At 48.4% G+C, this 70,280-nt stretch overlaps 3 protein-coding genes across 3 annotated transcripts; all 3 read left to right on the top strand.

Annotated features, from left to right (window-relative positions):
- Window positions 1–12,082: 12,082 nt before the first annotated feature.
- On the top strand, window positions 12,083–21,370 carry TREM1 (triggering receptor expressed on myeloid cells 1). Its single transcript, XM_069488641.1, has 4 exons — window positions 12,083–12,131; window positions 15,591–15,950; window positions 17,310–17,511; window positions 21,230–21,370. Exons 1-4 carry the CDS (start codon window positions 12,083–12,085, stop codon window positions 21,333–21,335), a joined length of 717 nt encoding a protein of 238 aa, XP_069344742.1. The 3' UTR covers window positions 21,336–21,370.
- Window positions 21,371–25,565: 4,195 nt separating this feature from the next.
- Window positions 25,566–42,795, top strand: TREML4 (triggering receptor expressed on myeloid cells like 4). The gene is made up of 8 exons (XM_069489051.1): window positions 25,566–25,617; window positions 26,974–27,092; window positions 30,694–30,745; window positions 30,977–31,112; window positions 39,166–39,407; window positions 39,604–39,948; window positions 40,430–40,480; window positions 40,993–42,795. The coding sequence occupies exons 1-8, from the start codon at window positions 25,566–25,568 to the stop codon at window positions 41,271–41,273; spliced, it is 1,278 nt and encodes a 425-aa protein (XP_069345152.1). The 3' UTR covers window positions 41,274–42,795.
- A 14,108-nt stretch (window positions 42,796–56,903) lies between these two features.
- Window positions 56,904–66,789, top strand: TREML2 (triggering receptor expressed on myeloid cells like 2). Its single transcript, XM_069488265.1, has 6 exons — window positions 56,904–56,967; window positions 59,124–59,444; window positions 62,741–63,137; window positions 64,477–64,583; window positions 64,860–64,938; window positions 66,143–66,789. Exons 1-6 carry the CDS (start codon window positions 56,919–56,921, stop codon window positions 66,165–66,167), a joined length of 978 nt encoding a protein of 325 aa, XP_069344366.1. The 5' UTR covers window positions 56,904–56,918; the 3' UTR covers window positions 66,168–66,789.
- Window positions 66,790–70,280: the final 3,491 nt, after the last annotated feature.

The following is a 70,280-nucleotide window of genomic DNA, read 5'->3' as shown; positions in this document are numbered from 1 at the left end:
GCATCCAGCGACGGGCCAGAAGTCACTGTAAATCAGCAGGGATGACAATTGGAAGAAAAGCTGGACTTGAAGGCAGGGAGAACGAGGACAGGCAAGACCCACAAGGATAAACAGGACCCTGCCGCTGTCTCTTGTGGCCTCTAGCATCAACAGTGAGGGTGGCCTGCAGAGGCAGCTGATGCCCTTGGCCGCAGAGCTGAACATGTTCTGGGCCCGGGACTCAGGGAGGCCAACTTGGAGGAGCTACAGTCCAGATGCTGCCCAAACCAACAAGGTGAGCTGAGCAATAGCGCACCCTACCTGCTTTAGCACCAATACCAACCTTCAGAACCTCGTGCCTGCTGCTTCACCTCTGCCTTCCAAATCTCATGCAAGCTTTCCGTGCAAACCCTGACCCAGAACCACAGAGGGAGGTGGATTCTGAGCAATGCAGTTCCAGTTTATCTAGGTGGCTACAGCATAAAACCCACACACTCCTCTCTCCACTTTCCACTCTTTTCCCCCCATAGCACTGTGTCCATGTGATATATGGTCGATTGTTTTGTTTGTCTCCATCCTTTCATGAGAACATAAGCTCTATGAGGACAGGGACTTTGTCCATCTTGTATTCCCGTTTCCCCAGCCCTAGAACAGTGCTTGATGTATAACAGGAGGTAATAAATATTTCCTAAACTAGAATTTATTTAGTATGCTCCAGGTTCTGCTCTAAGGGCTTTGAGAAGGCTAACTCATTTAATATTTAGAAATATCCAATTAGGTGATGTTAAAAGTTTTAGAGATGAAAAAACAGAAATTTATAGAGGTTTTATAATTTACTCAATTCAGATGGCTCATTCTTATAATCTAATTTGGTTTATGAACCTAGGTGTGGGACTCTGGAGCGTTATGACTTTTGATTGAGGTGTCATGGAAACTACAGTAGAAGCATATAGGAATCTATATATCCCTTTTCTCGTTTTATTCATCTATTTTTAAAACAGCCATACCATACATAAAATAATTTTTTAATCCAGAAAAAAAGGCTAGAGCCCTTACAAAAGTTAAGTTTGATAACTTGTATATGCTGTATTAAAAAATGGACAAATACCCAGTATAAGCAGAAAAATAAGTAAAACCTAATGGAATAGAATATATTTGTGAACTGCTTAAAGTTATACTCAAGGAAACAGGTACCAAAGTGGCTTGATAAAATCTTTAGAAGAGCTACCCTGGTAGCATTTTGTATGAAACTATTCCGTTTGATAATTAAGTTTCCCAGGAACATTTCTCAATAGGCAAATTGATCACTATGGGAATAGTGGGGGTGACTTTAGCTAAACCACTCCGCTCCAGGGGGCCCCCCAGAAGCCATGTAACTCCAGGCCAGAATACTAGGGTCTGTCTTCTCCCCTTCCCATCCCCCTGGGACTGGAGGTACTTGGGAAGAGGAAAGCCCAGGAGTCTGCAAAGGTGGCTTGGGCCTGACCCTGTGGGACACTCAGCAAGGCGGAGGCTAAGCCTAGATGATGGCTGTGACCCTCTCAAGGGTCCGTCTTCCCCGTGACCAGAGAGCGCGGCCTGTTGGCCCACTGCCTGCAGCCCCTGGAGACCACAGGCAGCTCTGTTATTAGCTTTCCCTGTCTGTCATTGTTGCCGAGAGCACGGGAGGTTACCGCCCTGCCACAGGCTCCCCAGCATGTTCTTGGGCAGCGCACATATATCCCTCTCTCATTTAGAATGTTTGTGCTCCCTCTGTTTTACAGAGAAGTCCCACAGACTCAACCCACTCACTGCTGACTTCAATCAGTGTCGTGCTTGGGGCATTGAGAGTAAGAATCTACAAACACGCTCACACATAGCTGCGCATGCACACACACACCTATGAGCACATTCTCACGCACACACGCTTAGCTTCCTCCAGGAACACGCATTACCATTACATTCTTTGCTTTTCCACACCATATTCTCTCCCAATCCCATTTCCACATGTGGGGCTGAATCGCACCACAGGACAAACAGGCATGGCTCACCTTTGCCTGCTTTAGGCTGCAAGGCTGGAGTGGATAGGCCATTCTCCAAAAGTTTTACAAGTTTTTACCTCTTTGCAGATCCCAGGCTATTGTCTTAGAAAAGAATAAGAAGTGATAACGTTGGATGGTGGGTGGATCAGTCTCTGGAGAAAGAAAGCCACGCGGAGGAGATAGAAACTTATTTTGGAGGCAGTGAGGTGTTATGGTAACTTGTTTAAAGTTAAACACATGTAAAAAATAATAGGACTTCCAATTCCCAGCCCGGCATGTAAGGAGCTTAGGAGTTGTCACTCCATCCTAACAACAAGTAAAAAGCTGAGCAAACTGAAAAATCAGTAACTCCCGAGCCCTTCAAGCCTGCTCCCCAGAGCAGACTGTGCTTCTCTGACCCTGTCCCTGTGTCCTGCTCTTCCTCCTTCCTGCTCTGTCTCTGTCCCCTTCTTTCAGCCCAGGGGCTGAGAAGAAACAGTGAGAGGAAATATATCTTCCTGTGGTCAGGGAGCAATACTCCGGTCATTGTCTCCTGCGTCCTCGGGGTGCCTGGCCGGTCCAGAGATACCTCTGAGAAGGCCAGTCACGACTATGTTTAAGAGCATTCCTAACCCTTATCTCAGAGTGGATTCGGGGGTGGGGGCCCTGGGAAGCCTGGGGCAGTCATCCCTCAGTCCTGGGAGCAGTGGGAGCCCGCGTGGTCAAACGGTTTCTGAGAATGACTTGCCTGGGCAGCTGTGAAACGTGGAGCAGACCAGTCAGGCCCCTGCAGGGGGGATTCTTTGTGCGAGCTTTGTAAGGATGGAAGAAACTGATGATGGTTGAAGCAGCGTCTTCAAGCCTGGGAAGACTAGCGGACAGCTGCTTTGATATTCTTTCAAATGCTCTGGCGTCTAAAGGAAAAAGAGACAAGAGGCCCTCTTCCTGCTCCTACCACCACTGGGAGTGGAAGCTCAAGGCTAGATTGTCCCTCTAGCACCACGGCTCTGGGAGGTGTGGATTCCTCAGACCAACAGCATTTTTAAAAACATGTTACATTGCTGACATAAGACCAAATTTTTATTTTGCCAAAAAAATTACTTGCATCTTCTATGACTGTTGTTTTCCAAAGAGGAAAGCCACTGTGAAACTGCAAATATTGCCTTGGATCATGAGGACAGGGCCGCATGTTAAGCTGGAGGAGACCGAGGCCCTGCAAACTTCATGGTGCACGACCTTCATCCCCCCTTACACAGCACCCTCTGGATTTTTACCTGAGATGAAAAAATGAACCTGGAAGCTATTTTAAACACTATTATTTGGAATTTTTGGGCTCTTTATAAATAAACCTAACCCTAACTAATACAGCTCTCCCTATTGGGTGTCGTTAGGTATACAATTTTAGCTTAACATTTATTTTTCCTAAGCACTTTGATGATATTATTTCACCACTTTCTGGCTTGTGGTGTTGCAGTTGGGACGTCTGTTCTTTAAAATTCTTCATAAATGATGGCTGCTTCCTCTGTTTGTATTCTGCAGTTTCTCTACAATATGCCAAGGCCCGGATTTCTTTTTGTTTTTATTTCTTGGCTTATGATGGTCTGTCTGTGTGGCTTAATGACTTTTCAAAGCACTGGAAAATTCTGGGCCATTACATCATCACACATTGCCTCCCAAGTTCAGTTTATACTTAGGATGTGGAAAGCTCCAATGAGTGCTGCTCCCGTTAGAACAAGAAGATAAAACCAGGTTAGCTACAAAGTCATAACTTTTCCTGACCCTATAAAAGAGCTGAAGTTGTAAGGCAACCAAGTCACCTAAAATCCGAGGAAAGGCAGGCCACTCCAGGGAGAGCTGAGACGCGGCACCGGCTCACCTGTCTCATAGAAAGGGAGGAAGAGATGTGGAATACCAAACAAGTGGGTGAGAACAATTTGGCTAAGATTTTAACGAATTGGTAAAGGTCAAGTGCAGGCTAGCATGGCAGTGCAGTATTTCTGGGATCCCAAGACACAAGAGGAGTGGTCACAACCACTTTTAATCTCTTTCCCAGGGACCTCCACCAGGTGCTCATGAAAAAGATTGAAGGCCGAGTGGGAAACTGGAGAGACGGTCCCTCAGGGCTGAAGACATGCGGGAAGGGAGTGGGAAAATGGATACTCATCCTCTGTGGGACAGAAGCATCAAACCACTAGGGTAGGGACAACAAGCCCGGTCACCCCCAGAGAGGAGGTGAAGACCCACTGAAGCTAAGGAAGTACATAAGAAAGACTTTCTTGCTGCCTAGAACACAGATGTGATGACTGGAGCCCTGGCAGTCATTTTGGAGGCCATGGACTGGCATGGTGGGACAGGGAGAAGGAGCCCAAGTCCCAGACGATGCATCCTGCCAGCCCTGGGGAGCCTCTCTCTGAACTCCTAAGTGAGAAATAATAAAGTATTTTGCTTACGCCACTTGTACTGGAGTTTTCGAACGCTGTTATATGCAGCGTTCATCAGATTTTGATAATGAGGCAGTTACCGTGGAATGAATGACATTAAAACTTAAATGGCTGAGGGTTTATGATATAATTATTTCATAAAAAATTTGTTACCGTCATCAAACTGGTTATTGTATAAGTAATTGATGTCTATATAATTTTGTTCTTGTAATCCATATAATATTGAAAATAGTGTAATTGTACTTGGACCTGGTAAAGTTTTAAAAGCATATTTCTATAATAATTCTTAATATAATTGAATTGATTGTTGACAATAATCTAGTCATATTTTATGAGATTATTAATAAACTTTGGGTACTTTGGACTAATATAATACTGAGACAATAGATATTTCTATCTAAATATTTTTGAGAAACTGGAGTTCATTAAAATGAACAGTTTGCAGCATAATTCACAATTGCAAAGGTGTGGAATCAACCCAAGTACCCATCAATTCATGAGTGGATTAACAAAGTGTATATATACCATGGAGTATACTAGTCAGCCATAAAAAGAAATAAATTAATGTTTTTTGCAACAATTTGGATGGAACTGGAGACTATTATACTAAGTGAAGTATCTCAAAAATGGAAAAACAAACACCACATGTACTCTCTAATAATTTGGAACTAATTGATGGGCACATGTGGGCACGAAGAGAAGTAAAAGTCATTGGAATTCAAGAGGGAATGGGGAGAGGGGAAGGGAAAAAAACCTACCTAACAGATACAATAAACACTATTTGGGTGATGGGCACACTTATAGCCCTGACTTAAGCATTATAAAAGCTATCTATGTAACAAAAACATTTGTACCCCCTTAATATTTTGAAATTAAAAAATGGATGATGGTCAAATAAAATAATACTAGTAATATTAGAGACTGAATCTAAGTTAAAGATCGAATATGTGTCATTCATAAATGCATATACATATATAAATAATACACACACATATAAACACACATACATATGTAATTTTGACCAATGAAATAAAGAACTAAGAGGATTTTAGATAAAACTTCAAAAACACGTTCTCACCTGTATTTTCCCTTTCATTTATCATATAATTTTCTTTCTAAAGCTCTTAGGTACCTCCCTAATCTCTCCCTGAGGCTAGAACAGAAAGGTTTCTTTTCAGTTTACTGGTGCTGTGTTAGGGGGCTACTAACAAGGACGATACTTTGGATAAATACAATGTAAATTAAATGCCAGGATATTTGGGCTAAGAATGAAAAAAATGCATAGTTCTCACACAATTCCCATGAGTCTATGCTTATGTATATTTGTCAAATTATAGAACAGGTTACTTCTTCCAAAAATCCCAAAATGGAAAAGTAAGGATGCAAATCTATTGTAGGCATTGTTTTATCAAGTGTTTGAATTAGATTTAATTATTGAATTAGACTGGGCTAGATTGTGCTGCAAGAACAAACAATCTTCTCCCTCCCTCCTCACCCCATCTGGTTGGCTTAGGCTGACGAAAACTTCCTTGTCACTCATACCTCATTTCTGATGCCAATGAGCCATCAAAGCTCTGCTCACCAAAGACTCCTATTAGGGACCAGCTGATAGAAGCTTCTACCACCACTTTAGAGAAAAAGGAAAAGGGGTGCATTCTGTGCTGTTTCTTAAAGCCTCATTCTCAGTGGTATGCATTTCTGCTCATTACCCACTGGCCAAAGCAAATCACAGGCCCTGCCTGACTGCAAAGGGTGTGGGCAGTGTGAGGAAATGGGCCAGGAATGAGGAGAGACCAAATATCTGTGAACAGCCCTAAAGTGACCACAGTTTCAACAAAAGAATAATTAAAATATGGGATGGCAAGACAACACGTGACGTGTTATAAAATTAAGGAAATGTTTTTGATGAGCAAGGAAAAAAAAAGCTCATTGCTATTATTTATTTGTCCCCTCCAAACTCAGGTTGAAATTTTATCTCCAATATGGCAGTAGTGAGGGGTGGGACCTTTAAGAGATGATTGGGTCATGAATGAATTAATCCATTCATGGATTAATGGATTAATTGGTCATCATGGGAGTGGGGCTGGTGGCTTTGTAAGAAGAGGTAGAGAGACCCGGTAGCTTGCTCAGCCTCCTTGCCATGTGATGCCCTGCACCGCCTTGGAACTCTGCAGTGTCCCTACCAGCAAGAAGGTTTCTCACTAGATGTGGCCCCTTGAGCTGGGACTTCTTAGCCTCCATAACTGTAACAAATAAATTCCTCTTTTGTTTTTTAAAACAAATTACCCAGTTTTGGATATCCTGTTATAAGTGACAGAATATAGACTAAGACACTCATGAAAGAGGAAAATCTAATTAATAAGCTTTCATATCAAGATATAATAGAAAATGACAGTAAAGTTAAAATTGAATTGGATACAACTAAAATTGCACTTGAAGATTGTACATGCTATTTTTTGTTTTGTTTTGTTTGGTCTTTGTCATTAACCTTGATGTGCATTGGCAGTTGTGTCGAAGTTAATAAACAAGAGTTCTGGAAGTTCATTTATAAATTTATGTTTTATTCCAATTACATTACTAGAATTTCAATTGATTTGCATAGTGAATGCAAAATGGGTTTGTTTAGTGGAGACTCCCACTTACTAACATGCATAGAAAACCGTGCACTGGGTCATTAATGGTGGACCTGCTGATACTAAACAAAAAGCTTATAGATCACACTGCTCACTTTCCCCCACTCAGCTCACAATCTGGATTTGTAGAGCCAACTTCACTATCTTGCAGTAGCAAAATGCTGCTGTGAAGTAAGGGCTAGTAGCAAAACCCAGCTGTCAGCTGATAGAGCACTAATACTTGTGAATTGAAAAATTAACAAAAATGGCCATCAGGAAGAGTTTATATAAACTCTGTTTATATAACCAAAACAGAATTAAGAATTACTATTAATATAAGCAGTGGGGTGCTAGAGGCAGCTTGCACTGGCTCACAAAAATGGATTGCAAGCATCTTTTCAACTCCACATCCAGTGATGCCATATTGACAGCTCGAAATCAATCATGGTTAGGGTATCTACATCACAGAAATTGGCCATCACTACAAATCAGTCATCTTTTCAGAGAGCTGGTTATTAAACATTACCAGGACATCACTGAGTATGAGTGACCCAAGAACAATGTGCACTGGTCACTTGAATATCTTCTTTGAGGAATCCATTTTCAAATCAGGTTATTTGTCTTTTTTTGGTTGATTTGTTAGAGTTCCTACTCTGGATACTAGACTTTTTATCAGACTTATGATTTGCAAATATTTTCTCCTATTCTGTGGGTTGTCCTTTCACTTTCCTGATAGTATAATTTTGCAGCACAAGATTAGGAAAGGTTCTAATTTTGATAAAGTCCAATTTATCTAGTTTTTTCTTCAGTTGCTTGTGCTTTAGGTATCATATCTAAGAAACTGTTGCCTTATCCGAGGTCACAAAGATTTTTTTCCTGTGTTTCCTTCTAAGAGTTTTTTAGTTTTATCTTTTACATTTAGGTCTTTGATATATTTTAAGTTAGTTTTTGCATATGGTATAAAGTAGGGGTCTAAATTCATTCTCTTGTATGTTGACTATAGTTGTCCTAAACTAATTGTTGAAAGACTATCCTTTCCCCATTGAAATGTCTTGGCACCTTTGTCAAAAAATTAATTTATCATAGATTCATAGGTTTATTTCTGGACCATCAATTCTATTCCATTGATTTGTGTGTTCATATTTATGCCAGTATATGCTGTCAATTTCTGCAGAAGAGGAAGTTAGAATTTTGATAGAGATTGTATTTAATCTATAGATCACTTTGGGGAATATAGTCATTTAAGCAATATTAAGTCTCCATTCCATGAACAAGAGATGTCTTTCCATTTATTCAGGTCTTTTAAAAAATTTCTTTCAACAACGTTTTATAGTTTTCAGTGTGCAAGTCTTGCATTTCTTTAGCTGAATTTATTCCTAAGTATTTATTCTTTGGATGTTATAAAAGGAAATGCTTTTTTCATTTCACTTTATTTGCTAATCATTCATTGCTATTGTATAGAAATACAACTGATCTTTATATATTTATCTTGTATCCCACAACTTTGCTGAACTCGTGTATAAGCTCTAGTAAACTTTTATAATCCTTAGAATTTTCTATGTACAGGATTATGTCACCTGTGAATAGAGATAGTTTTCCTTCTTCCTTTCTAATCTGGATGCCTTTTATTTTATCTTCTTGTCTATTTTCCCTGATTAGAACCTCCAGTAAAATGTTGAACATTAAACATGATATTAGTTGTAGGTTTTTCATAGATGCCCTTTATCAAGTTGAGAAAATTCCTTTCTTATCCTAGTTTGCTGAGTGCTTTTATCACAAAAGAGTGTTGAATTTTGTCAAATGCTTTTTCTGCATCTGTTGAGATGATTATGAGTTTTCTTCCTCTTTATACTATTAATATGGAGTCTGACATTGATTAATTTTCATGTGTTGAATTAATGCTGCATTCTGGGTATAAATCTTACTTGATCATGGTGTATAATTCTTTTTATATGTTGTTGCATTTAATTTGTTAGTGTTTTGTTGAGGATTTTTGTGTCTGTATTTAAAAGGGATATCGATGGGTAGTTTTTTTTTCTTGTGACATTTTTGGTTTCTTGTAACTGGTTTGGATATATGGTAATAAGGTTGTTCACATTTAATTGTACACACGCTTTCAGAGTAGGTGAAAGGCTGGTACAGTCACAATCAGCAAGCTTGTCAAAGGTTCCCATCCCAGATTGGGCTGCTTGTTTACTGATTGTGTGAGTGAGCTGGTTATTCATTCAGTTGTCTCTTTGATGAACACTTCTCTACACTAGTCTGAGGGGAGGTTCTGAAACTCCACTTCTCTTGGCTAGCTGGTTCCCTGGGAGACTGAGAGGCTGGAGGAGGGGGATAGGACATGCACACTGCTTCCCCTTGCAACCCCATCCCCTTCCTGTGAGGAGCCTTGGAAATGCCTGTCACCTGGAACACGGTGGTCGGCTCTGATTCGCAGTTTTTCTCACCCCCCGAATCAGCCTCGCTGGGCCTCCTCAGAGACACCAGTAGCTGGGGCAGGGCACACTGTCGTTAGAGATCTGGCCCCAGACTCACGGGGCCCCACTTTGAGCCAGAAAAGAAGATACTGTATGTGCAACCTCAGTGTTAAAAAGTGTCACATGTATGTTTTAGCTAGGTTAGATTAAGCAATCCTTATTAAGAAAGGAACCACTAATTTCCCCCATAGTGAAGGTCGGGACTTACTGACGTGGGCCAGTGGCTTACTGAAGAGAAAAACAAAAGAAAACAGAATAATATTTGTATAGGCTTTTATATAGCACTGAAGATAAAGTTTGACAAATACAAAAAGGATCGTGGTATCCCAAGAATAGATTGTCCTGTTGCTAGAGAATGTCACTAAAGGAGTAAGCGTGGAAACAGGACTTTTGACTCAGTCTTAATAAAATTAAAAGAAACCATAGGTCACAAGTCACAAGGCTATTTGATGGGAGGCCTTAAGAGACAATAGCTTGTTGGGAGAAGTAGTTTGAGAATTTCAGATACTGGGCTGCTCATTGAATTCCCCAGGAAAATAAGGGGTTGAGGATTGGAGAGTACAGTCACGTACCGCACAGTGGTGTTTCGCTCAACAACAGACCACATACAGGAGGGTGGACCCATAAGATTATAATACTGTATTGTTACTGTACCTTTTCTGTGTTTAGATACCCAAATACCACTGTGTTACAATCGCTTACAGTATTCAGGGCAGTAAATGCCGTGCAGGTTTGCAGCCTAGGAGTGATAGGCTGTACCGTGTAGCCTAGGGGTGTAGTAGGCTGTACCCTCTAGGCTGGGAAAATACACGCTATGGTGTTCCCATGGCAACAAAACTGCCTAATGACTCATTTCTCAGAACATATCCCCCTCTTGAAGCTGCACAAGACTGTATTCACATTCTGTGAGCCTCAAGGACACAAAGCGTTCAAACTATTGGAGCAAGACTTAACTCTAATTTAAATGCAGGTGCTGTGTGTAGTTATGATAAGTGTGTAAGAGCAGTCAGCTTCTGGTGATATTCAAGTCTAATTAGAAATCCTTCTTGGACTATGTAATTCAAAGTTTCCTCTTAATCTTCCAGGAACTTAACCCTCACCACAAAGGGTATGTGAAGACACAAAAACGGAGCAAGTGTGGAATAGACATTATTTACGGGTTGTAAGAAAAGGGATTTGGTCACTTAAATGCATCGTGTTCATCTGACTCACCGCTACGGAAATCATGTAGGTTCCTCTCCGAGTCAGAAAATTTCAAAATCAGTCTGGGGAAATTTTTAGGGTCAAATTGTTCATTACACCTCATCTCACTCTTGGCATTTGTTACTCAGAGAAGAAATCTGAGTCTTTCTTATATCAATCCCTTTGAAGGAATCAAGCCATGTTTTCCCCTGTTTGTTTTGCAGCAGGAGTCTTTCCATTTAAATTGTAAAAATTTCACCTAACAACTTCGTAGTCTTGGTCTCACTTCATGAATTTTTTCCTTGCCCATGTTGAACTCCCCCAACTTCCAATTTTAGATTTCTTCTCAGATCTAGAAAGTGTTTTTTAAAAATATACTTTTTAAATATTTGTTTATGATACACCATTCCATTTGATTCCTTAATGACATCTCTTATTGCAGGTTGGATTTCTACGATTTGTGCTCCCATAAATTTCTGAGCTCTTTAAAATATTCATTCATTCCACATTTGGGAGTATTTCTGAAGTCAGTCCTTTCCGTTACTGATGTGATTTTTGCACTGTCAACTCTGCCTTTTGTTGCTTCTTGTACGGAACCTGCTTTCTCTTCTTTCTTTCTTTTTATTTTCTTCTTTCTCTTTCCTTCTTTCTTCATCGTCCCTAACCCCATTTCCTTTTTTATCTAAGTCTATTCTTGTTTAATGGAAGCAATGGCCTCGCAAATCGCTTCTGGGATCACCTACACCCCTCTGAGCTCCCAGGCCGTGTCTGTGACAATGCTGAGGGAAAGTGCAAGGTGCGGCCGGCTGGTGATGAAGAAGAGGTGGCCTTAGGTCAGCAGAAGCCAAGAGAAACAGGGTGGACGTGAGCAGGACAGGATGTAGAAATAACGTGTGTGTTAGGTACAGCCGTACTGAGCACTTTACACAGAGAGCTTGTTTAATCCTCGCAAAAACCCTGAATGTGAGACAGAATTATCCCAACCTGTCCCTCCATGGGCCGGACTCTCTTCACTATCCTGATCTGGATGGGAATGGAGGGGATCTCAGGAGAACCGAGGGCCCTCTGTTCCTCCTAATAGTAATAACTTACTGTTATTTACACAAAAGCATTATTTTTACTAAGAGTTTGTAAGGTTTGTAATCTTCATTAGCCCCAGAGAAGGGGAAACTGGAGTTCACAGAAGCTTAACTGGAACTTGAGCCCTGGTCTGGGTTCCTGCACTGACATCTGGAGCCAGAACCACCCGTGATGAAACAGAGCACCAGTGCCTCCCAGGAATGGCCTCATATCCTGTTGTGCAACCTTCCAGAGCCTGTAGGTCACAGTGGAGTCTCATAGCTGTCCCAGGAGCCCGAAGCAGCAGTTGGAGTTGATGCACCGGAAGGATGAGGAAGGCCTGGCTCTGGGGGCTGCTGTGGATGCTCTTGGTCTCAGGTAAGGCAAGGAAGAGGCATGAGCAGGGGAGGCCTCGGGGAGTCCTTTTGTTTTGAAGCTCCAGAGCACGTGGCCATCCAAAGTAGAGCCAAGAAGCAGTTATGGCAGATGGGGCTGCTGTACCCAAACTTAGCAGAATCAGGAGGACGTCCAGGGCCTGAGCACAGAAATAAAAGCAGGGATGGGTTAGGGAAGCAAGATGTCTGTATATTTTGATGTTGTCAGAGACATGCAAAGCCCTGGACCAGAATAATGATAAAGTAAATCTAACTTTGGTGTGATCTAAAATAATTTTATTTGATGTTGAATTTTTTTCCTTATATTCTATCATGATGCTTTTGATGTTGACTGTCTGTTAAACCCAAGAGACAATTTATTTAATAACTATTTCCCAGTGGCCTGCTATGGGCCAGCAGATATGCTACAACGGAGGACACAGATGTGAACAGAAGAGGCCGGGTGCCCTTGTTGGTGGAGGGCATTACCCCAGCTCTCCACTGCATGCTGGGGCTGGAGGGCACAGCTGTTCAGGCTTGGCAGGGCTGGTTCATCCCCCAACTCTTACTTCTCTCCTCTTATAATCTGCACAGATCACACCTGCATTAACAATGGAAGCATTTGGGACTTTAGTCACTCCTCCTCCTAACCCTTATGAATAACAGAGGGAAAATGTTGACGTGAGTTGAAAGCAAGGTTTGCCTTGGAAAGACATGAAAGATCAGGAAGAGGGTGCTCTGCTGGGACCCACTACTTTGAGCAAGGTTATGGACAACTGCCTTGCAGAGCCTGACCACAAACCTTGCTTTGGGTCTCCTTGGAGCTGGGTGATAATCTGGGTGGGCAGGTGGGAATTAGATTCTCATAGACCAGTGTGTTTCTTTGTGTTTTATTTGTGTTTTTCTGAAGGAGAACTGGGAAATGGCAGAGGGTTGAAGGTTGTGTAACTGTGCAAGAGGAAACCAGTGGTATATATTTCATTATGCCCTGTGTGAGTATGTTACCCTAAAAGCTCCTTCCAGACACCTATGCATGTTTGGGCCAGTACTGCTCTAATCCCCATCTGACAGCTGTGCTGGGCAACGTAGCTCAGTGCTTTAGAGCAGACTCTGGAATCAAACTCTTCAAGTGTGTACCCTGGCACCACCACTGAACTACTGTAAGACTTTGGGCAAATGTCTTAACCTGTCTGTGCCTCAGTTTCATTATCTGCAAAATGGGAAGAATAATGGTTTTAACCTTTTAAATTGTAAAGATTAGATAAGATAGTTTTTTCTAAAGCACTTAGCACATAATATTCAATAGATAGAATTTGTTATCCTTTTTATTAACATATTACAAGGAATTTCTTTCTTGTAATGGTGCATAGACAGCACTTCAGCCTTCATTTCATACTGTCTCTTTCCACAAGAGACTAGGCAAATTTGTAAGCACACTCAGTCACCTGTCACTTCCCCCTCTTCTGGGGAGCTGGCAAATAATGGAGATTTCTCTGTGACATCAATTTAAGAGGTTAGGGCTTCGGTGGTGGCAACTTGAGGATAGAGTCCCTATGACTTTCACAGAGCCCGGCACCGTGCCTGGCACTGAGAGAATGCTCAGCCACAGGCTGATGAATGAGTGAACAAACCAGAGAACCAGACGTGGCTTAGGGCCCCCTCAGCCTCTGCTCATCTGTCTCTTGGAGGGGAATCCCTGACCAGAGTTCATGGGAACTGCCTAGGAGGCCTGTTTGCAAGGTTTCCTTAGAAACTGAAGCCTGGCCCCAGAAGAATCAGCCTTTAAGCCTGGCTTCACCTTCAAAATGCTCATGAGTCCCAGAGTTGGGTCTTCCCACCGTCAGGCAGAGCTGTTGGCCTATCCTGGGGTGGGCATGCAGGGCCTCCACCAGAGGGGCAGCCGTTGGCATTTTTCACTGGCACGTAAGGATTACAGTGTGTGTGAGGAGTAGTATTAACAACAGCAGTTTTGGCAACCTGCCCCACAGTTTGACCCAGCATGGCTGTCTGGCCCATTGTTTGGTGTTCCTTGGAGGAAGGTGTCCCAGGCTGGAGTGGATAAGCCACAGTCCCTCAGTAAACTTATAGAACCCCGTGTGTCCAGCTGAAACCACACACCTGGATCTTCTCAGTTCCACTCTGCTTGGCCGCCCATCAGCAAGGCTGCCCTGGACCAGAGAAGATCACTCCCAATTCTAGGTGGTTAATCTGGTTCAACCTCCAAGTGTGATTGAAACTGTTGTCCCTGTGACCAGGGGTTCTCAAACTGGGCACTATTGACATTTTGGGTGGGGCAATTCTCTGTTATGTGGGCTGTTCTGTGCACTGTAGGATGCTTGGCAGCATCCTTGGCCTCCTTTGGATGCCAGTTGCATCCACCCCACCCCAGGTTATAACAACCAAAAATGTCCAGATATTGCCTAGTGTCCCCAGGGGGGCCAAAATTGTGCCCCCAGTGGAGAACCATTGCCTTGACTCCTTGACATCAAAAATAGGAGGGGGGATTTCTAGGCTCAGGTACTGGGAAGTACAAGGGGTGCTGGTTTGGAGCACAGCTGAGTCTATGACTCACATAATGCTGTTAGCTTGTGCACACATGCTGGGGCGTGCTCTCTCTCTCTGTCTCTGGCCTCCTTCACAGGTAGTCTATTTCCACATTGTAGAACATTTCACATCTCACTGATCTATCAACCCCAGCATATTTTTCTTAATAGCTATAGCAGTCTCAGGGAGGATTCGGATAGGTCCAGCCAAGTCATGTGCTCTTTCCTAAACCAATCAGCATGGCCAGGATGATGGAGGACTTTGATTGGCAAAGTCTGTGTCATGTGTCCACTGATGTGGACAGCCCCATCCGTGGAGCCACAGAGGATGGCTCCCCTGAGAAAGAGGTGCTCTGCTACCCAAGGAAGGTGGAAAGGAGTGCTGGGTATCACAGTCAGATGTCAATGTCTACCATGCTCTCAGGATGGCTTCCTCACTGTTTATCTGGTGGTCTCTCACACTGATCTCTTTGCCCGGACTTGGATGAAGTTCCTCAAGCTGTCCTGGGGGGGACACTCTCTGCTAGTACCATGTCTTTGAATTCTCTTTTCATACTATACGGCCCTCTCCATAATCTTTCCCTTTCTTCATGCCCCCGCCACTCATGGTCTCAGCAAAATGTCCCATGTTCTGTCTCCAGTCAGGAAATTTTTTCCTCTCAAAATGATCATTTATAAAATTTGATTAGCATGCACCATATGCTCTCACTCTTCTAGTAAAACAACTACCTACCGCAGAAAGATCTGAGGTCTAGTGTGGGCTTGCAGGGAAAATTGTACCTTCCCTGGAGGCCTCAAGGACCTCGTCTGAAAAATGGGTGGTTGGATGAGAAAAAATGGTGGTTCCTCTCCTTTTGTTCTTTTTCCAAAGAGGGAAAAACTATTCCTCACAGAACCTAACTCTCTTTCCTTGTTAACAGAGCTCCGAGCTGCAGTTGAATTATCTGAGGCAGAACGGTATGACAAGGCAGAGGGAGAGACCCTGGATGTGAGTTGTCACTTCGACTACATGAAATATACCTACAGCAAGAAGGCTTGGCAGAGGCTGATAGACGGAGGGAAGCCACTGACCATAGCAGTCATAGAGAAGCCTTCGGGGAAGCCCATTCAAGTTCAAGCGGGGAGGACCACGCTAGAAGAAGCCCCCGAGGATTCCATACTGCACGTACAAATGACAAACCTTCAAGTAGAAGACTCGGGACTGTATCGGTGTGTGGTCTATGACCCTCCCATAGACCCGAAAACCCTGTTCTTTCCTGTCCACCTGGTGGTGACCAAGGGTGAGTGACTTGGGGGTGGGTGGCAAGAGGCAGGCCAGGCGAGGATGGGGCCGTGGTGGTGGCACCAGCAGAGCTGGGGCTTGGATTCCTGGCAGCCTGTCTTTCTCCTAGAAGCTCCTTGTCTTTAATCTGAGGTCCCTGAGAAGCATTTGGTCTAATAGTAAGTAGGGGCTGCTATATATGGCATTCCCTTTGGGTAGCAGTGCCTAATTCGGGGTGCTGTTGTAGGAATTGGGGTACAATTAAGCTGAACAGCAAATTTAGGATAATTTAGTCTCATTCCTTAGGTCTCATGTCCTTGGGAAGCCTCCTGTGGTCCACTGTCCCCCTTCCACAGATGCATTTGGTGGCCTGCCTGTGTGCTCTTCAGACCTTGCCATGGGCACATACCACCCGGAGATCTTATTTCAAAGGCAGACTCCAGCTGAATAGGTACAGAGGGGACCCAAGAATCTGCATTTCTAATGAGCTCTCCAGTGATGCCAGTGCTGCTGTGCTGTGAGTCCTTGAGGCTCCCATTTGCGGGGTGAATCTCCAGAGCTCACTTTGTGTCCCTTTTGTGCACAACGTCATCTCACTGGATAGTAGAGACCGGTTTGCTTACCTGTCTCCCCTATTCATCTCAGAGCTGCTTGAGGGGAGCACCAGCGCCGTTCTGAGCTCTCTATTCTTAGCACATAATATAGTTTCTGGCACATAGTAGGCCCTCAGTAGTCATCAAATTAAGGAATAATGTATGGAAGACAGGCAAAAGGGAGACAAGTTCAAGTTCCTAGCATCAGGGCAATGCTAAGTCTAAGAAAGACCAGGTACATATACAATATGTAAATAAAAGATAACTTGTAAAGCAATATGCCACAGCTATAGGTGAATGAAAAGCAGAGTAAATGATATATGGCAGAGTAATCAGGGAATTATTCTTGGAGAAGGTGGGGGCAGAGGGATTGGTGAGGAGTAGCAGGCAAGTGCAGGTCCAACATCATGAATAGCCTGAACATTCCTTTCTTCTTCCCTCCTCCCTCCCTCCTTCCTTGCCTCCCTTCCTCCTTTCCTCCTTTCTGTCTCTGACTCAGGTGGATCCAACAGTATTTCTTTGGTTTTAGCAAAAGAAAACCTTGTTTCTTGGCCATGTGCATTTCCCTCCTCAGTGCTATTTACCCTACCACCTACCCATCCATCCACTCACCCATCTATTCATCCATCCATCCACCCATTCACCCCCTTCCTCATCCATCCATCCATCATCCATTCATCCCTCCACCCGCTTACCAACAATACACCCATCAAATCACCCACTTATCTATCCACCCACCCATCCATCCATCCATCCATCCATCCTTCTAATGTGACTTCTTGCAGATTCTCTAGGTACTACTGCCTCCAGTGAGAATCCTGTTCAGAACTTGCCTGAGATTACCACAGTTCCTCCTACTACCATCAAGGCCTCGAGCCTGCGATATACCAGCTCCAGCACCATGACACAAGCTCCATTCAGGTCAACTCCTGTCATCTCCACTCCTGGCCCTGGAGTCAACCTTCAAAATGTGACAAATGTCACCAGGTATGGTTTCCAGGCCTCTGGGTCCCTGGATTGGACACTGAACCCTTTGCTCCCTACTCTATGTGCTGACAGGATGTGGGGAGTGGGGGCTGGGGAGGGTGGGGCATGAGCAGGCTTGAGTCACCTCAGTCTGGGTAGAAATGTCCAGGGGAAGGAGGAGGTGGTGACGGAGGGAGGGGAGGCTCTCCGCGAGGCTGTCATTCTCCTCAGTTCAGCCTCCCGGTTTCCTTGCACACCAGAGTAGTAAGGAAGAGGGAAATGGTGTATTTTCCAAATTCCAACGGACCTTACCCAGCCCCAGGGTCTAATGGGTAGTGGTAAACGCACTCCAAGTGGGGACCTGCATTCTAGTGTCAGCCAGACTGTGTGACTTTGGACTAGTCAGGAGCCCTCTCTGGCTTTAGTTCCCTTGTTGATTCTGCAGGAAGGCTAGAAAACCAGAGCTGGGTGAGATGATCTACCCAACAGCTCTCAGAATAGCTACCTGTTAGGATTATCTGGGTTATCTTGTTTTCACTTTGCTTTCTTTTTTCTTTATTTTTAATACTGGTGCATGTGCCCTATCATAGATCAATAGAATCAGAATCAGAAGTTTTAGACGCAAGGCCTGTTAGTGTTTTTTACAAGCTCTTCAGATTTCTAATGTGCAGGCAAAGTTAAGAAACGCTAATGTAGCATCCACACACCCCTGCAGTTATTATTAAATGTTGATTTATCTTAGAATGGGTTTATCATTAAATATTGAATTAATAGGGAAAGAAATATTCTCCCACATTCCTACTAATCTGTCTTTTTTCTCCATATTCTTTCCTAGTATTTATTCATGTTTATACATATTTTAACATAGCAGCAATTCTAATTATAAACAGTTCCATTATTTTCCCTGCTACAATTATTCTTTGACGCTGCTAGCTAGTCTTCATAAATGTAATTTTAATGGATGAATACTTTTCTATCAATTGGAAGAGACATAACTTACATAATCGTTTGCCTGTTCTGAGACACTGATACTGTTTTCGTTTTTTATAGTATCGATAACTTTGAGATGGCCATGTTCTTGCACATGTCTTTTTTTTAAATCATGCTAATCCAAACATAATTCCCATACGAGAATTTGAACATCGATATTATTCTGCGTGCACATAGCATAGTTCCATGGTCTTCCAACAGATTGGACACAGTTTGCAGTGTGAGCCATGAAGCTAAGTGAAGCAGAGCCTCTGTAGACTTGCTGACAACGTAAAGTTAGTATTTTAAATGTATCCCTGCTAAAATGGATGCAAAATGGTACTGCCTCAATTTTTCTATGAATGTGGACTCCCGCTCCTTGTGAGTAGAGGCAGTGCCTCTTTCCCTTATATCGTTTCACCGACACCAGCCCAAGGGCCTGGTACATAGTCAGTGCTCGTTAGAGCTTTGTGGAATAAATCAAATGAAAGAGCAGGTGAGAGTCAACATTTTCCTTTTTTCACTACTGTCATTTTCCAATACGTACATTGATAGCATATAATCTTTGCCTGTATTCCCTCTAGAGGCTCTACCTCTTTTATCTGTTAACGTGATCTATTAAAAATGTTATCGAGGCCCGGGCGTGGTGGCTCACGCCTGTAATCCTAGCACTCTGGGAGGCGGAGACAGGTGGATCGTTTGAGTTCAGGAGCTTGAGACCAACCTGAGCAAGAGCAAGAACAAGACTCCGTCTCTACTAAAAATAGAAAGAAATTAGCTGGACAACTAAAAATATATATAGAAAAAATTAGCCGGGCATGGTGGCGCATGCCTGTAGTCCCAGTTACTCGGGAGGCTGAGACAGGAGGATGGCTTGAGCCCAGGAGTTTGAGGTTGCTGTGAGCTAGGCTGACGCCACGGCACTCACTCTAGCCCAGGCAACAGAGTGAGACTCTGTCTCAAAAAAAAAAAAAAAAAAAATATTATCGAATATTAACTTTTCTGTCAGTGAGAGCCCAGTCAGGAAAGCAGAAGCCCCTGCAGCTGTTTGAAAAAGAAGGAACTTAATGCAGGAAGTTGTTTTCCCAGGTGCTAGAAGAGGTGAGACCCCAACCTGGGGGCAGTGAGGCACTGCACAGATAGCCACTATCGCCCTAGCTCAAGGTGGGTTCCCCAGAAGCAGGCCACAGGAAGAAAGTCTTGTTAACATGTTGTGAACAAAATCTCCAGCAAAGCCATTGAGGAAGGGGGACTGGGAAGGGAAGGAAGCCGAGCAAATGTGTCATAACCAAGGCGGGTCTCACTGGGGTAGCTTTGGCTCCGTCTTGCAAGGGAGCTCTGGGGACCATGGGTCACCTTCCGAGTTGTACGGGGCAGGGTGCTGGAGTATTGACACTCCCGCGTCCACGGTGATTGTGTAAAGGGCAGTTCTAACCAAGACCAGGGGCACACAGATTCCTAGACACTTCAGGGGATTGGTAGCCTGTGCGCAGCCTCTGAAAGAGATGCGGTTGGTGGCCTGCTGGAAGCGGACGGGCCTGGGAGCCCCGTGTAGGAAGACGGTAGAAGGCTGTGAGGGGACGGTGCAGACGCTGGCAGGGCAGACTTGGGGAGGAGGCAGAGTTAGCTGAGCCCAGAAGCCCAACCTGCCGCTGCAAGACTACGATCGGGGCAGAGGCGGGGGCTGCGAGGGCGCTGCAACGATGTGAGGGGCAAGAGAGACACCTGTCCCATATCTGGCCACCGCTGTCAGTTGCTGACCTTGACCGGGCAGCCTTGGGAATGCAGCCCCCTGTGCTACAGCGTGGACTCCACCGCCAGGGGTGAATTTCAGACAAATGGACAGTTCTCTACTTTCTGTCAACATCATGTCATTTCCCTCTTTGCTAGTTTGTGCATTTCGTTTTAAGTTTTGTGTAGGCAGATGTGTTGATTTTGAATTGATTGCTTTGCTTTATTTTTTAATGTGCCTGATTCTATTTCCTTGTGACCTTTCCTATGATTTCTTTTGCCATTTTCTTTAAATTTTTAGTCCGTGGGGAAGATTTTTTGCTGCATGGTATAAATTTTAGAAAAGATTTCTTTTCATCATGCTGCTCTCCAGATTCCGCAAGACTGTTTGCTAAACAATCCTTGCCTTACCTACTGGGCTGCTGATTTCCTTACACGTTAAATTCTCATATAACGTTAGCTGTACGCCTGGCCTTCTATTTGTTCCATTGCACCCATTCCTCTGTTTTCCCCCCGTGTCTGTCATGTAGAGTCCTCGTGTTCTCATCTGAGTCCACATCTGCTGACGGCACAGGCTGTGTTCCCTCACCCGTTTGCGGCTCTTTCTTATGATACCTATTGATGTTCCCCCAGAGCATCTAGAATGAATTTACTACAATCTATAAAAATTCACGATAGGATTTTCAGTGCGGTTGGATTCTTCTCGGTTTATAGATGAGGAAACTGAGGCTGAAGAGGTGAGGTGACTATCCCAGGAGGCGGGTCCGGGTCCCACTCTCCACCAGGTCACACGGGAGGACAGCGGGGCTGATCAGCTTGCCCTTGCTCCCGGGTGCCTTTCCTGGGCGTGGACCCTGTGCTGTCTCCTGGACGTATTTCTCATCAGGGGAAACGGAAGGCGCAGGGTCAGACGGTGTGGGAAAGGTGCTGGAAGGGCCTAGGTGGATAGGATGAGGACATGAAGGAATTTTGCAGAGGGAACACTCAAGTGTGGAGGAGTCATTGCCAAGCGCAGCACTCAATCTCCTCTCTCCTCCAGGGTCTCTGTGTTCAGCATTGTCCTCCCCGTGGCCTGTGGACTCCTGACTAAGAGCCTGGTCTTCACCGTCCTGCTTGCTGTCACCCAGAAGTCATTTGGACTATAGACCCATGAACCCATGAGAATGACCTCTGACCTCCAGCCACAGCCATCTGGCAGTTGTGCCGGGAGAGGAGAGGGGGGTGGAGGGGGAAAAACTGTGTGTGTGTGTGTGTGTGTGTGTGTGTGTGTGTTAATGCCATGGATTTTATCTGTGATCACTGGCTATTTCTAAGGTCAGGATCCCACATTCCTGGCCCTGCCGACTCCCCTCATTTCACTAATAACCTCGGGTGTGCACTTTGCCCTCTCAGAGGAGAAGATGTAGCCCTGAACGAGCCCTTCCTTCCACGGGCGGCTCGGGGTTTGCATGGACTGTGGACGGTCCAGTGCTTTTCACCGCTGCTCTCCCGTGGCGCTCGTGAGCCACAGAGGGCACACCTGATATTTCTCTGGCTCGTCCTTGCCCTGGAACGTGCAATTTTGGCCTGACCTGGGCAGAGCTCCCGCTCCAGGGGTGTCCCGTGCGCCCCACCACTGGGACTTCCTCTCTCTCTCTCTCTCTCTCTCTCTCTCCCCCTCGCCTCAGATGCTTGCACGTCACTCTTCATACACGGCACTTTCCAACACTACCAGAAAAGGGTGTCGAAAACCATGCAACGTGGGTAAAACAAGGTACCACAGCAAGAATTGCGTATTTGGGAAAGAGAAAAGTTAAGTGGAACTCCGTGTCCTAGGAAAATACCGTCAGGAGGAGCTGGGGTCTGTAGGATAGCATTGATAGACAATATCTGGTGTGCTGTGTGCATTTATCTCTGTATCCAGCAAATAATTGCATGAAGGCAGAGATGCGTGTGACTAGAACGAAGCCACATGAATAATGTCACCCCTTACTGGCAGGAACAAAAACTGAAGAGCTCCTTTGCTGAAGGACCCCAAAGCCACATAGAATAGAACAACATGGAGTTCTGCCTATGTCGAGATGCCTCTCTTCCCGTATTTCACAGGGGTAGGGAGGGTGGGGTGACAAACTGTCTCCACTGAAGCTCTTGAAAGCTGTCCCCACGTGCTCTCCAGGTTCTCCACTCTCTACTCCTCCTCCGTGGAACTCCCCCTTTAGCTCCTGTCCTGCTCCAGTGCCCTAACCCAGGAAATAGGTCCCCAGGCACACCTGTGTCTGGTGATCTCTCACAGATTTCAATCAGGATTTTGCTATTTCCTACCTCCTTGGGCCCTAAAGGGAAAGGGGCCTCCTGGGGTTGGGGGAAGGATGGTGGGTCCTTCCATTCCAATTTAGCAATGGCCAAGGCCAGTATCATCCTAAATTCCCCAAGAGCAATCACACTTTCCCACACATTCAATCTCTCTTACCTTTGGAAAACACATTCCTACAATCAGCACAAAGGGTGAAAAAAATACCCTGAGCACTAAGGCACAGTCTCCCTCTTTCTGAGCCCGCCTCTGTCACATAAAGGCTTCCCCATTAACCTGAACACTGCTCCGTGAGAACCTGCCAGGTGATGGCACTAACCCCAGAGAGGTTATTTCTGACCCCCCAGTTTTGAGTCCATTAGAAGATGTGCAAGGGGGCATGTATTTCATCCTGATGCTCTGGTGAGACTCTTCAGAGAAGCACTTGACCCAGAAGCTATTGATCTGTCCCACAGTGTTTGCGTGCCAAGGCTGCTGGTCTGGGACCTGCCCTTGAGCAAGTCCAGTGTTGCTCCTGTTTATGAATTTGACAAAACATCCAAGGCAGGGGGGTACTATAATTAAATACTCTCTAGGAGAGTGAACACACTAGGGTGGTGTCTCTCAAAGTGTAGTCTTTAGACCACCTGCGTCAGATCCTCCTGGAGCATAAAACAGATTCTTAGATTCCAGAGCCCCTCCAGACCCTGCTGCATTCTAGCACACGGCCCTCTCTCAGTGGGTGGTGCTCAAGCTTGTTTTCATGAAGTCATCATGCTCCTTAGCAAAGCCCATGACACGTTCATATAGATACCAATTACACGGTCTAGTGTGCTCGTATGTTAGATTTAGTTATAGATAAAGTGGTATTTAAGTCCAATGTATTTAACTTGCCTGAAAAATTATATACGCTAAATTGGGAGAGAATTGGTTGTGCCGGACACTCTCCTGTTTGCACCCACAGGCCACCCTCCCTGCCCTGCCTAGGAACCCCGCCAATGTGGCTAAATCAACAGGCCCCTGGCACCAGCTTCTGGTGGGTTGAGCCAATGGGCAGCAAGACAGAAGAGCAGAGGGTGGGGAGAGTGAGGTCAGTATTTCTATCCTTGGGGTTCCCTCCCTGGTGGTGGCAGGAGTGGCTGCGTTCCTCTCTGAAGGCTCGGCCAAGCCCCTCCCCAAACAGCTCTTGTCTCTAAGTTCAGCCTCCTGCTCCATCCTCTTGCTCCTGCAGGCCCAGAGGTGGCAATGACTTGCCACTGTTGCCAGCCTCAGTGTACTGATGCATCCCTTACTAGTTCCCCCAAATTCTACCACATCTTTATTAAACACTCCTTAATTATCCAGTTTCAGTGAGCTACCTGTGTCTTTCTGGGGCCGTGACTGATGCAGTAGTATCGTGTGGTTAATGACACAGGCCTTGGAGTAAAACAGGGCTCGGGTTTGAATCCTAGCTCTGCATCCTTGCAGGGCATGGTGCCGCCTAACCATGCCAGGGATGGTTCTGGATGCCAACAATGGCATCCAACTCTGGCTGTTCAAAACAGCAAAGGAATTCTAGAAGGATATCAGCAAGTCAGGATCAATGAGAAGGCTGGAGGACAAGGTTTTTGCCCAAACTTTCTTGGTTTAGACAGAAACCAAGAAAGAATGGATAGCAGAGGCCATAGCTGAGGTCACAACACGAGACAGTCTGGTTATGCTGCCACTGATCACTGCCCTGGCCACTTGAGGCCACCAATCTCTTGCCACCATGCTATTGCTGGACTCTGAATGCTTAAATTGCCTCTGTGTAAGTCGCCTCCAGCTGGCCCTGTGTCTGGTGCCTCATCCTGAGGATCTAGAATCCTGGGCAGAATCACGGTTGTGGCCAGGCTTGGGTCAAGTCACATGCCTGCAACACAGCTGCCAGGGAGAGAGGCGGGGGTGGGGGGACATCTGCCTCCACTCTGTGCAGAAGGGGAAGCAGAGCCCTGCTTCCAAGTGACACGTACACACTTGGACATGTCCCCTGAACGCAAAACATGTTTGGTGCTGGAGAGCCCAAAGATGACAAACTTTCATTACAAAGTGTCCCAGTGTTGGCGGGATTAAATGAGATAACCTGAGTAAAGCACCTGGTACACAACAGAACTTCAATCCATGGCAGTTACTGCTGTTTCTATCTTACTTGTGGTCTGCATGCCTGGCCTAGACTGGCTAGCTCGGGGAAGCACTCACCTCGTACACAGGCAGAGCACCTGGGGCATGCCGCAGGGCCCATCTGACCTCATACAGAGCTCTTGAAGGCGTGGTCTATTTGGACCACTTGCCTCAGAACCACTTGTGCTGCTTGTTGAAATGCAGATTTCTGGCCGGGTGCAGTGACTCATGCCTATAATCCCAGCATTTTGGGAGGCTGAGGTAGGAGGATTGCTTGAGCCTAGGAGTTCGAGACCAGCCTGGGCAACATAGCAAGACCCCATCTCTAAAAAAGAAAAAACAATAAATAATGCAGATTTCTGGGACCTCTAGACCTGCCAAATCAGAAGGTCTGGAGCTGGAGCCTGGGCATGTGCGTGTGTACCAAGCTTCTTGAGTGAGTCAGCCACAAGCCCCTACATAAGAACTATGGTGCAGCGTAGATTAAAGAGGGTGGATTATCAGAAAGGCTTGAACCTGGCCTCAGAGAGTGAACAAAATTTGGAGGCATCATACTGTTTCTTGGGGAGAATGGCCTGAGGGCTTGCAGCATGCAGGGGTCAGTGGCCAGTGATGAGGAGGTCTTGGTGACCAGAGGAAGTGAGTGGAGCAGTGGGGACCTCAGGGGGGTGGATCTAGACTTGCCATGGTGCAGAATGGGGAGCTACTGAGCGTGTCCCATCAGGACTGTGACACAATGACAATGGAAAGGAAGCTGTCTCAAGGGCACCCAGTGCTCCTTTCTTCCTCTTCTGCAGCTTCCTGAGCTGTTTTCCCCTTGTCACATTTCCCCCAGTGTTTCTCAATCGTACAGTAAGAGCCCAGCCTCCCGGGGAGGATGGTAAACACTCGTGTGGGGCAACATCCTCCAGTAGCTGGAAGAGGCCCTGGGCAGCCAGCGGATGGTGCACCTGGGGAGCGGGATAGAATGGAGGGGACGGGGCTCTCGGGGGGGCCCCAGCTGCTGCTCCGTGTCTCAGGTAAGGAGAGCAGGTGAGGATGCTGGGGAGAGGGTGCAGGCAGAGGGCTGTAGACAGCGGAGCAGAGGTACCCACTGTGAGCAGTTGTCTCTCATTTCTTTGGGATGGACTGGAATGGGGGAAGGAGGGTATGTGTTACCGACAGGAAAGGGAAAAGGGAGGGAGTGGATGCACCTGCACTGGTCCCCATCCCCCGAACCAGCAGGGACTGGGCAAGGAAACGAGCTGGAGGTTGCTCTGGTGCATCCTGAAGTTGAAAAACTCAGCTGGAGTCAGCCAAGCAATCCCACAGCGCCGGGCTGGTGTGCTGGGAGATGTAAAGAGGGGTCAGGCAAAGCTCCCCCAAGGGCTATTCGGGAACCATGTGGAGGAGGCGTTAGCAGAGGAGAAGGTAAGTTAACAACAAAGGGCCAAGTAGCAATGAGACGACAAAACTGCTGTGGAAGCCACTCTAGCAAGGCACAGGGGGGAGTGTGGAAAAGAGGGCAAGAGTTCTGGAATCAGACAGAGCTGTGTTCAAATCCCATCTCTGCCACTTTCTACATATGTAGCCTTGAGAAAGTCCTCAGCCTCTATGAGGCTCAGTTTCCTCACTTGTAAGCAGCACCTATGCATAGGTACTTATGTGCAGGTAGTGCCTACTTCAGACGGGTGTCCTGAGAATTAGACAGCAGCAGAGGGAAAGCTCTTGGCTCAGTATGTACGCATAATAGCTGCTTAAACAATTATGGCGGGTGATGATGATGTGCCCAGGTGCAGGGCGACCGTGGTGTTGAGGTGAAGAGGAGAAGGAGACGAGTCCAGCTGGAACGGTTCCGGCAGACTCCGCTCTGGGACTGAACGGGATGGCTGTGGGTGGAGAGGAGGGAGGAGCGACACCCGGGAGACCCTGGAGCTGATAGAAAGGACTGTGTACTGGGAAGCAGGGGCACATCTGGGCCACCGCAGGTCTAGAGTAGAAAATGGGGGTGAATCTGGCAAAATTCTTTTGTATCTTTTTATTACGAGCATTTTCCAATCTACCAAATGCAGAAAGAGTAGCCACCATCAACTCATCACCTAGATTCAAACGTTCATCTGTGACAGATACGTTGCCTTATTTGCTCCACACACGTGTGTATCTTGCTGCTGTACGCACACACACACACCCCTACACACACACACACACACACACACACACACGATTGCTGAACCATTTGAAAATAATTACAGAAACCCTAAATCACTCCTTCATGCTTGATGGAGCTATGAATACTCTTCGTCTGTGGTCCTTTGTGGTGTGATCTGAGGCTGGGGGTACAGGGGTGACGGAAGAAGCCACGTTTGCTTGGTGAAGCGCCTGACCCTCCATTCTAGGATTGCACGCTGCAGGCGAAGCCGAGGAGCAGGTGTGCCCACTGAAAGGGAAGACCCTGACCGTGGTCTGTCCTTACAACGTCATGAGATACGCCTCCAGCCTGAAGGCCTGGCAGCGGGTGAGGGGCCAGGTCCCCCAGAGACTGGTGCTCACAGGGACTAGAAATGAGGGCCTAACCGGTCCCAGGCCGGGTGCTCCCTGCTAGAGGATCATCCCACCAAAGCCATAACCAGGGTCATGGTGACAGAGTGCCAGAGGCAGGACTTGGGGCTGAACCAGTGTGTGATCCACCGGTCTTCTCAGGACCTTGTCATCTTGTACCATCGGACTCGGCTGGTAGGGTGCAAAGGTGAGCAGCTGTGAGAACGGGGAGGGTGTCCTCGGGCACAGCCAGTGGGCTGGGACCCTATATGCCATGAAGGGCCACTTTGGAGAGATAGGGCAGAGTAACGGGGAAAATTCCAGACCTGAAATCAGGGCACCTGGGTCTTCTACTCTGTTGCTTTGTAACCTTGAGAAAGTCATAGCTCGTCTCTGGGCCTCAGTTTTCTCACCTGTACGACAAGGAAGTTGAACTAGGTGATCTCAGAAATCACCTTTCCTGTGGCAGAGAACCTGGGGGAGAAAGCAGATAACTGAGCATGTACTATGTGCCGAGCCTTGGATTTGTCAATCTCCCTGCTGTGGAACAAGTCCCGCTGTCCCCAGTGTGACTCCAGAGGCTAAGTTATTCACCATGTCATGCTGCAGGTGAGTGGTACAGCCGGGATCCCAGCCAGACACCCATCCGATCATTCCTGGCGAATCTGTGAAATGGTCCCTGATTGACCAATAGAAAGCTGTTCCCTTTCTCAAGGGATTTATTAATAAAAAGCAGTTTTTGAGGAATAGATATCAGAGGGCAGAAAGAAGGGCATTTCACTGACCTCCAATGGCTTCCGGTTGGTGGGAGCACTGCCAGTCCCCCCTCTTCCTTGCTAAAGCCTGTCTGCCCACGCTGGGAGGTGGAACAGGGACAGCGGAGCCCATGCTTTTGCCTCTGGCGAAACAAATCTCTCCTTTCAGGCTGGTGAGTTCGAGAGGCCTCTGTGACCACAGAGCATTGCTCTCCTGCTGCTCGAATGCAGGCCAAGCGGAACATGTGAACATCACGGCAGAGCTGGGCTGAAGTTGAACTTCACGAGATCTATAAATGGTTGACCAAGCGAAGGGACAGCGCCATGGCAGGACTGTAGGAACCCACTGAAGCCCTGTGATAGAAGAACAGAATCCCCCCGTCCTTGAGAAACATCCAGTGATATGCAGGAAGTGACAGGCTGTTTACAAATTAATTACGCAGCCAGTCGAGCTGGCCTCGGCTCAGGAACATTCTATTAGCCTGGCCTTAGTACCCGTGTGCTGTGGATGTACTAAACCACAGCCCCTCGCAAAGGCAAGGGCGGCCACTGCTGCGTAACAGAAGCTTCTGGATTCTCCATCCCTGTGTGCCCTGCACATAGCGATCGTGGACAAGTACTTCACCCTTTTCCTAGGCCTCTGTCACTCCTGTCAATGGGCTTCCCCACGGTGACATTTAATGGCTCCACCCTTTTCATTTCCTGTGTCTTGACTGAATTCAGAGAAATAAAGGCCCTATATTTTACACTTTGCAAAGGTGGCTCCCTCCAGGCACCTGGGGACGGCTCGGGGCCTCGGTCATTGGATTTTGGCCCCGTTCTAACCCAAGTCTTAGTAAAGACAAGAGAGATGATTGAGACGGACTGAGCCCATATTATTAAATGGGAGCTGTAGCGAGTGGAGTAAGGATAGATTAAACATAATTATTCTCATCAAACCACAAATAACCCGCAGTGGTGTTGCCATAGCACCTTCAAGGTGTTCCTTTCTCTCCAGGAATTGCAGAAAACTTCAGGCTAACGCGGCCAAAGCAGCAGCACCCGGTACAGAGGGAACGACTGACCTGCAGGAGGACAGGACGTAATCCTGCGCACAGTGTGCCTGCGGCCCCGCTGCTTTTTCAGTTAGGTTAGAACAGCAGAGGAGGAGGCTTCTTTCTGGGGTGGTCGTGGGGCCCCCTAGAGGACGTTTCTGCCACAGATGGTGGGGAATCGTTCTTTATTTTCCCCTCCCTGGGCAGGGCGGGGCAGTGGCTGACCACAGCAAATAAACCTGCACAATCGGATGGTATTTGGAGGAGATGGGCGTTGTCCACCCAACCCCACTGCGGGAAGTGGGGCTGGGAATGGGAATCGAGGGGAGCCCAAGGTCGGGGGGAGGAGGGGGCTTCATGACGGGTCAGAGCAAGAGCAGGAGGGCTGCTGGGGACCCCCGTGAGCAGGCCCGTGTGCTGTGGTGGGCCGGGTGCAGAAGGGTGCTGAGAGCGGAGCACTTAGGCCAGGCTCACACGACGAGTTCCTGGAGCTGACACCAGCAAGATGTCACAGGCGCACACAGGCAGAGGACTCAGGAGCCCTGGGTCCCGCGGCTGGCTGTGCCACCAGGTACTATGTCACCATGGGCATTCCCTGTCTACCCTGCTGCTTGGGAGGTTGGACTGCATGGTGTGGACCACTCCTTCCACCTTTGTGACCTTTTAGGACCCTGTGAACCTTTCTCCCCCAACCAGAGTGTAATCCCATGGTCATGACCTTGGGAGAGAGCTGCTCAGCCTATAGGAAGAAAAGTTGTTCCAAACACCTGGGAGGTCCCTTTCTGGCTAAGATTAAGCCAGAACGGTGTACAGACAGCTGGGCGAGCCCAGAGTGTGCTAACCCATCCTTCTCAGGCAGTATCTGGGCACCCAGTAGGGACCTGGTCTCAATCAAGACCCTGAAGAGAATTTGTCTCTGCCAGAACATGGCAATTCCCAAACAGAACAAACTCTAAACAACCGTCTGGATTGAAAGTGAGCTGTGTCTGAGTGATGGTCACTGCACGGAGGCCAGGGCAAAGCAGAGGAATATTATGAGATGAGCTGGGGTCCTAAGTTCATGCTTCACTTGTGGACCCCGGAGAGCCAGGCTGGACCACATGGGGACTCTCTCCTGCCCTAGGCAGGCCCAAGGCATCCCAAACCTGAGCAGGCAGGGTGCCCTGCATTCTGTTCTGTCTCCAATCCCTAACACAAGCCTTTCATGTTCCTGCTTCGAGGCAGCAAATGTCCCACCCACCAGCCCCAGAGGAAAGGAGCCAGAGATTGCAGAGCTGTGATCATAAGGCTTGTTATACCCCTGCTGACAAGGCATCACACCTAGAACCACCTAGAACACACGGCCCACCTGTGTGTGGGGTCTGGGCATCAGCAGCCTCTTTCCTGGAGTTAAAGAATAGGACCAATAGATGTCCTTCCCTACAGAGCAGCTCTAAGGACCACATGAGCCGAGAGGTGCCCAGCGCTGGTGGCAGGGGTGGGGGCTGGGGGTGAGTGACAGAGGAAACTCCCTGGAGGAGGAGAAACTTTGAAGGTAGCAGAGGCCTTACAGAGTGTAGAAGAGCGTGGCATTCATTCAGGCCAGGGAGTGTGGGAGCAGGTGGTGGAGACACACACAGAGTGTGTCCTTTACCAAGGTGGGTGGTTTGGCTGAGTGGAGAGAGGAGACGGGTTAAAGCAGGACAGTAAGTTCAGATTGCGGAGAGCCTTGAATGCCGAGTCAGCAAGTGCTGTGCGTGCCGTAGGCAATGGGGAGCGCTAAGGGCTTCCCCTGGGCCCTTCGGTGCAGAGTGAGGTGCTCAGTGCAGACTTCACCAGGAGCCATGTGCAGGACGAAGGGGGTGGGCAGGTATTAGAGCCAGGAGACCTGTCAGAGTCCTTTGAGGTATGGGTGAATTGGGGCTCACAGGAAAGGTGGAGGCCCATCTTCCACTGGTGCAAGTCCCACTTGGCTGTTCCCATGGCCAGGAAGCAGGGAGCAGGCTGGGCTTCAGAGCACAACATTTGGCAGACACCCCTGTGGACTCAGGAGGGTCAGACCCAGGAGCCGACACTTGCCTTTGACCTTGCAGACCTGCCTGAGCTGCCTGTTGTTCTGACCTGCGGGTCGATCCTGAACAAGGGCCTGCTGTTCTCAGTCCTGTTTGTCCTTCTCCGGAAAGCCTGGGCCGTGGGTGAATGGGAGCTGGGGCTGGGCTTGAGGGGGAAGTGAGTGACCGGACAGGGGCAGCTGTCACAGGTGCTGGTGTAGAGGGACTGTCCCCTGGCATGCCCAGGGCCCGTTGTCCCCCACCTTTTCCCCATGTCTGTTCTCAGGAGGTCTTTGGAGGGGCCGGGCCAGGATGCTGGAACACTGAACAGGGCTGGGCTGGGCTCCCCAGAGGGACTCCTGGACATGGGAGGGGCAGGGGGAAGCTCCCGCCCCGCACCCCAGGTTTGCGTGCAGGGCAGGGAGGCAGACTGCAGCCTGGCTGGCCGGCGTGGATCCTGTTGCCCGTTTCTCCCACTGCTCCGCTGCGGCCACCTGCTGAGGTGTCCCCGGCACAAAGCAGACCCTGGCCCTTGGGTGAAACCTATGCCAAGACCCATGGCTCCTCTGGAAGGTGCAAGAACCTTGTTTTAGAGCAGCTGTAGGTTCACAGCAAAGTGAGGAGCAAGTGCAGAGAGTTCCCACATACCTCCCTCCCTCAGCCGCCCCCACCGTCAGCACCCGGCGCCAGCTGGGGCATTTGTCACAGTGGACGAGGCCCCAGTGATGCCTCGTCGTCACCCGGAGCGCACGCTCTCCGTTGGGGCTCCCCCTTGGTGGGGCACGTTCCGTGTTTGGACAAACGTGTCATGACGTCCGCTAGCCACTGTGGCACCCTGCAGGGCAGCTTCCCTGTCCTCCCGATCCTCTGCGCTCCACCTGGGCATCCCCTTTGTCTGGTCAGTTTTAAGTAGTAAAAAGTTTATTCCGAGCTTGTGTTCAGTAATGAGTGCCGTGGAGAAAGGGCCCCATTTAAAATTTAAGCTCCTTTTCTGAATTCTGGATTTTGGCTCCTCAGAGGGACAGAGGGGACAGGCTGGCTTTTCTTTCTTTACTCAGCCTTTTCCACCTCAGCTGCAGCTTGGGGGGCCTCGAGGCCGGGAGCAGGGGTGGGGAGAGGAGAAAGGGTCAGGAGAGGTCTTGTGAGGGCCCGCGGGGTGCACGCTGACCTGTCTCATGGGGCACTGTTGTGGGCTCCTCAGACGCACCCCGCCTGTCACCTGCAGTTTCCTCCAAGCCCTTGCATCTCCCTCTTCCTGGCTGGTTGCTCCGGACTCTTCCTTCCATCCTTATGCATTTGGCAGTTCACTTCTAGCTTCCTCCACTGAGTTTCTCTATCTCCTGGCAGCCCTTTAAGACAGGATCTAGGACAACCCACACTGGCTGCTTCACATCCCTGCAGCCCAACATCTGGTTCATGGGAAGGCCCACTTCCCTCACCCCCAAAAAGTCATGGAGCCTCGTGGACCCCACACAGTCACCTGTCCTTCACTGCACCTGAATCAAACAACTAGCCATCTGCAGTCTCTGCCCGACACAGTCTCAGGCTGGACTCAGACACAGTGGCTGAGTCTATCATAGGGTGTCTATCATAGGCAGGGACGTAACGATTCCCCGAGTTGTGACCTTGCTACCCCTCTCCTCGGGTTGAGGTAAGGACAGGCACCCACACCCCTCTCCCTCCAGGGCCATAGCACGCCAGCAGCAGTCTGGAAAAGTCCTCTTCCAATTTTCAAACTCCCCACAACTTTACACCCTGATGTAGGTGAGGGATTAGTTCAGGAAAAGGGTCTTGATGCCTTTTGCGTGTGCTCCACCCCCGTGTCCCACCTCGCGCTGACGGAGGGCATCTATTTTCTTGAGATTCACATCAACTAAGGTTCAGTCACAGACGACAAAATCCAAACTCCCTATTTGTAGGAGAGAGAGATTTTACAAATAGAGTATTAAATGGTGTACAGAATCACATCCTATGTGGCTTCTGGGAATGACTCTCAAAGCCACACTGCAGGTGGGACTACTAAGGGGCCACCACTCCTGGCATGATCAGGACTCTGAAGAATCCGGAAACTTCCCAAATCTAGAAGTTGCCAGCACAGCCCTGGCTGCAGAACCACTCTGCCCCAACCACAGCCTGCCAGCGTTGTGGATGCCTTCCATTCCACTCACTCGGTGCCACATCTAAGTCACATGCAAATGTGTTTGACGGGTAGCGCCTGAAATCCATCTGGAACCCCAGCTGCAAGCCAGTCTGAGAGTGAGCCTGCAGACCTTTCGCACAGTGCGGCTCCAGAGAAGGAGGTGGGAATGAGTGTCTAGCAAGTTTGCAGTATCTACCTAAACAACCTCGGCCACAGCTGAAATTAAAATAGTTCAAATTTTAGAGTTTCGTTCTTTCTTTTACTGTCAATGAAAGGCAAGTAGGATCAAGTGAAAAATAACCATCGCTTTTTTGTTTTGCTATGCCAAATAAGCTCTACTATCTAGGATAAAAGTTATATCAACAAATTCCCATTTGCCAAAAAGGCTACGAGGGACATCATGTGCTACATAACACGCTGGAGGTGTAAAATAACATAGATGCAGAGAAAACATTCCTATTGTTTCCTCTGCCAGAATTTATGGTACTTTTCTTTGACACTTCTGGGTATTTATCATAATAAAATGACTCTTGTTACCATCAATCTTCTTTAGTCTATTTCTGCGAAAGCCCCGTGATCTCCATGTGTTCAGTGACCCCGGGAAAATTCAGCTTCCACAGCAGTCACATGAGTGAAAATAGTTGCAGTTTAACAATCTGTAAACTGAGGGTTTTCAAAAGCTTGTAAAGTCAGAAATGATTATTTTTGGAACCAAAGGCAGGTCTTTTTCTATAGGGGCTGGTCTTCAAGGACCAGCGTCCTCTTTGGGGCTGGCAGGGAAGCAGTCATTCCATCCTACTTTCCTTCCCCGCATGGTTGTGTAGAGACCCCCCACCCAGCACGACTGCCCACTTCATTGCATTCATCTCAGTGAGACTCGGACATCCTTGCCTGTCTCCGGAGTCCAGGCTCCCCCAGCCCGATCACCCCCCTACTGGAATTTGCAGGGAAAAGAATACGACACTTGGCGTTAGAAGGCCAGGTGGGGAATCCCATCCTCCCTCCTGCACACTGGGCACTTTCGGATAAGTCAGTTCCCCTCTCAGGCTGGAACTCAGTCCTGTCATTCATGTTATAAAGGAACATCTAGCTCCCCAGTAGATGAGAGGGTCAATTTTAAACAAAAATATGTGAACATGCTTTGTTTTTATTTTAGCTTTTGCTTTTGTTTTGTTTTTTAAAAGATCTTCAAGTGTCCCAGACTGAGTTGACATACTTTTTATTTCATGGCCCACAGTCATCAAAGGAAATACTTTACCACTCATTTGGTTTAATGTGTTTCAAAATTTTTCCAACCTTCATCCCTAGCTCCACCCCTATCCTTCTCCCATAGGTGTCTTCTTAATAAATATATTTAATATATATCCTTTCAATGCACTTTCCATATATTTACTTACATGTAGATTATTGAAAATATATAGAATTGATTTTGTGTGCTTTATGTTTTTTTACACATTTCACTCTTTCGTATAAAGAAATCTGCAAATAAATTGAAAACTCAGCATTGTCTACTGCATGCTCTTCCTTGTGGTATCTCATTCTGATTCTATGAGAGAGATTTTACAGCCCTGACAACTACAACTTATTGACGGACAAGCAACTTCTGTTCTGCCTTCTTTTCCCTGCTCTGGGGGCAAAACAGACCTACAACTGGGTCCGTTCACATGCAATTCATTTCAACATTCCTTACTCCACATAAATTTCTGTTTCTTGATCCTTTTAATGGTTATAACATGTGTATGAATATGAGTTATGGAGCATGGGTTAAATAAAATTTTTAACATGTGTTTATTTTGTCTGTATGAACGACATGATTTAAACCTCTTTGAAAATTGTAGCTGTGTTTTGTAAGTGCTCAGTCAATATTGTACATCTGAGACTATCTTTTGTTGCTATATGTAAATCTAAATCTTTGCTTTTTTTTTGCTGGCATGTAGGATTTCATATAACATATGGATAGCATTGAATTTTACTTTTCCATTCCCCCTAGTAATAGAAACCTAACCTATTTCAAACCCTTACTACCCTAAAGCAAACAACACACACACACAGGCACACACACAACATAAACAGAAGAACAAAAAGAAAAGGTTTAAAATAAGCATCTCCATTCATGTTCCTGAAGGACTCATACCAAAATTTTTCTAGAGTACATGACCAATTGACATAAATCAAAATAGACGAAAGGAATAGAATAGAGGTTCGGGAACATTCCACACACAGCCAGTCACGTGATTGCCACCAACGTGCCTCTGCAATACAGTGGGGGGGAAGGGTCTTTCCACCATTTCTGTGAAATGGTGGCAACCAACTAGACACCCACACAGTATAAAATAGGCGTTTCCCTCTTTCTCACACCATACACAAAATTCATTCAAAATAGATCATAGACCCAAACACGAAAGGTGAAAACAATATAGCTTCTAGAAGAAAATATAAAAAACATGACCTTGGGGAAGGCAAATGTTTCCTAAAGGCAACACAAAGTACAGTAAGCATAACAGAGCATCCATTAGGAATGGGGACATTGGGTGCAGGATATCCACATGTTCATATAGCATAGAAGTTCCAGATTGTTCTCCAGAATGCTGGGCCATGTTGCATTCTTCCCAGCAGGGCTGGGGGCCTCCTCCTTTCTGACGTTCTCATCAACCTGAGTGTTGTCTGCCTTTCGTGTTCTTGCCAATCTTATGAGCCCAAAGTGACATCTCCATGTCATAAAATTAGTATCTGTATGACAACTAACAAGACCAAACATCCATGGGCTTCTCGGGCAGGTGGATGTTTACTGCAGTGTACCCCCTATTTTTGACCATTTTCTGCTGGATTTCCTTTCTTCTGCTTGTTGATTTTTAATAACTCCAAGGTTAGTTTAGATATTTATCCACGGTAAGTTTTAAATGTGGCAAATGTCTTCTCTCAGTCTGTCATTTGTGACTTGTCAAGCACACACAAGACAAGGCTGGACCAAGGTCAAGGCCTGAGTGCTTTGGCTGGTAAAGATACAATAAGTCACCTTTAGATTCAAATAGTTTAATGCTTACATAGACAATGAAAGGAAGATTGCCCAAAGCTGCCAGCCCCTTGTAGTTCTTGTCCCACACTCTCAGACAAAAGGGGGCGGATAACTGCAATATGAGTTACTGGTAATTTCATATGCTTTAACAAGTCTCTGCCTCTCCCGTTTTCTGCTGCCATTTCCAGCCCCTGGTAACCTCTGTTCTACTCTTTTCTTCTCTGAGGTCAGCTTTTTTTAGCTTCCACATATGAGTGAAAACATGCACTCTCTATTTTTCTGTCCGTGGCTTATTTCACTTTCCATAACGTCTTCCAGGCTCATTCATGTTGCCGCACATGACAGGATTTTATTCTCTTTTATGGCTGAGTAGCATTCCATGGTGTATATACACCACATTTTCTTTATCCATTCATCTGTTGTTGGACACTTGGGTTGATTCCATATCTTGGCTCTATATCTTATATTCTCGAAAGAAATAGAAAAAACAATCTTAAAATTCATATGGAACCATAAAAGACCTCGAATAGCCAGAGCAGTCCTGAGCAAAAAGAACAACCCTGGAGGCATCATACTACCAGATTTCAAACTATCATACAAAGCTATAGTGGCGAAAACAACATGGTACTAGTGTAGAAACAGACACATAGACCAGTGAAACAGAATAGAGAAACAGGAAATTAATCCATATATCTACAGCCCACTGATTTTTGACAAAGACACCATCAACATGCATTCCAGAAAGGACAGTCTCTTCAAAAAATGGTGCTGGGAAAACTGGATATCCATATGCAGAAAAATAAAATGAGATCTCAATCTCTCACCCTATACAAAAATCAATTCAATGGATTGAAGAACTAAATGTAAGACCCAGAACTATAAAACTACAAGAAGAATAGAGGTGAAACCCTTCAGGATATTGGTCTGGAAAAAGATTTTGTGCATAAGACCTCAAAAGCACAGCCACAAAAGCAAAAATAAACAGATGAGATTACAACAAACTAAAACTTCTGCCCAGCAAAGGAAACAATCAACAAAGTGAAAAGACAACCTACCGAGTGGGAGAAAATATTTGCCAACTATTCGTTAGACAGGGGATGAATATCTACAATGTACCAGGAACTCAACTACCTCAACAACAAAAAACCAAACAATCTGATGTAAAAATAGGCAAATGATCTGAACAGACATTTCTGAAAAGAATACATAAAAATAGCCAAGAAATGCATGAAAAACTGCTCCACATCACTGATCATTAGAGAAATGCAAATCAAAACCACAGTAAGAGAACATCTCACCCCAGGTAGAATGGCTATTACAAAAAAGACAAAAAATAACAAATGTTGGTGAGAATAGGGTGAAAAGGGAACTCTTCTATACTGTTGGTGGGAATGTAAACTAGTACAAACGCTATGAAGAACAGCACGGAGGTTCCTGAAAAAATTACAAATAGAACTACCATATGATTCAGCAACGCCACGACTGGGTATTCATGCGAAGGAAAGGAAATCAGTACACTGAAGGGGTTTCTGCCCCCCTGTGTTTATTGCAGCACTAGTCAAAGCAGCCAAGACATGGAATCAACCCAAGTGTCCAAGAACAGATGAATGGATAAAGAAAATGTGGTGTATATACTCCATGGAATGCTACTCGGCCATAAAAGAGAATAAAATCCCGTCATGTGCGGCAACATGGATGAGCCTGGAGAGCATTACAGAAAGTGAAATAAGCCAGGAACAGAAAGTTAAACACTGCATGTTTTCACTCATATGCAGAAGCTAAAATAGCTGATCACAGAGAAGAAAAGAGTAAAACAGAGGTTACCAGAGGCTGGGAATGGCAGCGGAAAAGGGGGGAGAGGCAGAGATTTGTTAAAGCATACAAAATTACAGGTAGGTAAGAGGAGTCCGTTCTAGTGTCCTAGAGCACTGTAGGATGACTATAGTTAACAATAATGTGTTATGTATTTTCAAATAGCCAGAAGAGAGGATATTGAATGTTCACAACCCAAAGAAATGATAAACATTTGAGATGACGGATGTGCTAATCACCCTGATCCGATCACTGGACATCGTATGTATCAAAACATCACTATGCACCCCATAAATATGTACAATTATTATGTATCAGTTACAAAAACCAATAAAAATGTAGAGCAAATTAATGAAAATTACATGCAAAATAAAAATTCCGTTCCCTGGCACTCTTGCCACACGTGGTATGCTCGACAAGCACATGCGGGTAGTGTGTGCCGTGTTGGACGGGGAAAGAGAGAACATTTCCCGGTCACAGGAGACCGTGGAGGACGAAGCTGCTGTGTAGACTTCTGCCACGACGTAGCTGGTCAGTTCCTTGTCATACATCTCACTTCTCATTTACACAGATTCAAACACTTTATAGCACAATGTGCTTTTTTTATCTGAGTGGTTTGGTTGATACTTTCCATTTGATTAAAGCAGTTTTTCCTCCGAAAGGGAAAAAAAATCTCATTTTTTCTTTTCAAGTTTTTTCTGAAAAAAGAGTTTGTACTCTTTTTGGTCCCCCAGTCCTTTTGCCCTTTCCCCTCTGAACCTCCCCCACAGCGCCCTGTCCTGGGTCTGCAAGTGCAGCGCATTTGGGTGCGTGACGGGGACTGTGGCGGGGAGGGTAGAATGTCCTCTTAGGTTCATCACCCGAGGGCCTGTGAATTAAAACTAACAAAGACAGACCAATGGGAGAGAAGGTGTACAATTTTTATTACTACTCAACAGCATAGGAGTTCACAGGAAAGAAATGAAATTTCAATAAACAGTTAAAATCAGGGGCCTCCAAGGCCCCTGACCACTCTTAGGGAGCGCACAGAGAGAAAGAAAAGAGGAACGGCCTCACATTTCCCGGGTTTATTCTCGAACATTCTCGGAGCTCCCCTGGCAAGAGCAAGGGAGCAGGATGGGCCGGCATGTGTGGAGCGGCAGAGGTGGGGAAAGTTGGGCAAAAGGGGTCCAAGCACCTGGGGCAGGGCTGGGGTGCCAAGGCCCAGAGGCTGACCTGCAGCTGGGGGCCCCAGTCTGGGCCTGGCTGCCTCTCTTTCCCCAGCCTGCAGAGCCCGCCCTCTGGGCCACCCCCTTCCCCAATCAAGGCGATGACCTTGTCCAGATCTTCCAGCCCAGAGACTCGGGAAGCTGGGGTGGAGTCAGACCCAGCTTCTGATTCCTTCCCTGCTGAGGGCTCCCCATTGTCTCTTCTTCACCACTGTCAGAAACAGCTTGGGAGTGACATGGCCTGTGGGGACGCACACCTGCTGCTGCTGCCTGTGCTGCTGGTGCTGCTGGCCTCAGGTGCCATGGAGGGGTAGGGGGCAGGGGGGCGAAGCCGAGGGTGGCCGCGGAGCAGGGTGGCACTTTGACGAGAGGCCTGGCTTTTGGGCACGTTCTGGGTGCTGGCATGGCACAGTGTTCCCTCTGCCCTTTCTCTGGCCGGGTGAGAGGGAGGTTGGGTCCTGCCAGGGCTCTGACCTGAGGTTTTGTCACCCAGGTTCCTGGGGAAAGTTATCTGTGCCCGAGGAACTTCACCGAGTGCCTGGACAGACACTCTCCGTGCGCTGCGAGTACTCACCCAAGAGAGAGCCCTATCAGCCCAAAATCTGGTGTCGGCAGAAGGCTCCAGGTACCTGTAACATTGTAGTCACCAGCTCCAAGCCCCGCATAGCAGCTCAGGACTCTCGACACACCGTCTGGGACGAGCCCGATGCTGGCTTCTTCAACGTCACCATGAGTCAGCTGGAGGAGACGGACACAGGGATCTACTGGTGTGGAATTCACAACTCTTCCTTCAAGTTTATGACTATTCTCAGAAAAATTAGACTGGTGGTGTCTCCAGGTGAGCTCTTTGCTTAAGAAAGTATCCCTGCAACCCCCCCGGGGACCTGGAGGAATTGTCCCTCACACCCCACAGCCCCCCATGTGTCCACCACCCCGACGCTGCCATATCTTCTGCTCTGAGCCGAGGGGAGTGAGGGCTCTCACCTCTGTTCCACCCTGCTGATCCCGGCCCCAACTGCTGGGAAGATGCACCCGCAGGTCCCCGGACAGGGACCTAGAGTCTCTGTCTGATGCTCAGTCTGTGTCTTTCTCACACAGGCACACCTACAACTCTTCATTTTCACACACACATGCGCACATACACGTGCACACACGCCCCAACAGCTCTGGTGTGCACATGCTAGGTGCGGGTCACTCCGGCCCTAAGGGATCCTGAGGGACTGGCTCTGGGCCCCCTACTTTCTCTCAATCTCTGGAGCCTGATCCCATTCTCTCTTCCGGGTCCCCAGATGGTTGTCTACTTTTTTTTTTCTGTTTAGCCCCCACCACGTCTCCTATGTGGACCCTCACCTGGCTCCCAACAAGGACAGGTAGGTTTTGGGTCTTGGTGGGGGAGGGAGGAGGGGTGGCCAGGCAGCTTGGGGTTCCTCACATTCAGGAAGGAGAAACCAGGGTGGCCTGCCTCTGGGGATCCATCCCTGGGGCGTGGACTGGCGGGAAGCTACTTTCAGGGTTCGCTGGGCTGAAGACCCTGGGAGATAAACATGTCTGTCTGATCTGGCGGGGAGATAGCCATGGGGTACCGTGATGAGCTGCTGTGCCAAGAGGCAAGGCTGTGTGGGAGGCCGGGCACCTGCGTATGGCAGCCTGGCCGCTCGCTTCCCACCGGCATGGACAGAGCTTCCTCCCCTCTGGGCCCAGCACCATGCTTGAATTCAGCTGGTTATAAAGATCAGATCTCAGGCCCCAGGTCCCCCTGGCCTGACGGACCTTAAGGAGTGGGCTCTGTCCCCTCCCTACTTCCTCTCCCAGTTTTGAGACCCAATTCCACTCTCTATTAGGGTCCCCTGCACAGTCACTGTCTCCTTGGTGTCCTCCTTAGTTCTGGTCACTTCCCCAGAGGGGACCTCCGGCTGTCCTTCTGTCAATGGCTCTGAGACCAGGCAGGTCGGGGGTTTCACCGGGAGGGAGGTCCCTGGAAGGGGCGGCCAGATAGCTCGTGCAGCCTCAGAACCAGGGATGGGGCCCAGGGATCTTTCCAGGGTGGCCAGAGCAAGGGGTACTGCCGAGGAGCCCCGAGGCGCAGGCTCAAACTTGGGTAGGGAGGACTGGGCAGGAGGACGCAGGCCACTAACTCTGGAGGAACTACAGAAAAGACAGTGAAACGTGGATTTCTGCAAGGAGGCAACACGGAGCCCACAGCGTGTGGGAGCTGGCGGCGGTGCTGGTGAGTGTTAAAGGTGGGTGTCAGAGTGACTGCAGCCTGGGGCACACGGTGGCTGAGACGCCCGCCAGGAAAAGGTGAGGGGACTACTCTTCTGCTCCTATCCTTGCAGTCATGGGTTTTGGCCTCCTCTTTGCTGGAGAAACAGGCAGCAGTAGCCTAGGTCACAGGTGCTCTGGAGACCGTGAGGCACAGCAAGAGCTCTGAGGGGTGACGAACACAGACGACCACCTGCCCGTACGCCTTTGCCCCCTGAGGCCCTCCTGCTCCAAACTGCCAGGCAAGGACACCACAGAGTGCGGAGTATCTCCCGGGGAGTTGAGGGTGAAATCCTAACCAGAGACGAGGGTGGCACCCAGTGGGGGTCTCCGGGGTCCTGTGCCCTGGGGCTCAGCCCGCCCACTCCCCACACTCACTAGGCAGGGGATTCACTTCTCCCCTCACCACACCGGGGGTCCGATAGCCCCAGAGGAACCTGAATTCACAAGCCGACGTGACTGGACATCTGCGAACTGCCACCTTGACAGAATGTCAGCACAGCACGGGACAGAATCCCGGGAGTGCAACGTGGGAGCTGACAGCTCAGGAATCGCAAGGAAACAGGATCCATCTAGCTAAGGGGTGAGGGAGAACACCGAGTCAGCACGCGGATCCAGGAGAGCCATTCCAGAGAGCCGAGCGGTAACACGAGACGGGAAATGCAGCCCAGACGGCCACAGACGCGGTGGGTAAAGGACAGCGTGGCTGCAGGAAGAGCGAGGACTTCTCACAGAGGGTTCCTGGAAAGGACAGGAGACCGAAAAGGCAGAAGTTAGGAGACACGCGGGACAAAAGTAGATGCACTCACATGGGTTTTCAGAGGCCCTGCAGGACAGACAAAGGGGACAGGAAGAAATAGTTGAAGAAAGAATCTAGGTGCATTTTTCAGAATTACAGACAAAGGAAAGACCTCAAGATTGAAGAGACTCATACCTTGGCAAGAGGAGAAAACAGGAAACACGCACAGAGACAGACCGACCCACAGACAGACGCACACTGTCTCTCACTCTAGAACCATTATGTGAAACGTGGAACCATCAAAAACAGAGAAACAATTCTGAGGGCTTTCAGATCACCTGCAGGGAAACAGGAATTGAATTACATCCGACTTCCTAAGAGGAACGCTGGATGCAAGAAGACAACTGAGTGATATTTCTCAAGTATTACAGAAAAGAAGTTTGTGTCTAGGATTTTTTATCCGTCCAAGTTGTCGTTCCAGTGTGAGGTCATGGTACCTTTGGACTTCTCAGCCCTCAGAGGTCTGCCGCTTGCAAAGATTCCCGCCGCCGCCGACGCTCCTGCAGGAAGGACTCGGTTAAGATGAGCAACAAATCCTGGAGATGCTGCAGGAGGGAGGAAGTAGGTGTGGCCAAGCACTTGGGTAAAGTATATTTTTGTCTTTTTATTAGGAAAAAAAAAGCAGCTAGCAGAAAAGTAAAAAAAAAAAAAAAAAAAAAAAGGACAAAATATATCCCTGATCATGGAAAAATAACATTGTAGAAAATCTAGACAATAATGGAACGAGGAGGAGAGAGCAGAGGCTCATGAAAGGCTGGTTATGGGCTTGTCTCATGAGAGGCAACATGTAGATGTTGGTAAGTTCAATGTAGCAAAGGGAGTGATCAATATAGATGTGTCTTCAAGTTAAGCAAATAAAACGTAGACCCCTTCAACCAGCAAAATACAACTCTATCCAAAAGAAAATAGGGGGAGGGTTTTTAAAAAGTAAAGCAGGGTAAATGGAAAAAATGAAATGAAATGGAAAAAATGAAATTCAAAGGCAGAAATAAGTCCTAATATAAAAGCATTTCCAATAAATCCAAGTGGATTAAATGCAGAAAATGACAGAGACCCTCTGAGTTTGTACTGATGCCAACACTATATTGCCTACAAGAGATACACTTAGAAAAACATTTTAAACGGTTAAGAAAACAGTTAGAAAAATATAGCTGGCCAATATGAAACAAACTAAATGGTTGTGGCACTTTCAGTATTTAACAAATAGAATTTAAGGTAAAATATCATGAGACAAAGATATATGATATATATTGATAAAAGGCACATTTGAATATGAAAATACAGCCATCATAAACATAGTGTGCCTAAATATTTCACCAAAAAATATACCAGGCAACATTATCAGAGATGCAAGGAGAAGTAAATCACTGACACATGTATTTGGAGTCACAGCCCTCTCAGGGGATCAGAGACCAACGTGGCAAAAACAAAACAGAGGAGCCAGCATTCTAAACCAGATTGCTAGGATAATCCAGGTATCGTACCACTGTATAACTTTTACAAATATGTTATATACATTATGATATATACCTATAAGAATATATGATTAGTATAAATTAAACTTTTCTGTAAATACTAGTTGCAAATACATAAAATATGTATTTATATATTTTAAAATGTTTTCATCTATATAAATTATGAATATTTCATAAAATACACTAGTTATAAATACATGTAAACTGTGTACACACTCACACATATAAATAACCCTCCACATGAATAAAAGCAGATAATATATATTCTTTCAAACACATGGAATGTATGTACAAAAGCAGTCCTTGTATGTGGACATGAAAGAAGGCCAAAGAAATCCCAAAGAATCTCTATGGCACAGAACACACTCTCCAACTTAATGCAACAAAACTGGGAGTGCGTAAGAGACTTGAGAATAAAATAGCATGTTTTGAAACTAAACAATATTTGTTAATATATTCTTATATGAATTATTATATATAATAAAATATGTTTTAATAATTTAAATACTGCATATCAAAATTTATGTGGCATAGCTAATATTAACAGAACCAGCTAATAGCTGGGAACGCATTTATTGGAGAACGTAAGTGGGTAAAAATGAACAAGCTAAGCACTGAGCTCAGGAAGGTGGGAAGGGGCAGCAGAGCAAGCCCAAGAAACGTAGAGGAGGGAAATTACCACGGCGAGGGAAAAATGAATTTAAAAAATGGAGAGCAAGTAAGCCGATATTCATTCTTTGAAAGTTTAATAAAATAGACGCACATTTGTCAAGACAAGTCAAAAGAAGATATAAATAAAGAACCAATTGAAGGAAGGGAGGAAAATAACCACACTCATTCTACAAAGATTCTTTAGCAAATAAATCCTGAGCAAAATCTTGCTTGAAATCCTAGAAGTGGACAAATCCCTAAAAACATATTAAAGTCAAGATTAGCACAAGAAAAAATAGATTTAAATAGATTAATACATATGAAAGAAATCAAAATAATCAATAAAGACCCATTCTCCCAGGAAATTCAAAGGCTCATGGGGATTTGCAGGTATCAGCAGTCTTATAAGAAACATTTGATTCATAGTTTATACAAGATGTTGCAGAAAATAGAAAGCAGCAAAAGCTGGGTAAGGGGAGGGGGTGGGAATAAAAAAGAAGCAAAAGTTGCTAGGCTTGTCTGAAATGGCCAGTGTCATCAATGTCTCAAAAGCAGTTAAGGTAATACAAGAAAATTAAATGATAGGTTCACTTCTCTGATACACGTGGAGTCAAAAACAAGATAAAATTATCCTATTGAATTCAACAGTGTATTTAAAAAGAGTGTATTATGATCAGGCAGAATGTTATCCCACAATTGAAAGGCTTGTTAGCTTTAGAAAATCCATTAATGTAAATGAACCAAAATACTAAACTACAGGAAAACTAAAAGTCAGCTCATGTGGAAAAAGCTTTTGGGAAGATTCAAAACATTTATAATCTAAGAAACTAAGAAAAAGCTCTTAATAAAATAGAAATAGAAAGATATAACTTGCTAATGATTGCATACCAGTGACTATCATGAATATTACTGAGTGGAGAAAGTATAAACTCAAACAAAGGGTTTCCCCAGCTATCACTAATGCTCAGTATAGTATTAGAGGTCCTGGCCAATGCTAGAAGAAAAGGACAACAGGTAAGGGAAAGAGAAAATTAGATGAGAAGAGGAAAAACCATTTTGAGATGATGGGATCATCTAGCTCAAAAGAAACAGGCTGAAACAACAAATTATTGGATCTCACGAGAGAGTTTAGCAAGGCTGCCAGGTACAAGATCCAGTAACAAATATCAAAAGTAGTTCCCTATCGGGAATAATCACATAGAAAAATATAATCAAAATAAGGTACTATTTATAACAACAAAATCTATAAAATTTCTAAGAAGAATTAGTTCAAGACCTCTTTAGAGACACTTTTAAAATGCTAAGAAATGCCAGGTGATGTGAATAAATAGAAATAATCCCTATCTTGGATGAGACAATAATATTATAATGATGTCAATTTCTCCCAAGTTAAACTGTCTTTAAATGTAATCCCAAACACAACTTCAGTTTACTTTTATTTTTTTTAAGAACTTGATAAGTTGACTCCAAAACTGTACTGCAAAATAATATGCATGACGAGCTAATTCAACCATGAAAAAACAAAAATGAAAAGGGAGGATTCGCTCACCAAATACAGTACAGCTGAGAACACGTGGTGCTTGTGCAAGGGCTGACAAACAGGACGCTGGAAGGGGCTGAGAGCTGGGACAGTCGCGTGCATGTACAGGAACGAACCTGACCACGAGGTGGCGCCACAGAGCAGGGGGGAAGGCCCGGTATCTGCCTGACAACCTCGAGAAAACTGGCGGAACGTCTTAAAAAATTTAAAATGAGGCCGGGCGTGGTGGCTCACGCCTGTAATCCTAGCACTCTGGGAGGCCGAAGTGGGCAGATCGTTTGAGCTCAGGAGTTCGAGACCAGCCTGAGCAAGAGCGAGACCCCCATCTCTACTAAAAATAGAAAGAAATTATATGGACAGGTAAATATATATATAGAAAAAATTAGCCGGGCATGGTGGTGCATGCCTGTAGTCCCAACTACTCAGGAGGCTGAGGCAGGAGGATCCCTTGAGCTCAGGAGTCTGAGGTTGCTGTGAGCTAGGCTGACGCCACGGCACTCACTCTAGCCTGGGCAACAAAGTGAGACTCTGTCTCAAAAAAAAAAAAGAACCAAAATCTGGATCCCTACTTAAGTATATAAAAAGGTGAAGTCCGGATGGATTCGATTTATATATGTGAAAGAATAGGTATTCAATTAAATAGAAAAAATACTGCAGATGTGGACCCGTGCGACCTAGGGGTGAGGAAGGACTTCTCATACAGAACTTACAAGCACAAGTCATGAGCAAAGAATTAATCTGACTGCACTGAGACTGAGGAATTCTATTCAGTGGAGAGCACTGTGGGAAAATGTCACACAGATGACAGACTGGGGAAAAATTAGTTGAAAATGTCTAAAACCGGCATGGCAATACCATGTATACCAGCAATGAGTACTAATGAACAAGAAAAAGACTAGAATCCCAGTGAAAAACGGGCAAAGCACTGGAAAGGCAGTTTTTGGAAGAGGAAATCTAGAAAGCAGACGTGTGACGTCCGCACAAGTGACTAATGGAGGAAGTGTCAATTTAAACAACCGTGAGATGCCACTGCACACCTTTCAGCCAGCAAAGTGAGGGCCCTGTTACATGCTCTGTGTCGGGAGGGCTGTGGCACACAGGGACCCTGAGGCACTGCTGGTGAGAGCTCAGGCATTCCTCCCTCCCTCATGGCCCCACGGACATGCGGGAGGAGCCTCCTAGGACTCAGACTCAAAAGCATCTTCAGGATCAGCCAAGACACCGCACCTGAGCAAGTGAGGCCCGGAATGGCACAGGACCGGAGCAGCCTCCAGGACCAACACAGCAGAGACCCAGGCCTCCGGGCTGTGTGCGGGCCCATCCCTGGCCTGCCTAACTCTGGTTCCGGAGACTTCCCTCTCCTGGCAACTCTGCCTGTCCTTTCTGGCCTCAGGAGCCTTCTGCTTCTGGGCCAGTCTCAGGGCCCTGCCCTTCCTGACCTGGTCGGGAGAGTTCCTGCTCCCCTGCCTCCATCCCTCCCATCCCTCTAACTCTGTTCCCTTGCCAGCCTTGGCTTCCATCCGAGCCTCCTGGGTTCCTACCACCAGCTCTCCGCTCAGGCCCAGAGACCTGTGTGGGCCCTGTCCCCTCCCCTGTGTCATAGTTCAGGGTGAGTCTTAAACAAACACCTCTGGCCACAGGGGGCCTGACCGAGAGACAAAGCAGGAGCAGGCGACATCCCAGCTAAGGTCCATCCCTGATTCTCCTTCCTCCTGCAGGGAATCGAGTGCCCCGCTCTGCCGCGGCTGTGCTGCCCCCGGACTCCTGGTCTCTGTGCTGTGCGGACTCCTCGTGGCCAAGGGGCTGGTGCTGTTAGTCCTGCCTGTGCTCCTGAGCTGGGCATCAGTGAGCGGGGCCTGCAGTAGGCCCGGGGGGTGGTGGAGCTGGGCCAGCCTCTGCCCCAGAAAAGATGTCCAGGAAGGAGGAGCCAGAGAGCACAGAGAGGGGTAACAGTGTAACTGAGTCTGATTCAAATACGTGATATTTTCACAACACCACCTCCGCTGGAAACATACCTTAGAGAAAGGCAGAGGCTTTCCTGGAGCCCCCAAGCCCAGGCTCTGCCTCGGTCTGTGTGCTCAGAGGAAGACGGGCAGGAGGAGTCAGCTGAGAGTACCTGGGCGGAAGGTTTAGGGGACATGAGGGGCAGGGCTGGAGCAGGTGACAGTGGGAAGGCAGGCAGGGGAGGACCAGGTAACAGGGACAGGGTAGGACAAAGGGGCAGGGAAGAGGGCCAGGGAAAGGATTCACTTCCGTGAATTTTCTTGAATTTCACTTTCTGTGAATTTGTGAATTTACTCCTCATCCCCCTCCTCAGAGTCATAGGATACTGTGACCAGTCTTCTGATTCTGCCAGTGCAGCCCCAGGACCCTTGGGGGCGTTTAGCCGCACCTGTGGATCCAGGACTAATGAATCCCTGTCCTCCTCCCCGTGCCCAGCCACTGGGAGCCACCCTCACCATGGAGCCCACAGCCCCATGAGCAAAGGCCAGCGCTCGACCTGTGGGAGACCACTCCCTGACCCCAAACTTCCCTGTTGCGGCCCCTCATCTGGGCACTGAGCCTTCCTGACTCCACTTCCGCTGCCCCGACAGTCCCTGTGCCCACATAAGCCCAGCCCCGCGCCCAGGTTCATTTGCATCCAGTCAATGCCCCACAGCAGGCTCTTCCCCGCATGTCCCTGTGTCCTCTGTCAGTAGGACTGGCTGGGTCCCTCAGCCCCTCCTCAGCTGGGCCGCACCAGGGTGCCTCACCTCTCCCTGGTTCCTGCTCCTCCTCTGCCCAGAGTCCTGCGTATTTCCTCTTGTGCGCAAATCCAAGCCTCTGGACTGAAATGTGTCAGGGGCCACTGAGCAAGATGGCAGAGGTATCTCTTCTCCTTCCTTCCCTCCCATCCCAGATATCATAACGAGTTAAAAATGATTAAAAAATAAATGATAAAACTGAATCTAAGACAGGCTCTTTTCAGCACACCTGCAGATGTCTTAGAGGTGAAAGAAGAAAATCAGAGGCATTACAGTTACATTACAGTAAGAGCAGATGACTCGGCAGCCTGAAATAGGCGACGAAAATATTCATCCATAAATACGATCTGACAGCCCGGGTCTGAAAGTGTGTGTTTCACATGTGACGTAATTGTTTGCATCAAAGGGAAAATCAGGTTGAAGAAACAGAATAATTGGCCGTAGGTGAACGAAAGGTAAGTGTTTCAGGGAACAGGAAAGATGATCACATCTGTGAAACAAAAGGCAGAGTTAGAAGCCCGTTTAGCGAGGGGGCTGGTGGAGCAGGTCTCAGCCCCGACAGTCAAGGGCGGGTTCCTCGGGCACAAAATTTTAGGCTGGAGAAGAGATGAGTGGGAGGGGGCGGGGCGGCGGAGGGGCGGGGTGAGCGGGGAGATGTGGAGTGAAAGGCGCTTTGGGCCAAGCATGCCCTGGACCTCCTGGGCCCTCTGTGGACTTAGGAGCTCGTGTTTCCCCAAAAGTGAATGCCAAGCTTTGAGGGCCTGCGCCCTGAGCAGGATCTCTTCCTTCCAGGAAGAGATCTTGAGAAGGGACGGTTAAAAGGGTGGTGGGGCCTAGGGCCAGCCAACCTGGGTGGAAAGCGCCCTTTTCCACGTCCTACTGGTGCCATCTTGTGCAATTCATTTTGCTCCTTTGAGCCTCTGTTTTCTCAACTGTGAAGTGAGGCTAGTGGTGGTGGCCTCCTAATAGAACGGTTTTGAGGGTTAAATCAGGTGACACACACAAGGAACCCAGAGGAGAGCAGGACGTGAGGCAGCGTTCAACAATGTCAGCTGTCCTTGATAAGATCGTGGTTCAGGGGTTCTATGTCCCTCACAAAAGTTTACACCGTTGAGGTTCTTTGAGGCTATATCTGGGGACCTTGTGTAATTCAATGGACTGTAATGAATTACGCCCTTAACTGGACATTAAGAGTACTGGAAGTTGGGGATACTTTTTACCTCACAGCTGTTGTGAGGGTTAAATGAAAATGAAGCCGTGTTTGCATGGAACTGCTGGGCAGTCACCAGGCTCACTCATTAGCTAAGTGACCCAGGTTGAAAATGCTGGTCTAGTGTTTACTACCAAAGTCTGGCCTACATCTGCGGTGTAGCTGTGCTCCAATAAAACTTCATAAAAACATGAGATGGGCCCCTGTTCTGTGACTATACTAAATTCTCTCGCAGATCTTTCTTTCTCTTTTGTTTTCCAGGCATCCAGTCGTAATCTGCACATAGTGATAATCCAAATTCCCTATTTATGACTCTAATTTCTTCTCCTGTCTAATATTCTTGGCTGAGACGTCAGGTACGATGTTAGATACTCGGCAGTGACCGCCGGGAGGCCTTATCTTGTTTGCAAATCAGTCTGCTGTTTTTTGATTGAGTAGGAGGCTGGCTTTTCGGGAGTCGGGGGAAGAAAAAGGAAAAGGCAGTCATAACCACTCCTAGTTGGGGCCCACCATGGACAACCAGTACGAGGTACCAGTGCACAGCAGCTGGACACCAGCCCTGAAAGAGGCCGCCGTAAACACAGCACTGAACAGACAACACGAGCCGTTTACTTTTCCTTTTTTGGGGTGGGGGAGAATGTCAAACATAGAAGTTTCTTCACATGTATCTCAGCTCAAGCCGCATGACCATCACCAACCTGTGCAAAGCGCCACTTTCACTTCATTTCTTCTTTCTTTAAGCTCAGTCCTTATTTATACCTGCCTCTCCCTCTGAGGCAGCCACTTCAATGGGCTCGATGTGTGACCTTCAAATTGAACGTATTCTTGTTAAACATGCAGATTTTTTTCTGTGACTGCATGTGAACTGACATAGAAGAAATCGTGATATGCCTTTTTCATAAACTGTTTCGCTCCTTGCTGGCCGCGTAGACCCAGCTCACTGCTCTTTGGGCGAGAGCTGATTCCCCACAGTGCGTCATCCAGAGCTCTGGGGCACAGGCTGTTTTGCCCTCGCTTTTCCGTATCACAAACTGTGCTGTGGTGGATGTCCTCAGTCATACTCCCTTGTGGAATTTCCTGTAGGATGTATGCCCAGGGGGGATCAGCTGGGCTGTGTGAGAGGATCAGACACCTAATTAATGCCGTCAGCTTGTGTTGCCTGAACCACTAACTTAGACAACTGGAGATTATGTGCTTCCTCTGAGTCTGTGTGAGGTACACAGCACCACCCATGGCATGATTTTGCCAACAGAAAGTGGGAGGTGAGAGTAAACATAGTTGAGTGGTGGCACATAGTGAGTAGATGTGTCATTTCCTCTACTTTTTTGCATGCTTGGAAGATTCCGTAATTAAAATAATACATAAATGTAAAGACTCATGCATTGAACCACTGCTGTTTGGTTTTCAGTTGTGTCTAGCTGAACCCAATCTTCTCTTGATTTATTGGATTTATACAACTGCAACGGATAGGGACAAGTTCATTTAGAGTACGGAAATATTGAGATTCAGTTAAAGAACCTTAGTAGTGGGATAAAAGTGGACTGAACAAAAATGCATCTTCCTCAAGCAGATGCTAAGAGGTAGCATTTAGCTATGAATTTTTAACATTTTATCTCAACATCCTTGGCCTCAAAACTGTCTTCATTCCCTTCACCACTATTTTCAAGCTTGTGGTAAATTGTATGTCATAGGTTAATATCCAAAAGAGGTATATATCCTCAAAATTTTGAACTATTACATTGTTTTTATACCTTCAGTGTTGCTAGGAAAACATCTGATATTTGTTCATCTTATCTGACCTATTTTATCTCTCTGGAATACTTTATAATTTTCTCTTTAATGTGTTTAATGTGCAGTATTTAGTTATCCATTCTATTTGGAATTCTCCGAACGCATTCAGTCTGATGTCTTATATATTTCTTTAATTCTGAGAAATTCTCAGTATTATTTTTTCAAACAGTCTCTCTCCTCCATTTACTCTTTTTTTCCCCCTTCTAGGGCTTCTTGAGGGGAAATATTGACTTGTCTTTTTTTTTTTTTTTTTTATCCTCGGCTACTATTTTTCCTTCTCTTTACTTACACTGAAATATTTCCACCTTTGGAAGGGACATTAGGTTGATCCACTGTACGTGTCTAGACTGCGGGCAATCATACTAGTCCAGGAAGTGACCTCCCTGTCAGTCTGCTCCCATTCAGATAGAGTAAGCTTACACAGGTATGGAACTAGTAAGCTATTTGTACTACCAGGCAATGTAGCTGCATTCACTGTTAATCCCAATTTTGTCAAGTGAAGTGAAGGCACAGCCCATCCCCATGAAGCCCTTAAGAATTCTGACCTAAAGTTCTAAAACATGGTTACAGTTTCAAAATATTTTTTAAGCATAGTAATTAGGGGCTACATTTGCAAACAGATTTTTCTTATTAAGGCTTCATTATTTTGGCACAAACGGTCATGAATCTGACATTAAATACATGCCATTAGACAACGTATAACTCCCAGCCCAAGATCAACATACCTATGTCTCTCTTCAATACTTCTTCTTCTTCTTTTTTTTTTTTTGGAGACAGAGTCTCGCTCTGTTGCCCTGGCTGGAGTGCCGTGGTGTCAGCCTAGTTCACAGCAACTTCAAACTCCTGGGCTTAAGTGATCCTCCTGCCTCAGCCTCCCGAGTAGCTGGGACTACAGGCATGTGCCACCATGTCTGGCTAATTTTTTCTATATATATTTTTAGTTGGCCAGATAATTTCTTTCTATTTTATTTTTTAGTAGAGATGGGGTGGTCTTGCTCTTGCTCAGGCTGGTCTTGAACTCCTGACCTCGAGCAATCCTCCCGCCTCGGCCTCCCAGAGACTTAGGATTACAGGCGTGAGCCACCACGCCCGGCCTCTTCAATACTTCTTGATTTTTCTCTTATATTGCCCATCACTTTATCCCTTCCTAACACCCTTGGGGTGTGTTCCTTGACTCTATCTTCCCCTCATCCATTCATTCTTCTGCCGGTCATTCCATTCCTGAGTTATTTATTTCCACAATTATCCTTTTCAAAGTCAATATCTCTAATTTGTTCTTCATCATTATTGCTTGCTCCTGGTTCATGCTTCTAATATTGTCCTTATTTCTCTGAGAGTATTTATTATGGTTATTGTAAATTATTATTCTCCCAGTAGTTATGCTTCCTCTGCAATTAATTAATTAATTAATTAATTTCCTTCTTTCTTTCTTTCTTGGTTGGGGAACAGGGTCTCGCCCTGTCACCTGGGCTAGAGTACGATGGCATCATTATAACTCACCACAACCTCAATCTCCTGGGCTCAAGCAATCCTCCTGCCTCAGCCTCCTGAGTAGCTGGGACCACAGGTATGCCCCATCACACTCGGCTAATTTTTCTACTTTTGGTACAGACAAGCTCTCACTCTTGCTCAGGCTGGTCTTGAACTCCTGACCTCAAGCTATCCTCCCAACTTGGCCTCCCAAAGTGCTAGGATTACAGGTGTGAGCCACCATGCCTGGCCTAATTTACTTCTTTATAAGACCATGTTAAGCTATTTGGAAAAAGGTTAAATTTTATGCCCTCTTCATATTGTAAAATAAATTTTAAAGGTTTAAAGAGATAAATGTTATATGAGAAAATATTAAAGAACTAAAGAAATAGCTATATAAAGATCAAATCCTGGTCATGGAAGACATATGTAAGTAATAATAGAAGCAGAAATCATAGGGGAAGAAGAGATTTGCCAAAATGAAAAATTTAAAAACTCTCTCTGTCACAAAACACAATAAGGAAAAGGAAAAAGTGAAGAACAAACTCAAAAGAGCTGTTGGACTTACATTAGAAATCAGTAGCAGAATAACCAAAGGGTATGTGGAAACTGAAAAATATAATAACCAAAATACGAAGCTCACTTGATGGACTCCATAGGAGAGTGGAGATGACAGGGGATAGAACGAGTGAACTTGAAGACAGACCAGAATTTACTCGGTCTGAACAACAGAGAGGAAATAGACTGAAAACAGATGAGCAGAACCTCAGCAATCTGTGAGACATTTAAAAAGGAGCTAACTTGGCATCATCAGAGTCCCAGAAGAAAGGAGTCCCAGTGTTGGACTGAAAATGTATCCAAAATGTCTTAAAACTTCTCAAATTTGGGAAAAGGCATAAACCTACATATCCAAGAATCTGAATTAATCTCAAATAGAATAAACCCAAAGAGATACACACCAAGACACAATGTAAATAAACTCTGAGAACTAAAGACAAAGAAAATACCTTAAAAACAGCCAGACAGAATTGACTACGTGTAAAGGAATGCCAATTCCAAGTGCAGCAAATTTCTCCCGTGACACCGTGGAAGTCAGAATGAGATGGCATAACATTTTTCAGGTGCTAAGAAGACAAATAACCCAACTTCAAAATGGGCACAGGATTCAAATAGGCATCTCTCCAAAGATATACAAATGACCAAATACCACATAAAACGATGCTTAACATCATTAGTCAATAGGTAAACACAATTCAAACCACAAGATAAAATTTCCCATCCACTAAGATGGCCATAAACAAAAAGACAATACAAGCGTTGGAGTTTGTAGAGAGAGAGGACACTCACACATTGCTGGTGACAGTGCAAAATGTTGCAGCCACTTTGGAAAACTATGTGGTAGTTCCTCAAAATGGAAAACAGAGTTGCTATGGGATCCAGGCAATCTACTATTTGTTATATGCTCAAGAGAAATGAAAAGATACACCCACACAAAAACTTCTACATGAATGTTTATAGTAGCACTGTTCATAATTAGCCAAACAGTGGTAACAGATCAAATGTCCATCAACTGATAAATGGACAACCAAAAATATATCCATACAATGAAATACTATTCAGCCATCCAAAGGAATGCGGTACTAATACAACTTGCACAGCAAGTACTGCAACAACATGGATGGACCCAGAAAACATTATGTAGGGGTTTAACAGAAGCATTGATTCCGGGCGAAGTCCCTGTAGGAGAGAAATCCCCTACTCCTGAAGCCCTGGGGAGAAAGGGGTGAAGGAAGACGCCGTGTGTGTTGGGGAGGGGAGCTGGCCTGTGAACTCAGTGATCTGAGGAAGTTTTGAGGACTTGGTGAGAAGTACTGAAAAATGAACGGTGAAGAAGGAAAACATAACACACCTTCTGTGAGCTGAGAGGTCTGAATGACAACTGCCTCTCATTCCCGTATCCCCAGTGCCGACTTAGCTCCACACACAGCAACGAGGTGTGGGAATGAGCAAATGAATGAATGAATGAGCTAAAAGACTACAAAAGTTCTGTGGCAGCGACACCTGCTTGAAGTTCTGAGGAAAAGGGCGGAAACCAAAACTTCTTTGGTTTGGGATCTGGGGGTTCAAGGTCAGGTTAAGACTGTGGCCATGCAAGCTCGCAGACTGTTTACTCTGAGTCCTGCTAAAGGAAATTAAAATAGAGACCAGGCCCAAAGAATCTCTGAACAGATGAAACAAGGCAGGCCTCATAAGTGACTTTGACCCTGACTGAATTAGCAAACATAAGTGAAATTTAACTTGAGCCATTTCTTGTAACTGTGTATATTTAGGCATAACGGAAACTAAGCTTAACCAATCAGAAGTAGCCAACAAGCTTACAATTGTGTAACTAGAGTCTTTCGAATGGGATAAGTCAAAGAAGGCAAGTGTGTCACTGTAACCAATCAAGTATTTTCTTTGATTTACTTGTCCTGTGACAGCCTCCTCCTTGGGTTCCCTCAGTGGAGCTCTCGAGCCCCTTCTGGTTTGGAGCTGCCTGATTCATTCATTGTTTGCTCAAATAACCCCTTTATTATTTTATTCTGCCTCAGTTTACTTTCTGGCAGTCCCATCTAAGGAGACGAAGGGTGGCCAGGTGAGTAGGGGGAGTACACATAGCCTTGAGGGTCCCCCTGGGTCCCCACACACCAAAGGAGCAGGTGACACGGCTGACAGATGTCAGAAATCATTCCTTCTGATTCTGAGCCCTGGGGACTCGGCGAAGGGTGGGGTCCTGGGCTGGAGCCGGGTGGCTGTGGAGGCGAGATAGGGTTGAGCGGGAGGAAGTGGAGGGGGCATGCCTGTGTGCTGGCAGGGCCAGAGCCCCAGGAGGAAGGGGCCCTGGGGACGCGCTGTCTTGGAAGAGGTGGGTGAGGGGAAGCATTACAGTGGCGTTAGGGAGGCTGCGCGAGGGACTAGGAGCGTAGACAGAGCTGGCGGTGAGTAGAGACGAGAGGAGAGAGGGATAGAGAGAGGAGACATGGAGAGGGAAAAGGTGAGGCAGCCCATATGTGTGTGTGTGTGTGTGTGTGTGTGTGTGTTAGAGAAAGAGAGAGACTGTGTTTGAGTGTGTGCATGTGTGTGCGCTCTTGGGTGAGAGCACAGGAAACTCTCCCTGAGCCCAAATTTTATGCTCCGAGTCTCACCATTTGCATCTTCTCCCCTGTGGCAAAGTCTGGTGCAGGTGAGCCCGTGAGAGGGTTTTCGCAACAGTGAACACGAGTGACTGTTCTGAGCAGCCGGGAGTAGGAGAGAGGGGCCCGAGCAACATGAAGGGAGGGGCAATGAATGGATGGATGAATGAGAACTTCCTTCTGAATGTGCGTTTGTGAAAAGCTGGAGGCCAAGACGCTCCGCCTCAGCCCGAGTGCCCCTGGGTCTCTGAGCCTGGAAGATTCCAGAAAACGTGACCCTGAGGTTCCAGAAACCTCACCCCAACCCCCTAGCTGGGTCCCCTGCCTCGGATTAGCAGACGCTCCTGGGGATGAGTTTCAGGGGCGGCCGGGGAGGGCGGGGAGCCCCCTGACTCCGTGAGCTCCCCGGGCGGGCGGGAGGCCCCAGACTGGGTGGAGCAGCCACACCTGCCTGAAGTTCTGAGGAAAAGGGCGGAAACAACTGTGGGCACCGCCCTACAGATAGGCTCTGCGGCCCCTGCGGTCGCCGGGGCAGTGGGTCCCACACCGCCTCACTTCCCTAAATGGGTAACTTCACTTTTAGAGCCCCAGGTCCTCCCCTGGCACACCCAGGTGGCCTGTCCCGTGCCAGCCTGGCCTACCCGTGGATCCCCGGGCTGCCTGGGCCCGTGACTGCCCCAGCCGGCGGGAGCCATGGCCCCCGCGATCCTGCTGCTGCTGTGGCTCCAGGGCTGCGTCTCAGGTGAGAGGGACGGGCTGACTTGGGGGAGGGCACGGTTCGGGGGCGGGAGCCAGGGCCCTGTCCTGCACCCTCCCTCCCCGCCCCTCGCCCAGTTATTTTGTCTGATGTTCTGTGGGTTGGTGGAGGGGACGCCGTGGGGCTGACTTAGCAGCTCCGTACCGGAGGCCAGTGAGAAGGTTTGGGCCTAATATCGGGCCCCAGGTCACGACAGTCCAGGCCTCCCAGGCTGAGATAAAGCTCCAGACCCCTCTGCATCAGCCCCTTATCTGCTAGGCTTCCTCGGGCCCTCCAAGCAGGGACACCCGGTTCCTCACACACAGAGCTGGCTCCCTCAGGGAACCCCTGTTTGCTTCTGAGAGGAGTCATTGCATCACGTGTGGGCTTTGAACTTACTTTTTCTCGGAATGCTGATGCCACATCCTGTCCCTGCCCCTATCCCGAAGGGACCAATCCCTGAAGTTCTCCCCCCACCCCCCACAGCTATTAATGCCCCTTGAGGGGGCCTCACCCATTCCTGCCCCTCTCGCTGCTATGGAGACCAAGTTACCACTTCCTGTTCAGTTCTGGGCATGGTGGGGGTTAGCAAAACCCACCCCCCACCGCCATGAGAGCGTTGGTGGCAGAAGTAGGCACATAAGACACAGTGCCCTGGAGACCCGTCCCAAGTCACTCCACCTCTGCGCCGCCCCAGAGGGATAAGAGGCCACTCCCTCTGCCAGGGTGGAAGGGGGGTCTCTGCTCTGCTGAGGATTCCTGGGCTCACCCCCCAAATAATTGTGTTGGACCATTCTGCTTAGTTTGCAAGGGACAAGGTGACGCTCAGAGGCGGCGTGGCCTTCCTCAGAGCCTCAGCTATAGTGGGTGCTGGGTGGGACCTGGGACAGGTGTCTTGGGTTCTGGCCCTTGACTGTCAGAGCTCTGGGCTCCAGCGGGGAAGTCTGCAGCCCCTGCACTTGGGAAAGGAAGCATGCATTGAGTGCCTACTGTGTTCAAGGCACTGTCTGGGGGCTTAACGCTCACAGCAACCGGGGAGGGGCGTGATAGGGTTCCCACTGGACAGATAAAGAAACAGAAATGTTAGGTGATCTGCTCACACAGATCACCTAACTGCAGAAATAGTGTGTTAACCCATGTTTACAATGACTCCCAAATGAGTGCTCTCTATTCTCCGCTAGGGGGAGAAGCTTTCCATGTGTGTGTTTGTGGAAGGCTCTGGGGTGAAGTTATCAGAAGAATAAGCACTGAGCTTACAGCGGGCAGAGGGGGAGGGACCCAACAGCACCTTCCCCCCTCTCTCTGTCCCCTGGGTCCCCTCCCCCCAGTCTGCTGGAGACACCATCTGCTCTCTCTCCTCCAGAGCTCCAGACTGTGCGGACACGGGCCACATTTTGGTCCTCGGCACAGAGTGCAAGTTATAGTAGATGGAAAGTGAATAATTGTAGAATCCTTTGGTTCCCACTCCCCTGGGAGAGTTCTATGTACATGGAGGCGGGCTTACTGTATGGGCTTTATGTAACTAGAATATTCTAAAATTAAACACCACCTATTACAGAATGAACTAAGGCAGCTTGCTATTTCAAGGGTCACTACAGTGAAGTTATTTGTGAAAGAAATAACTCCTTGTCATTTTTTTCAAAAAAGGGTTACCTTATCTACCTACGTTGTTTGGGCCCTGAAACTTCAGAACTTAACGACGTGTGTTTGTGTCTGTGCGTCTGTCTCATTGAGGGCAGGACGTGGGTCTTTCCCACAAAACTGGGGGTCCTGGAAATAGAGCTTATCCATCTCCCATCAGACTGGAAAGACTGTGAAGGACGGAGCTGTGTCTGGTCAGCTCCGAGAGTAAGGGCTGAGTGTCCTCCACTAGCCTGGGGACTCCCTCAGGGACATGCCTGTCTCCTCCACCAGACGGAGAGCTTCCCCAGGGAGGGGCCGGCATCTCCCCCATAATTCTGAAAGGTAGCTGTGTGCAGGGCCCGTGTACCTCCCTGTTAGATTGGGGGTGCCCCTGGGGGTAGGGCTGTTCCCCTCAAACTCTGAGTCCGTGACAGCAGGCCAATATGCACCTCCTCTCCCTTCGCCATGATCCCCCCCCTTTCCAGATGCCTTCTTCCTCCTCTGTCTCCAGACCTTGCTCACAAGTCGTGTCTCCCCAGGTCCCCCGGCAGAGAGCGCATACACCAGAGTGAGGCTCCTTGAAGGGGAGACTCTGTCTGTGCAGTGCTCCTACAAGGGCTACAAGAACCGCGTGGAGGGCAAGGTTTGGTGCAAAATCAGGAGGAAGCGGTGTGAGCCTGGGTTCACCCGGGCCTGGGTGAAGGGGCCCCGCTACTTGCTGCAGGACGATGCCCAGGCCAAGGTGGTCAACATCACCATGGCGGCCCTCAAGCGCCAGGACTCGGGCCGATACTGGTGCATGCGCAACACCTCGGGGACCCTCTACCCCCTCATGGGCATCCAGCTGGAAGTTTCCCCAGGTGAGCGGGCCTGCTGGGGCCCTGGGAGGGAGGGGGTGTCCTCCCTGCCCTACACCCCACTGACAGCAGATATGAGAGGAAGAAGAATCCATCACTGGTCATGTTACACCATGGGATTTTTCAAAGTGCCTTTACAGACACTTCGTGACATCATTGTCACCCTTTTACAGATGAAAAAAATGATACCCGAAAGCCCTATGTGGCTCTGATCTTGTCCAGGGTCCCAGAACTAGCAGGTGGCCGAGATGAGGTTCAAATGCATCACTGTCTATGCTTTGTTTTATTCAGTCGTCGGTTCAACATGTATTGGTTGAGCCCCTGTGATGTGCCAGGCACCATTCCAGGCCCTGAGGGTGCAGTGTGAGCAAGAACAAACCCAGCCCTGCCCCGCGGGACATGGCAGGCACTAGCACGCCATCCAGACAAATAATTGCGAGAACAGTAAATGTTAAGAACAGAAAACAGTGTGATGAACTAGAAAGTAACTCAGTGATGGGGGAGCTGCTGTAGAACCGAGGACCAGAGAACACCTGCCTGAGCAGATGACATCAGGCAGAGCCCTGAATGGTGACAGTTCTCCAGCCGTGTTGAAATCTGGGTGCATTGAGGGACACTCTGTGGGGCCAGCCGCATGTGCAAAGGCCCCGAGGTGAGAAGGAGTGTGGCCTGTCCAAGGAAGGCGATGCGGCGGCTCCATATGGAGTGTGGGGCAGTGATCGATGAGGCCGGAGAGTCATCAGGAGCCCTGAGCCCATGAAATGGAGTTTGGGTTTGATTCTAAGTACAAGAGGAAGCTATCAGCGAGCTCAGAGAGGCGTGTTGGCAGCTTGTTTGTAAGAGTATAGTGGCTGCGGGGTGAGGATGGATTGTGGAAGGTCTGAGCTTGAGCAGAGAGAACCGTTGTGAGCACCTGGCTGGAAATGACAGTGGCTTGGAGTAGGGTGAGGGCACTAGAGGTGGAGGGAAGTGGCCGGGCTCACATCTGTGTTTCTCAGACTTGCTGTCCGCCGTGTGTGTCCTTGAGGTAGGGCAGGCTTTTCTCACATGGGAGGTGAGCAGAAAGGACGAATCAAGGGTAACTCCAAGGTTCCCTAGTTCGTCAGCAGCTTCATGAGTGTACCGTTTACTGAGGAGGCTAAATCTGAAACAGGAGCTAATTTGGATGGAAAAAAGTCAAGAGCTCTGTTTTGTTGTGTTAAGTTTAAGATGCCTCCTGGGTCCCTACGTGGAGAAAGGAAGCCGGCAGTCAATACACCAGCCTGGAGCTCGTGTGAGAGGTCAGAGATGAGATATGTATTTGAAAGTATCTCTACAGAGATAGTGTTTCACATCCAGGGATTAGAGTAATCTATGGAGACGGAAAGCAGACTGTGGTTTCTTGGGCTGGAAGAAAGAAAAGGGGTGAGGGAGTAATAGCTATTAAAGCAAGGGGTTTCTTTGCAAAGTGATGAAAATGTTCTAAAATTGACTGTGGTGATGGGTGTACAACTTTGTGACTATACTAAAAAACCATTGAACTTTATACTATAAATGGGTATATTATAGGGAATGTGAATTATATCTCTATAAAGCTGTTGTAAAAATCAAGAGGATATAAAAAGCTCTTCCTGGAGTGTAGAAAAAGAAGAGAGAAGGACCAAGAACTGAGCAGCGAGGTCCTCCCACATTTATAAGGTAGGAAAGGCAGTCAGCAGAAGACCCTGAAAAAAGAAGCCAATTATTATGGGATTTACTGTCCACCCTGTTCCCCTAACTCAACTATATCCCCATCTCCTGTTGGGTCTGAACTAGGGAAAAGGCCACGTCTGAAATGTGGGCCAAATCCCATTCGTCCCTTCTCCACTTCTGATTTAGACCCAGGGAAGGAGTCGAAATGGGCTCACTGAAGCCTTAATTTGTAGGATACAAATGTGAAACGGTCTTATTTTCTCTCATCATTTCCCCCAATCATTCCATGTCAAGTTTCACTTTCAACATCTTAAGGACAATTTGTGGAGATTCCAAGTTTTGCAGACCTTTGCAGTTATTAGGAAATAGAAAATCCTCAGCCCATTACAAGCTCTGATCTTCCAGCAATATATGATTTTCCACTGCCCCGTGTAGACCAGGTTTTATGGCCCAAGGCACCTGAAGTGGGGAGGGGGTTGCCTGCTGCCTAGCTCCCACTGCTTCATCTCGGAAGACGAGGAATGTGGGGTCCTCTCGGTCACCTCCTCCTGGTCCTCCCCCTCCCACACACCTTGGTGTGCTGGTGCAGCAATGAGGGAGAGGGACACGGTTGTGTGACTTAACTGACCATTGTGGGAGTCCTCTCTGTTGGATGTTGTTCCTTTTCTTCCAGCCCTTTGAGATCCTCTCGGAGGTGAGCGTGCAGATGCTGTCCAAGGCACTGATTCGTGGGTTCTCTGCAGGGCTCCTTGGGGGTGTCCCCACTGCTGAGTATGGCGATGTGGGATCTCTGGCTCCGGGTCTGCCTCTGCTTCCATCCCCCAGCCCCAGTGCTGCTGGTTCTGGGCATTCAGGCCCCCAAATGGCTGAAACTCAGCCATCTTCCATGGTGACCATCTGGCCCTCAAGAAAGTATCGTCTGCATGCACGGTAGTCTGATGCGGCATCCTGTAGCAGCCTCTCTCTCCACTTTCTGTGTTTCCTGCTGAGACAGAACCGACACTCCCTGCTGTGTGGTGCCTCAGCACTCCTATGGCTGCCCCCTTGTCTATCACCCAAACTCCAGGCTTCTTCTAGAAGACAGGGTGGTAAACGTGCCGGGTTGAGGGTTGAGGGTAGCAGGACTACTTTGGATGTATCTTAGGGATCCTGCAAGGAAGGTGTTTGGCTCCAGTGTTTGCAGCTTCCTTCGGAATTTGGGGCCCTTGATGCCTTGTAGTTCTCATCTCTGGACCCTAACTGCCAGTTATGGGGCAACTGGAAAAGTCCCTGTTCAACATCATTTTATAGAAGTCTCTTTGGCCCACAAGAATGAGGAGAGTCTGGAAAATGACAAGAGCGAGGTGGGGATGGGGAGGGGGTGTACTCCGGGACCAGGTGGCCTGACGTGAGAGGCTAAGGAAATTGTGAAAGTCTTTCCCTTCTTCACCATGCCTACTCCTTCCTCCCTGACATCGCCTCTGAACCCTGGTCACGAGGCAGAGCAGTGCCCTAGGTCCAAGGTCAAGGAGAGAAGAGAAGGACAGGCCCCTGCCCCAGCATCCAGACAACTGTGTGGGTTGCCGGGATCTGCTCCAGGTGTGGAGGCCCCGAGTCAGTCTAACTTCCCTCCCTCTCTGGTCCTTCAGCCCTCGCAGCCGAGAGGAACACTCCCCTCACACATCTGGCCGACGTCTTCAAGAGTGGAATTGACACAACAGTCCAAGTCCCTTCTGCAGGCCCTGATGTGCCTTTCACCACTAGCAGGACGGTTTTCACCCCTGGGATCCTCACCTTGGCCAGACTCTTACCCTCCCCGAGACCCACCTCCATGACAGGCTACAGCCTCACAGGTACCAGCATGACCACCACGGAGTCCAGGAGGACTACAGGGGCCCAGACAGTGACTGCGTCTCCCAGCAATGCCGGAGCCTTCTCTGCGGGCCCAGAATCCATCTCCCCCGAATCTGGGCACCTCGGCACCAGAGTGCCGGTGACAGGCATGTGTCACACCAGCAGATCTCTCAACAAATTTCCCTCCATCAGGTACCTGTGGGGCTGGGGGTTGATGACATTTTGCCAGATATGGCACAGTTCCTGGTGTCTGAAACTCAAGTGCAAATCTTATAACTGACCTTCCCCTTTGCTCCCCAGGAACACAGTGTGGCCGATTGTGAGTGGGAGGTGGGAGACTGGAAGTGACATAGGGGATGGCAATGAGGATGGGAGTAGGGGATGAGAGTCAGAAATGAGGGTCAGGGGATCAGAGTCAAGGGTAAGGGGGATGAAGGTCGGGGGTCAGGGTCAAGGGTCAGGGAATGAGGGTCAGGGGGATGCAGTTCATAGTGTTAGGGTCACGGGATGATGGCCAGCAGGATCAGGATCAAGGGTCAGGGGGATGAGGGTCAGGGATCAGAGTTAATGGTAAGGTGTTAGGGTCAGGGGATGAGGGTCAAGGGGATGAGGGATGAGGGATGAGTGTCAGGGGGATGAGGGTCAGGGGGTTAGGGTCAGGGGATGAAGGTCAGAGTTGGCTCCCCTGAAGAGGCTGCTTATGGAAAGGAGAGGGCGGGAACAAGACAAGTATGTGGCTCGGGGAGTAGGAAGTGGGAAATGGGGGCACTTTTAATTGGGCTCCACTAGCGAAGGCACCTCTGGGACAAGGATTTGCATCTCCTTTGGAACACTGCAAAGAGGGTAGGGAAGTGGGATAGGGAAGTGAAGGCAGCCAATAAAGAGTCTTTAATCAAACCAGCTACCACTATGTGCAACAAGAGCCTAATCCCCCGGGGAAGCTGGGATCCAGTGTCAAACCCACACTCCGCAGGTGAGCAGGTGGTCACACACCACTCCTGTTGGCTGCTGGTAGGGAGCTGCCTGTGTGTGGCTTAGAGGGCTCCAGGGACAGGAGAAAGTCCTCGCACCCTCCCCCTTACCACACAAGGGGGTGCTGATGACCTGTGTGCACAGAAATGACCCCAGCGAGGGAATAGGAGCTACAGGTGGGGCACCCACAGCCCCTGCTACAGAGGACACAGTGGGGAAGGGGCATCCACAGTCACCTTGGGGAGAGCAAGAACCTTGATCTCTCCAGTCACACATGGGCGTCTCTTAGAATCCTTGTCCTCAGTGATGAGCAGATTTGGGGGCATAAGGGAGGAGAGGCGCCAAGCTGGAGGGATGCTCCTGTCTGCCTGGGCACGTCCTGCCCTGCAGCTGGGTCCCCAAGGGAGAGATGCTGTCTTTCTGGAGGTGAGTGCTGTCAGGGCTTCTGAAGCTGGGGTTGTCCCCTGGCCCGACCCCTCTTGTGTGGCATGTAGGAAGACAGGGGTCAGGGCGGGGGCCCTTGGTGCTCACTTCCTGCCGCTCTGTCCCTTCTCCTCAGGCACCAGGATTTTTACCCTACTGTGCTCGTGATGGGGCTGACCTTCCTCCTGGTGCCCATGATGTTGATCGTGGTGTATGGGTTTTGGAGGAAGCGACACATGGGAAGTGAGTAGAGCCCACCTCTCAGCCTCCCGAGGGCAGAGCTCTGGGTGACAGCGTTAAGGGCTATGGCACGGAGTCCCTAGTGGGATGTCCCTTGGCCTGTGTCCAGTCAAGAGGACTGGGAGGCACCCAGCAAGGGAGGAGGGTGGCCAGGCAGGTGGCCCAGCGTAACCCTCAGGGGATGACTGGCAGGAACCAAAGGCAGAGCCAGAAAGAGGCTGGAGCATGGGGCACTGTGAGTAGGAATGGCCTGTCCTCACCTCTCCCTGTTCCTTGTAGGTTACGGCATTCGCAGTGATCCTGCTAGACGCTGGAAGGACCCACCTAGACGACCAGAGCCCCCGTGGAAGCCTGCTAGGTCTGAGACCACTTAAACATGGGGTGGGGGAGCTTCTCCCAGAGGGGACCCAGGAGACGAGAGGAGGGGGGAAGACCCGGGCCAGTCTGGATTGGAGGGGTTGGAGGACTCGTGCAGTGCTGGACTCGCCCAGGCTCTCCCAAACCAGAGGCTGCACCCCACCTGCGTCGAGCCCAGCAGCCCAGCAGTCGAGTTCTCCTGCGCTGCCAAGAACAAGGGGAGGGACCCAGAGCAGCGGGCAGCAGGCAGGATGTCCCGGGGAAAGTGTCCAAGAGGTTTCTGCTCAGAGCCGCAGACCCCAGGGCCCTGGTGGGTGGCAGAGAAGCCCTGGAAGTGTTGTTTACAGAGACCCTGAGCTCCTGTCTGCCTCAGTGCCCCTTACTAGCAAGCTAGAGCTGCCCTCTCCCCTGCCAGGACCCCTGTGTCCCTGGCTTCCCCCTGCTCCCCTCAAGCTTTCTCTATGCTGAGGGGAGAAAGAGTTGGGGCTCAGGGGCCCGAGAGGCAGCCAATGTTCTGGAGGAGAAGGAACAGTGACTAAGAGCTGGGGACCGACAGAGGGGTTGGCAGCAGGGGATCCCAGAGCTGTCCAAAGCCCCTCTTGTCCAGCAAGTGTCCTTTGACGGGGCCTCTGGATGCACCCTGCCCTGAGGGTGGCTGCTTGTCCTTCTGTCCCGTGAGCCTGCAGAGCCCATACTCTCATCTGCCTCCTGCCGGCCGGCCCTCCTGGAGAAGCTGTGACCGACCAGGCAGATAAGAGCCCCTGAGCTGCAGGGTCAGCCTCTTCCCTGCCTCTGCCCAGGGGTGCAGAGGCTGAGCTCGAGGCTCTCTCCTCCAGTTCCTGCACCTGGGTTCTAGGTCTGAGCTCCCAGAGAGAACTGAGGGCCAAGCCTAGTCCCCACCCTGGGGAGCCTGAGACCTGTATGGAGGACGCTGGCTACACAGACACTAATGGGGAGGCCATGGCTCAGAGAAAGAGTGGATCACCCTCACCCCACTGTCCAGGGGCTCACTGTCCCCTGGGGAGAGAAGACACATGTGTGACACACCAAGGACAACTCGGAGCTGAGCATGGCCTGGAGGACTGGCCCAGGCGGGGGGCAGGAGGAAAGAAGCCCAGCTAGCCTCTGGCTGGGAGTCCGATGGCCGGAGGAGTCTGCCCCCTGCCATACTGCCTCATGGCTCAGACTTGACCTCTACTACTCAGACCACGGCCCCGTGTCCAGCAGTGAAGGTGGAGAACGCAGCCTGGATTCTTCCCCCAGGAGGAGTGTCCATCAGCCTGGAGTGGCTGGAGCAGCACCTGGGGATAGATGTGACATCTGCACGCTCAGCCCTGAGTCAGACACCTCCCAGTGGGAGAGCAAACACCACAGTCAGGAGAGTGATGCAGCTGGGGCCCTGGTGGGCAGCCAGGGGGGCCACTTCAGGGAGGATGAGGGGAAAGGAAGGGGTGGGGTATTCCTGGGCCTTCTTCCCCACGGCCAGGAGGGGGCAGTAGAGGGAAGACTCAGGTTGCGGAATGGACACACACACACACACACACACACACACGCTGGCATCCATCTGGCCAGCAAGCAACCTGCTAAGAAAGCTGCTCTCCTTATCACGAGAGTGTGGCCACCACCCTGGGGTGTAGTTAGGAGGGGGCTTAACTGTCCTGGGGGGAAATAGCTCCCCGGAAGCTCCCTCTACGTGAGACCCTGCAGCAGCACCACTGCCAGCCTTGCCTCTCCTGCCGGCCAGATGCCCAGGGAGGGGGCGGGGGGAGGAGCACTGGGGAAGGAGTCAGGGACGGGGGCGGGTATGTCATCTGTCACTGCTTGACCCTCAGCAAGTCACTACCCCTGTCCAGGCCTCATTTTTCCTCTCTTTTGAAAGGGGACAGTAATTCCTACCTCTCAGTATTGTTTTCCAGCAGAACAAAATTACATGAACATCGTACAACCAAGCCGATGCCTCTTTACTGTTGCTCCCTAAGTTCTTTCTGGTCCCAACGACGCTGTTTCTCGCTCGCATTTAAGACCTCAGGAACCTATTTCTTCGTTTTGTCCTCTCTCTTCCCAAGTTTCCTCACTGCATGGATGCTGGGGCCCCACTATGGCGGCCCCTTTGGTGAAGTCCTCTCATGCAGAGGGCGGGTACGGGGTGGGCTCCAGTTGGTGTGACCTTGGCAAGTCACTGTCCCTCTCTGATCCTGCTTCCTCATCTGGAAAAGGAGGAGGAGATGAGCTCTGACGCCCCTTCTCCATCACCTCCTAGCCAAGGGCGTGTGCGGGCCAGTCGCGTGCGCGCCATGCAGCATGGAGCGAGGTGGGGCACACGGGGGAGAGGGAGCCAGCCCCGGCCTGAGTCTGCTCCCAGCCTCTGAGGGAAGGGAGACGCGGCCTGACCGGGTGCACCCCAGACCTTACCACAGGGTCAGATGCCATGGTGCATCCTTCAGAAATGGGACCCTGCAGGCTCTGGCCAGCCAGATGGGCTTCGAGGAGGAGGTGGGGCTCTGTCTGAGGCCTGAAGCATGGGTTGGTGTCAGGAGGTGACACCCCTGAGGGAGAGTCCAGGAATGTGCGGGCAGAGACTGCACAGGCCACGGCAGCTGGGAGCCGTGGGGAGGGACAGAAGGGGATGTGATCAGGCCCCGGGTGGGGGTTGCTGGACCCAAGCAGAGGCCTTTTGGTGTGTCCTGAAGTTAGGCAGGGTAGCTGTGAGCCAACTGTCCCTGTGTGCCCAGATGAGCAGTTCCCAGAACTGAGCGAACCAGCATGCGTGGCTCACCCTGGGAGCCTGCTCCCACGGGGACGCCATGGTAAGGACACAGGGTGCTGAGGAGCTATAGACCCCACAGCCCAGTTCCCCCTGGACATTTTCCTCAAGACCACAGCCTCTCGCTTCCCCTCTCGCCCTTCTTCCCCAGGCTCCCGGAGACCTGGGTCCACAGCAGACCCCAGGGAGGGAAGTGCAGGGCAGGTGGGCATCAGGGGGGCCGCTCACTTTAGTGGGTGAGGCCACGAAGCTTCCTGAGCAGCAGGCTGCGGAGATGGAGCACACCTGCGAAGGGCCTGTTGTCACAACCAAGGAAAGAATAGATACAGTAAATGCAGCACCCGCTGGATGTACATGCCCCTCCGTGGAGCCCGGCGAGCAGCATGAGGCTTACAGGTCTCCCAAGTGGCTGCACAATGCACTTTTCACTCTGCATCCAGCTGAGTGGGTGGATGCTGCACTGGGCCGCCAGCTCCTCCTCAGGACTGATGGGCTTCCTGCCCCGATGCTGGGGAGAGTGGTGAGGGCACAAGGCCTCCTCTGCCGGCCCCTCTGGGGGCTCCTTCAGCTGCAGAGAGCCACCTTGCCAAGGCCAGACCCCTGCCCAGGACGCTCCACCTCTCCTGACTGATTGACAAGGGGCTGGGTCTCAAGACCAACGCTGCCTCGCCAACTTGGCAAGTCCTGCAGGGCTATCTCGTCTTCGGAACTCCTCCCAAGGTGGCCTGAGTTGTCTCATGGCCTATATTGCAGCCCAGCTTCCCCTTCTGTCCCATGCTGCTCCCTGCTCTTCTGTCTCCCAAGTGTTGGTCCCCAGAGTCCTTTAAATCTCCTGTGCTATGCCGGGCATGGTGGCTCACATCTGAGTGTCATAGTCTGAGCACTTTGGGAGGCCAAGACGGGAGGATCACTTGAGGCTAGGAGTTTGAAACCAGCCTGGCAACATAGGAAGGCCCCGTTTCTTCAAAAAATAACCACAAAAAAAATTAGCTGGGTGTGGTGGCGCATGCCTGTAGTCATAGCTACTCAGGAGGCCGAGGCAGGTACAGTGAGTTTTGATCCCTCCACTGCACTCCAGCCTGGGTGACAGAGCGAGACCCTGTCTCTATAAAAATAAATAAATAAAAAAACCAAATAAGCCTCCAGTGCTAATTTGCACCCAGGAACACAACCTGTGGCACTGTGTTTTTACTGTTTTTTTTTTTCTTTTCTTTGTTGTTTATCCATTAACTATAAACAGCCTGTGACTATTGATTTTCTATAGCCCATCTAATGACAATTATTTTTTACAATATGCTTGATTCATGTGTTTTTCACCAAATGTTTATGGAGTGACTGTGGCAGCTGGGAGCTGGGGGAGGGGATGATCTGGGGGCTGAGACTCCCCTTTCCTCTCCTCCCTCCTCTTCCCTCCGTCTGTACTTACCTTCCCCTCACCCCTCCCAGCTTTGCTGTCTCCTGCCTTTGCTGGGGACCACCCCCTGCATCTCCATTCCTGCAAATGGGTCTCCATCTCCTTTCCCCTCTTCCCCGCCTGTCCCCGTGGGACCTCCCAGTTCCCAGGCAAGCCTGAGCATGACGCCTCTGACCACTGGGGCCAGCGGGTTAGGGTTCTGATCAGCAGTCCCCTAAGTCTGTCACTCTCCTTCCAGCCTGTGCTTGACTTGAGTGGGGAGGAGAAACTTTAGGCTGGGGAGAGAGGGGAGAAATATTGTTAACAAACCCACAGTGGGGTTCACTGTTGCTTCACCACACAAAAGCCAATTACTGAGACAATGACGACTGTCAAAGAAGCAAGGATGTATTGCAGGAGATGTGTCAGCTGGAGGTGGGAGGTATTGACCGCCTCAAATCTGCCTCCCTGACCAACAGGGTCAGGACGTTTTTCTGGAGGTGAAATGAATAATGATAAGGGGAGTGAGCATGATTACATGTTTAGGGTGGAGTTCAGGGCATGCAAGCGCAGTGAGAAATCATGCTAGTCCATACATCCCATGATCAAAATTTGGAAGGTAAGTCCCTCCTGGGGTGGGGATCTTAGTAGTATAATGAGCTAGGAGTTACTATTGGTCATTCCTTCAGCTTGTGCACAGGTGGGAATCGGGCAGTAGGTTGCTCAGCAGTAGCTTGGACACAATCTGTCGTGGGTGTTGCTTGTCTTGTCTTCTGTACAAACAGGTTGTGTAAGGCTTTGTAGTTATCTCATGGCTGCAAGGAGGCTCAGTGGTTTCTGGGAAAGAAACTCAAAAGGGAATTCATCAGTGCAACAAACAGTTACAAAGTTCTGGTCAGCAAATCTTACTGGCCTGGAAATTGGAAACAAGAGAACTACAAAAAAAAAAAAAAAACAAAAAACAACAAAACACCACCAAACCAACCAAACAAAAAAATCCCCCACAACACTATGAAAAAAGGTTTTGTGCTTATGGAGCCAGTTACAATATTTCACCACAGTTTCCTGCTCGGGTTTCTCAGCTTTCCCCTCCCCCGCCCCCATGGGAGGAGGTGGCCTGACAAGGGGGAAGAGGCTGGGTCCAGGGGAGCCCAGCTGGAGCTACAGAATCCCCGGAGCCCTGGTC

Source organism: Eulemur rufifrons, chromosome 15, assembly GCF_041146395.1.
Source record: "Eulemur rufifrons isolate Redbay chromosome 15, OSU_ERuf_1, whole genome shotgun sequence".
NCBI lineage: Eukaryota > Metazoa > Chordata > Mammalia > Primates > Lemuridae > Eulemur > Eulemur rufifrons.
This window is presented reverse-complemented; position numbering and strand designations above follow the sequence as displayed.

What these genes read in the sequence shown, in the direction of transcription:
- TREM1 (XM_069488641.1), top strand. Translation starts at nt 12,083, where the DNA reads ATGAGGAAGGCCTGGCTCTGGGGGCTGCTGTGGATGCTCTTGGTCTCA. An exon ending in GTGGATGCTCTTGGTCTCAG is followed by an intron (nt 12,132 to 15,590) that starts GTAAGGCAAGGA and finishes CCTTGTTAACAG; the next exon opens with AGCTCCGAGCTGCAGTTGAA. An exon ending in AATGTGACAAATGTCACCAG is followed by an intron (nt 17,512 to 21,229) that starts GTATGGTTTCCA and finishes TCTCTCCTCCAG; the next exon opens with GGTCTCTGTGTTCAGCATTG.
- TREML4 (XM_069489051.1), top strand. Translation starts at nt 25,566, where the DNA reads ATGGAGGGGACGGGGCTCTCGGGGGGGCCCCAGCTGCTGCTCCGTGTC. An exon ending in TAGACTGGTGGTGTCTCCAG is followed by an intron (nt 39,949 to 40,429) that starts GTGAGCTCTTTG and finishes TTTTCTGTTTAG; the next exon opens with CCCCCACCACGTCTCCTATG. An exon ending in CTGGCTCCCAACAAGGACAG is followed by an intron (nt 40,481 to 40,992) that starts GTAGGTTTTGGG and finishes TGTCCTCCTTAG; the next exon opens with TTCTGGTCACTTCCCCAGAG.
- TREML2 (XM_069488265.1), top strand. Translation starts at nt 56,919, where the DNA reads ATGGCCCCCGCGATCCTGCTGCTGCTGTGGCTCCAGGGCTGCGTCTCA. An exon ending in CCAGCTGGAAGTTTCCCCAG is followed by an intron (nt 59,445 to 62,740) that starts GTGAGCGGGCCT and finishes CTGGTCCTTCAG; the next exon opens with CCCTCGCAGCCGAGAGGAAC. An exon ending in AACAAATTTCCCTCCATCAG is followed by an intron (nt 63,138 to 64,476) that starts GTACCTGTGGGG and finishes CCTTCTCCTCAG; the next exon opens with GCACCAGGATTTTTACCCTA.